Raw genomic sequence first — 72,089 nt, forward strand, 5'->3', positions numbered from 1 at the left:
ACTCTATGCAACCAAATGATTAAATTATGACTGAGACATTCTGTTGCAAGACAGAGAGGTACCCTCAAGGCTTTGGGCTGATACATTTACCATAGAAACGCAGAGAGAGAAAAATATTTGTTTCATTAAAATTAAGACTGTTTTTCACCATGACATAACCTTAAAATGGAGAAATTTGCTCGTTAAAATAGAATAATTTAAGAACAGTTAGTTCCACAGCATGACGCACCCCACAATATTATGCCAAATTACAGGTTAAGCAATTGAAATGGCTTTAAAAAGCTTTAGCATAAAGATTAATTCCTGACTTTCCTTGTCTTCATTCAGAAGCTCTGAAAGGTTACAGCTGGGTCTAACAAAGCCTTTAGATGCAGGATAATACAAATGAAATATAATAGCTAAGATAGTGTGATAAGAAGATACTGTCCCAAAATTAGCTTCTTTTTTTTTTTTAACCTACAGAAATTGAATTGAACTGCAATTGAATTGATCTCAGAATTAAAAAGATAAATTTGAAAGTGTTCAGTGGACCTGCAGCCCAGTGTGAGAGTAAAGTATTTTAATATTCATAAGGAAACACTGAAAGCAGTGTCTACAAATTTCAAAGCCTGTCTCTTTTCATCCAACAGTGATCCTTATGCTCACTGAATCTGGAGGAACAGAGAGGGCTCTCCTAAGGCTCTCAGGGCAATGAGCACGGTGCCATTCTGCTATTAAATGAGCCATCCCACAATTTAACGGATTCGTAAGGAATTCTCACGGGAGAGGCTCTGAGAGCCGTGGGATGAGGAGCACTCAAAGACGTTGGGAGAGGCGCTCACTCGTGCAGCTTCACCAGATGGGTGAGTACTTGGGACAGAGGTCAGCTGAGGTTGGTTCTCCTCCTTCTCCCCTGCTGTTTTCGCTGACCTGAAGCTCCTCTGAGCAAGTAAGAGGCTGAAAGCCTGGAAATGAGCAGGGGGTCAGTAGCACCTTGTGGTCTGATGGTTCTTCAGGCCCCATCAGGGAATGGCCTACAGACCATGGCTTGGGACTTGCAAGGGAACTGAAGGGAAAGGAGGCCAAAACTTTGATTGTACAAAAAACTTGCACCACTCCCAAGAATTCAGTTTAACACAGATCTCTTTAAAACAGTGCAAAGATGTTAATCCTTTGCTTAAATCAGTTTACAGTCAATGCTAGCTAAAAGCAGTGTGTGTAAAGATTGCACTGGTTTAAATGTCTACAATATAGGTGTGCACTGATTTACTGACATGGATTTGATACGGATTTGATTATGTAAATGCAACTTTCCCTAATTTCATTGGTTTATTGATATGGTAGTTAATTAAGCAGGAAAGGCATGTAGGAAGAAGGATCCTGTTTTAGAGTAAAAAAGGGATAATGAATAATTTAATATGTTAATTCTGTTTATATATATTTGATAAAAACACTGGCTATTTTGATTTTACATCCTTTTTTTACAAATCTAATTAAATTATTTTCATGCCAGTTAGACAGATTATACTAATATTAAGGGCAGGCCTTATGTCAAGGTGGTAAATTTGAGAGAGGTGTTGCAGCATAAATTCCTGCAGGTGAAAACCACTCGTGGCTAAGTGGCCAGCTAAGGAAAGTCAAAAGACTGCCACAGCCCTGAGAAGCTCATGGTGTGAGTGCAAGGTAAGGCAGACACAGTCAGATGGTGGAGCCCACACAAATCACTGCATGATATCAGTCGGAGGGATTTGCTGCTGATCTCAGCCACAGTCTAACAATTACCATATTTTGCATAAATACCATGATAAGGAAGAGTTTTAAAGACTAGAAGAGGGTTAATGATGTGCCAGTGCAGACACTTTTTTGTTGGAGAGGGAAATCCTGGAATGAGTGCTGATTTTACAATTTGCAGTGTTTTTATACTGAGCATGAGACATTATTATGAGGATGGTCACCCTGAACATTTAAGACAGACAGGACACATTCAATGCAACAGGAAAATGGAAAAGGGTGGAGGAAAAAGCTATGGGATCAAAGTAATGGGCAAGGATCCCTGGCTCTCTAGGAACATGCTGGGTTAATAAGAATGAGGAGGGCACTAAAATGATGCAAGTGAAGGGGAATGAGAATTTTAGGAGCATGACATTACAAGGAGATACCATGGAAAGACAAAGTGCATGACTTGGTCACAAGCAAGAAACATGGATATGAAGAGCGGCATATGCAGAACAGAATGCACAGACAGCAGCAGAAAGGACTGAGCAGAGGCTAACATGGCAATAATTAGAGCAAAGCAAAGGAGACTATCAAAAGGGTTAAGGAACTCTACTTCTTTAAATTCAGTTTTGAAATGGTAGATAAAACAGTGTCGAGGCAAGGTGGCTGAGGCTGTGAGTTTGGCAGACTGAGACAAGAGATATTGACCTGTGAATTCCCTCAGTCATGTGATTTATGGATGGCTTATAGGCCAAGGAAGCTCAAGATGAAGCAGTGACCAAACCTTTGGCCAAAACAAGGCAGTTAGAAACTGTGAAAAAGGTTTCTGTTAAATGCAAGGCAGAAGAGTATCCAAGGCACAATTAGAAGAGAACCATGTAGAGGTTGGCTGGATATAGGTGAGTGTATTGTGGGGAGCAGAGAAGAGTGAAGGTCTATTCTAAGGTGGGGCTACTGCACATCTTTGCAGGGAGAGGAAAGAGCCAGGAAACTGTGAGAAGAGGATAGATGAGATGGATGGAGGGGCTAGAAGGGAGATGAAACACTCCTGTGTTTTGGAAGACAAGTTACAGAGGAGAAGGCAGAAGGGAAGGTCGGATGGTTGAAAACCTCTGTTTTTATCTCCAAGGTTAACAAGGATGGACTGAGATGGTGAATGGCAAGACAGAGAGAGGGTTTGAGAGGTGGGTCAAGGAGCTGGCAATGTGCACCATCCAGTCAAATTGAGTAGGAAAGTGACCTAGATAGGAAGATCACTGGCATTAAGAGATGGGAGGGGATATGGGAGGATTTGGGAGAGGGATGTGCCACAGCCACCTAAAAGGGAATTTGGAGGGAGGGGGCAATGCAAGAGTATGAACAGTAGCCAGGAGCAGTAAGTGGCCATGGGATGGAGGTATTAGAGCTGGACTTAAGACAAATGGGGGAAAGAAGGCATGAATAGATACTGTGCATTTGCAGTGGTGAGAGAGAAGGGAGGCAATGTCTGGGGAAAAGCACAAGGCAGGTTTGTGGGAACTGCTTGTGTTTCAGGATGAGAGGAGACTGCCGAAATGAGGACTGGCATATGGACAAGGCTAGGAGAAAAGCAGTCACAAATTTGAAGCTGATGTCTTGTGTCCATGGATCTTCCCTCTTCCCTGCCTGTGTGCAAGTGCTAACCCTGTGTGATTCAATTACTTCATATTTCCTTGATTTGGAGGCAGTTTCCTCTTCCTCAGCAGCAGTGTGCACAGTCATCCCTCTAATTGCAGCAGGAGCACTGTCATACTCGGCAGGCACAGAGCTTGCAAGCTTTCAAACATGATGGTGCTCTGGGATCAAAGCCTGCAAGGGTCCTTTTTAATTAGTATCACTTTATATTTTGTAGGTCTGTCTCCACATCTGTAGCTTTAGCCTGTTGTAAATAAACACCTTGGAAACCTGAATTAGGTGTAGAGATGATTATGTGAAACAAAAGGTTTGAGAGGTGTGAACTGCTTTGTATGCCTCCAGGAGTAGTTAAGCCTGACATTTAAAATAATGATTTAAAAGTCAGCATTGTATGGTTCACAGCTGATTTTTGCTAAAAGCTCAGGTTGGGAGCGTCACACTACCATCCCAGGAGATGAAGCTCCATATTTAATGCCTCCAGCTCCAATGTCACAATCCACACCTTCTTCCCAGCCATTCCTGTACATACAATCTATCCTGAGTGTGTGGTGCACTGAAAATGGCCCTGGCTGTGGCTGTCTCCTAAACTGGGGTCAGATCTGGACCCAGGGCAGGGGACAGAGCAGAGTGGTGTCAGCTGCTGCCAAGCCATGGGCGGTGGCTTGTTTGTTTTCAATGAGAGTTTCATTTTCCTTCTTTGCTCCTTTTTCCTCCTTGTGTTTAGACATTGTTTTTCAAATGTGCCTCTGTTAAAGCTATATTTAGGGCTTGTTTTCTAATTTGGCACTGTTTAGACTCTCTCACATGGATCTCCTTGGGGTTTTTTTTTTAATCTTTATTTTAAGCATGTGATACCTTTAAACGTGTAAATATCCGGCCTAATTGGAATGCCTAAACAGTCACTTCCCAAACTGCCGAGATGTTAAAATCTGTTGATGTGTGCAGTCCCGAAGTTACCATGACAACCACATCCATTGCCAGAGAGACATGCTAGATCCCCTTCAGCTTGTGGAGGGCATCCCTCAGCCCCAAACTTCAGGCAGATTGTTTATTTCCAGCTCCTGAGCAGCTTGCTGGGCTCCAGCTGCATCCTGATGGTGAACGGGAGAGCAGAGGGAGCCCTGGCCCACTCCCAGGTGGTGAAGGTCACTCACACACCCCAGTCTTGCTGCACAGGAGGCTCAGACTAAGCAGGGTGGCATCACTGTCCATCACCCTGGCTGAGGCAGGACACAAGCAGGACTCCTGTGGGATAGTGGGATATGTCTGACTCTCAAAGGGATCGCCTTGAATAACTGAGAAGGTGTGTTAGTGGGTGCTGGCTTACTCTCACTGTGCAAAGGTGAGAGTCCCAAAGCACTGCCCAGGTGGTTCTGGGCCAGTCCCCACCCTGCTGCTGGGGCAGTGCCAAGGGGCACAGAGTGCACTCAGCATGGTGGCCCACCTCCAGTGTGAGGGTGATCCTCTGAAAAACCTGAGCACGCTGTGTGAGAGGCACAGTTACTCAATAGCTCTTTACAAAAAACAGCAATCACCTTTTTATCCTTCAGTTTGTTCCCTGGGGCAACTTCTTCTGGAGCAAATTCTACACCTGGTTTTGTTCTTTGCCCCACAAACTACAGTTGTATACTACAGTCAAGGTGAGCCTGTGGGGTTTGCACTTTTTTCCTTTTGTGGTAAAGCACTACATAAGATGAAGTTCACAGTTTCTTTTTCACATCCTTTTGTCCTTCTTAAGTCTAAGGGTTTCTACCTCTGAAGGGTCCACAAAATTATTGCAAGAAAAATTTTGAAGAGAGGCTCAAGCATGTGCTGAGAGTTTCCAGCACTGAGGCTTCCATCAAAAACACAAGGGATGGACTCAATGCTTGTCACAGCTTCCTGGGTATGAGAACTTGTTTTCATTTTACATTTGAACTAAATCCAAGAAAAACAATGTGGCTGTGCAGAAAGGTTTGCCTTTTGTCTTGCTGCCTCTGTGAATCTTGCCTGTGCTTTCCATTAGGAATGAACAGCTTTCATGATTACAATGTCTAACATTGGACAAAATACTTAAGAACTTTGTGCTTTTAATAGCTTTGGTATTCCTACTGTCTCTGACAATTGCAATCCATGTAACCATTAGATTTATTTTTACATCTATAAATATTTATTTATATATATGTGTACATATATGTACATACATCCCTTCATTTTCCACAGCTGGACAGATATAGTATCAGTCATTGTGAAAGTATGCCCCAGCAACAGTCACTCTCTGCTCCTGTTTAATAACCTCTCAAGATCAATTTACTCACATCAGCATTTTCAAAAACCATGTCAAAAAAGTCTCCTTGCAAGCTCATGTATTTGCTTAAAATTAATAAATATATGTTTAGAAAATAAAAAGCAGGCTGGGTTTGAATTTTGAGTTTGACTTCTGCTATTTTAAAAAAATGCAACTGTACTTTGATCTTTCCAGATTTGCATGAGTCAAGTCTAACTCTGCAAGAATAATGATTAGAAATGTAAAGATTACTGATATTCTTGTGAAAAAGAACAATTCCAGCCAGAAGTGCTGGAAACTATTTGCTCCTGTTCATTGAGGGCAGCTCCTGACACAGTGTTGGGGTGCCAGTGGCATCTCAGCACCTTGGGGACTGTTCTGTGTACCAGTGCATTTCTGTTAGTCTAGTTGATGCCATGTTTACTACCCACAACTCAACAATGCTCTGCAATAGTTAACTTTTGTTGAAGATTATGTCAGGTTCTGAACAGATGAGCTGTCTTTTACTGTAGCCACATCGATATATACTGGTAGTGTGAGGAGAGCACTGTTCCTTGCAGCCCAGCCAGCTCTGCTCTGCCTTTTGACTCCTGCACCAAGGGAGAAATCTGTGCTGGGTTTCACAGAACTTTCTCAGTTGCTGTGAAAACATTGTCTAAGGTTCATAAGATAAAACAGCTTTTTTCTTCATGGGATGGTGGGTTGGCCACTTAATTTTGCCTTCATCTCCAGCAAGCTCTCTCTTGTTACTGTCTTCTGGGTGATTTGTCACAGGGATGTCTTCTCAGGTCCTGTAGCCTTAATAAGCATTAGGCAATATTTAAGCAATTATTTTCATAATTCACTAAAAATTCAAAATTCACTAAAGATGCTATGTCAGATGGGAAATGTAGTGCACTCTTTTCTGAAGAGAATCCCAAAAATTCCACCTGCCCCCTGGGATAATGCTTCCAGAGTAACAGGGAGGCCTCAGGGGTAGGACGTGGGATGCTTTATTCCCCTCTAGTCCCAAACACCTGTTCTTACTTTATTCAGGGTCAGACCTGTGGTTCCCAGCTGCTGCAAATCAGAATAGTTTGGAAGACTTTCAGCTAATGAAGGAAAAAAATCAGATGTAATCCAATTACAGAAGAAAGAGATGAAAAGAGCAGGGAGGTTTTCCACCCCCTACACTAGGAATGATGATTTTAACTATACTTCTAATCCTAAATATTTTAGCAAATGAGCTGCATGAGCTCACCATGCTGCTGACTCTTCCCCATTCCAGTCAGTTTATTGCCTGCACAGCCATGCAAAGCATCCCCCTCCAAAATGGACACTTCTGTTTTAAAAGGAGCTGTTCTTTGTCCTCTCTTTTTTGACTAGATCACCCTGACACAGGCAGTCTGGGAAGAGGAAGCTTTACTGCCAGCTGTCTCACTTTTATGAAAAGAAAGAGACATGACTTCTCCACTCCTCGTGTCTTTTCCTTGAGCTCCATAAGCAAGAAGGATTGCATGGTTATCTGAGCCCAAATGAGACTACAGACAGTTTCATTTGTCCACCCATTACCTCCCATTTGTCATAAATTAAGGCAGGGAAGAACGAGCAAGTTTATTTTCTATTCTAGATCTGCTGCTTCCCTGAAGATTTTCACTCTTTGGGGGGAGATGGAGCTCATTTTTCTCTGAATACAACTTTCAAACACAAAAAGGAGAAGAGAGTGCCCTTCAAAACTCTGGGGACATATGTCAGAGATGCTTTGAAGTTATGATACATCCCTTTCAATCCCATGTGGGTGCCACCACCCTGGGGTCCTGCAGTCCCAGGTTAGCTCAAACCTGGTGCAGCTCTTTTGAGCAGAGCTGTGCTTGTGCCTCTCTTCCACATACACATACAACTCTACCACAGGCAGGCACGTGGGCAGTGCCAGGACACGATGTTCTGTGTGACCTGAGGCTCAGCCCTGCCTTTTTCCTTTTGGGCTTCTTCTCCCACCTATTTGGGCTCTGAGTTTCCCAAGGCAGAGGCTCCTCTACCAAGCCCGTGGAGTGCTCTCCACAGAGGTGGCACAGTACAGCAAGGAAAATTATTGTGGTGCATAAGGAGCAACTGCAAGCCCAGTCAGAAAGAAAACCACTTCTTTTCCTTTGGAAGAAAAACCCAGAACATCAAAGGATTTTAATAGTGTTTAAGTAATGTTTTTTTAAATGTGAAGATACTTGTTTTCTCAGTCATTTGTAACAAAACCTATTACATGTACGACAGTGCAATCCATCATAAACACAATGAAACATGTAAGGTGGGAGGAGGAACTCATGACATGTTTTTAATAGATATTTCTTCCCTTCCCCCTCCAAACTGAAGGTATTTGTTATGACTTTTACTTAAAATGGGGAAAGAGGAGAGGGAGGGGAGTATGTTTTGAATTCACTGGAGAAGAAGGAAGATTTGTTTTATTTTATTTTAGTAGCTCCAGGCTGCCTTTGAGTAACTAGGTATTACAGTCCTGGTGCATCTCTAATTAATAAGATCAACTGCCCCTGAATTTTCTTTTGCAAACTAATTTAGATATGTCAAGGCTGCAATTATTTTGAGAAAGATCTGACTCCTTGCTTATTCATCTTTCCTCCTACTCCATGAGAAAATAAAACCATCAGCTTAAATGCCCTTTGAAGTCTGTTTTAGGTACTTGATTGAAAATTAAATACTGCCTTGCCGCTGTTAAAAGTGGTCAAGGTTCCCATTCTTTTTTCTTTTTCCCTCACCACCACCCTACAATTTGCAGAGGATAATGAACCCTGGGATCTGGCTTAGTTCCAGACACAGCCTAGGCCTGCTGTGGCCATCTGGGCCCCTGCCCCCATCTGATGGGTGTCACGGGTGAGACGGCAGCACCGCTGGGGTCCGTGCAGAGCACCTGGCTCTGCTGAGCCTGGCATGGGAAGGGTCCGACCCAGTGTCCTCTGCCTCCAGCTGACCTCTCAGCCCCTGCAATCAAGCTCTCCCTTAGTCCCTGAGACCCCCTGGATTCGTGGGGAATGGCTCTGAAAACTCATAAAGATCAAACCGTTTATTGGGGTGAGTGGTTTACTTTTATTTGGCAGAGCTCGTGGAGCCCGGGCACTGGGCTTGTGTTATAAAAGTTATTGCATGTCAGGTGCCTCCCAAAATCCTGCTCCAATAATCCCTTCCAGCTGGAAGCCTCCAGAAAGAAAGAAATGAGGCAGGGGAGAGGAGAAGGAGAGAGAATTTCAGCTCCCACTTGTTAAATCCTATCAGTCAAGCTTTCATCTCTTGGCAGAGGCTGTGCATCTGGAATAGTCCCCTCGGGATGCTGAAACAACAGGTCCAGCCTGGGCTACACATTTCTTCCTTGTAAGAATGGTGCAACAAGGCAGAGCAGCAGTTCCCTGACCAGCACAAGAACTGGAACCACCAACAGAAAGAAAAGCTAGCCATGCCTGGGTTTTTGTCACAGAAGAAATTAAGTCCCTTTAAATTAAGAAAAGCGACCTGGTTGTGGTTTTGTTTTGGTTACTCAAGCTGGGTTTCCTATACAGGCAGCATGACTTCACAGTGTCCTGCCTGCCACGAAGGAGAAATGTTTTCCCCCTTCCTCCCTCCCCCTCCTCTTCCCTACCAAATTCAAGCAGGATCAGCAAAAAAGCCTGTCAGGAGGGACACTAGCAGACAGGCAATTCTCTGACACCCCATAGAGCATCCTCCACCCTAACCCCTGCATGGTGTGGTTTACGACTTTGACTTTATTATCTGCTGACAAACGAAGACTTTTCTGGAAAGCAAACTTTTTTTTTCCCCAGAAGCTGACAGAGCCTGACCTGAGCATAGCAAGCTCTCAGCAGAGCTTTAGCCGTGCCAATTCATTTATTCGGAGGTCTCAAGCTAGCATTACATCCTAGGTGATCATAAATGCTGTCTGGCTGGAGTGGTGAGAGGGGAATTTCTAGCCCAATCCTGTCTAGACCAGGGTTTGTCATGGAGAGAATGTCACAAAGGGGACACTGTGAAAGTGCTCTACGGCGGTGCCATTGTGGGGCATTCTGGACACGTCCAAAGAGTAAACCTGGCATCTGGCCCTCGTTAGGGCTGCTGGAAATAACTGGAGAGCTGCCTTTCAGTGGCCTCTGAGCAGCTCATAACCTGGATGCATGTGGGCTGCTGGTAGCCAGATACTAAAACACACTCGATTTTGGGGTTTTTTTCTTTAGACCCAAATGTTTCAAGGCTGCATTAAGGTGCAGAGCAAGGGCACAGCTGTAAGAAAAATACGTTTTTTCACTTCAATCCCAGACTGATGTTTTATCAGTGTCCAGCTCCATATAAGAAAGTAGGAGAAATAGATAAGAAATTAATATGATACACATGTATATTTGTGTAGCCATGTATACAATATGCTACTTGTGTAACATCCATGCCCATTTGAAACCGAGTTAAATGTCAGATGTGTTATGTGTTCCCAATGCAGAGAGCACAGTGAGCAGTTTCCTAAACCCTGATCATAGCAACCACTCACTATGTGGAGAAACTTAACATTGAAAGCATGCTGACCGTGCCTGGGAGACTAAACAGCAAAGCCCTTGTAGGATGCTGTTGCACATTTATTTGACAAGCCTTCCTGTCATCATCATCATGATCATCATTAACTTTTGCTTGAAATTTTGTCCCTTCATGTTCCATATTTTGAACAAATGGTATGAGAGTATCAATTGTGTTTTTCCATGATCACGTTTTATAGCTGAAACAGTATTTTAAATACAGGAGGGGTCAGACAAGGAAAATGTTAATATGGAATGTGTGAAGACCACCACCAGGCATCTCTACCCTCCCACTGCACCCTTTCACGCTCTAACTCTAGTCTGGCCTCTTGCAAAGTACTGCAATATCACATTTCCTCAAAGTCAAAGTTTTGCCAAATGAAACACAAGCCTCCTTAGATCCATTTTCACCAGTATTTGTTTCCAATTATAACAACATAGCTACTCTATTGAACATACTCCCTATCATTGTTTCTCAGTAAAGCTAACATTTTTAATTCTGAATGTGAGTAGAAAATGTTGAGTTATTTATGAACAGTTTTCAGTGGGAAAAATTCGGCAACTCCCTAGTATTTTGAAATGTTATGTCCCCCCTCCCCCCATTCTGATGATGATTTTAGGAACTTAAACCCTTACAATGTGGCATTTTCCTATCTGTGCATATGGTGGTGTGCCTCTCAGATGGTTACAGAGCAGGATGTCTCACAAGGACAGGCTGCTGACACAGACCTGCTCAATGCTAGAATGAAAGTGGCCTTGCAGTTTATATTACAGAGGATTACTTTCAGTCATTTGAATCTTTCAGTAAATATTTTCCATATTTACAGAAACTTCTCTGTTTTGACCCAAGACATTCTGAGTTTTGCTAAGCCAAGCATTGGAAGCCTATGCTTGTTTCTTCTTCAAGCAAAAAGTGTGTTCCAAGCCTGGTGCAAAGAGTCCTCATTAACATCACTTTTATTTTTACTGAAGTTGGATAGAACACCCCTGAGCGGTTACTCCCCTGCTTGGAGAAGCAAGTTCTCCTTACTTCTTATGCATCTAAAAATAATCCAGAATTAAACATCTATTGGTGTGTTGCTGTAATCTGTGTCTCAGGCTGTTATGTATATTATCTTTGTACATCAGACCGCACAAGTTATTTTTAAGTCCAAATTTTCTTCTCTTTATCCCATTCCAAAAACAATAAACAAAGCTCACATGAAAAAGGAATAATAACATATAACCTCCCTGTGAACACATGGGTATCACTCCAACAGAATTCCTCTACTGCCTAGCAGCAACCCCAGGTCTCACCTCTTCTTGCAGGTCACAGGGCTCCATTAGACTGGGGGTTGTATTCCACCAGGAGCCAGTGAGTATTTATAGTGCTGTTCTGCACTATCTTGTACAAGGCTTTCTTTGGCTGAAAACTCATCTAAACCCACTGAGACGCTTTACACCCATGCAGCCCAGCTAAGGTCACAGCTGTGCTGCCTAAGATGTTCATACAGTGGATGTGATGTTCCTGCTGCCAGCCCTCACCTCTCAGAGCTGGTACTGCAAGCCCCAGGTGAAGAGGGTTGTGGGACCTTTCATCTTGAGAAGCAAAAAAATTCTATCCCTCGCAGTTCTAGGAAAGAAATGGGGACACACCACACACCCATTGCAGCAGAGGAGCCAAGCAAGCTCCCAGAGAGGTAAGAACCACCACCTTCCCATCTCCTCCAGGAAAGGTGCACTTTTGAAGCTGTATTTAGCAGATGTTGGCTACAGCACTGCAGCAAGATGCACACCAGACGAAAATAGCCGTGATCGTATTTCCTTCTGTTGGCCTCGTAGGTCGGGGGATGTGGGAAGATTTCTCTCTCTGCTGGGGTCACAGCAGGGCAATGTTTGTTGTCTTCTGCCTACTGTCATGTGCCCCATAAAGCCCAAAAGAGGCCTTCTCTCTATTGAAAAAAGTACTTGGCATATTTGGAGCACATGCTGACACCAGTTGCTTTTCAAAGGCTCTGTAAATTCCAGCTCACTCTTCTATCCAATTTTCCATTCAGAGACACAGCAAGGGGCATTTGGCAGACCATGAAATAAAATTGCACGTGCTGTAATCCTTTTCAGGGTGAGGCTCAAGCTCACGCTCCCTCTCCTCCCTCCTTTTCATTCCCAGTCTCTTTCTATATGAGTGTGACCAACTACAGGAGCACCTTGCTTGGATTAGACAAGGTCATGGAAAACGCTTGGAAAATCTAGGGCTTGTTATGAGCTCAACGAGCAGCGATACTGACCTTACCAGTTTTAATAGCACAGGGGTTTAATTCCACCCTATGAGCTGTCTTTTGTTTTCTCCCCCTCTTTCTACTGCTAGCCAAGATTAACTCTTTGCAGGCTTGGGAAAGGCTACTTTTCAGCAATAACAGAGTAAAACATAGTGCCTAAATCACTTGTTCTGTACTCGTGGACAGGCAAAACAGGCAGTTCTCTGATGTGTGACTGAGCCCAGAGGGGTTTGCAGTAGATGTGCCAACAGCTTCAGTGTATTCCAGGATTAATTTGATATACCCTTCTTGGCACTGAAGGAGCCACTGCCCCACTCAGAGTATAAACCAAGAGAGCAAAAAGAATGTTCCTAGGCTTCAGAGTCTGTCGGGTCTTACTCTGCAAGGGGACCTTTAGAATGTACCAGTGCAAAAGTGGTGCAGAAGGAGGGCAAAAGGCAGTGGAAGGGATCCTTAGGAAAATCAAAGGTATGAGGAGAGACTTCATGGCAATAACTCGTGAGCTTTAGGGACCAAACCCACTTGGTTATTTTAAATTGGCTTTGTTCCACTGACTTGGTTTTTCACTTATGTGTAGCTTTGTATGTTTCCAGATCCTCTAATTTTAGGCCTCTGAGAGAAAGAGAAAAAAAAAGTCTATCTGATTTCCCAGTGTCTATTTTTCTGAACAAGACTGCTGTTCCAAGCATCTCATGGGTCAGTACTTCTGGCTGTCAGCTGGCTCCCTCTTCTCCTCCTCTCCACTCCCACCAGCCTTTAGCCACTTGCTCCCATTCCACTTTTCAGTTAAAACACAGGCAAAATGGATGCTGGAGGCACCAGCCAAGCAGTGGGTGAAGGGAAGGAGAGGAGGGGTGGGAGAGGGGGACAGGCTTCCCTGTATGGTACTGGTGAGGCATTGTGTTGGGTCATCCCAATGGAGCCATCTCCTGTGACATTCATGATTTATCACTGGAGAATCATTTGTGTTCATTGAGCCTACGCATCAATGAAGTCACTGTTGTGAAGTCAAGTGTTGCCACAGTGATGAAGAAAGTCCTTTCCCAAAGAGCTGACATCAGGAGGGGAGAGGTGGCCACAGGCTCACTGATGGGTAGAAATCATCTGTGGGAGAAGCAGTTGGCAAGAAATGTACTGTAACATGACTATGGCAGCCAGGAGGTGAAGGTACAGATCAAAAGAAAATGGAGCAATGCCTGTGAGGAAAGGGAAAACTCAGGAGGGAAGGATGAATTACTTACATTTATACCAACCAAGTTGCATTCTAAGGGGCACTTTTATTTTGAGTAAGTAGTTTTCCAGTATATGACTCTGGCATGACTTTCTAGCCTTATTTCTCTAAATTGAATTTTTAAAAATCCATTATTGATTTGCTTTCAGCAACGTGGAGAGAATTCATATCTAGATGCAAACCTCATGGTTCTGTCCAGTCCTTTCTGCCTCTCTCTCCACTTATTTAGTTTCCAGTTTAGAGTTTTCAGATGTGGGTAAGGGATAAAGCAAAGTTGTTTTGTTAACTTAGGCCCATTACAGCTGCCTACTGGTAGAATAGTCTTCAAATTTTTTTTGTACATACTTGTGTGGCAGTACTGCTGTGGCTTAGAAACTTACAGAAACAAGTTATTAAATATGAATACGTTAATGAATATAAGCTGTATTTCTCCACTTACCTCTAGACCAGTCTCTTTGTACTGAGCAGAGATACAGTTTTTAGTTGCCTTGGGTTTTAACCCAGTGACATCAGAGAAGCAGAAAAGCAATAGTGATGGGCCTCAAGGTGTGTTTACTTAATGTCTTTGGAGCTGCTGTAAATCCATGCCTCCTACTGTCTCCTGTGATTCAGAGGAGCTGTGTGGAAAGGGAAAGCAAAATATGCTGATCTCAGCAAATTTGATACAAATTTGGGCAAAGGATCAAAGATTCTGTTTTTATGGAAGCCAGTTCATCAATCCTTATCTTTCATGCAGCAGATCTTCTTCTTCCCCTCCTCTTTCCCTCCTGCCCCCCCAACCCCATTTTTGTCTTCTTTTTCTTTCTTGGCAATTTTTGTTAAAAACATGAAATAGAAAAGAAATGCTTTATCACTAGCCAGAGACTGATTTCCACCAGCACATGAAGGTTTCTTTGCCTTGGTCTTTTCTAACAACCAGTAAATATCCAAACACATCGTTGTGCCAGATAAAAGAAGAAAGTAATAATGCTGTATAAAATCAGCCTGGGCAAAACACTAAGGAGTTGGCTTTCTTTTCTTTCAGAATTAAAGGAATCAAATCCAGTTCTGTGCTGGTATTTACAGTCAAGTGGCCTACTTCAGATTTTAATGATCTCTTGAGACCCTGGCCTGACCCAAAATGTTGTTACAACTTGGCCCACCCCAGCATAATAAACTACAATCCTGTCATATGGTGCCTCTCATTCACTAATTAAAAATCTCCTAAGAACAGTATTAAGTACTGTGCCTAAAAACAGGCTGAGCAAATGCCAGGGTTTACAAGGGATTCATGGTCAAGGTACTGAGTGAATTGCTGGCTGAAAAGGCAGGCCTCAAACAAAAATAAATGAAAATAAACCTTGCTAAGCTCCCTTAGGGAAAATTGTAGCAGCCTCCCCTCTGCATAATCAACAGCTGCAGAAGCAAAAGTGTTGCTCATCTGTTTTCCTGCCAAGTGGAAAATATATACTATATGCATCATGGAGATGGAGAAGGGTTATAACAACACTATAGATAGAAAACATTTATAAATGGCTAGTTGGATTCTATTTTTTAGGCAAAGAACCAGAGAAGTAAGAAATTGTTGCAGAAAATGCCAAAATATGCTTTAAAAATGGAAGAGTCATGAGTATACTCTCTTGTGTCTATACATTATGAATGCAGAATTAATTTATATTGCATTTCAGCAACGTTATTCTCTACTTCACACTTAATTATATTAGATAAATACCTGGAGTGAGGAACACATTGCTGACATTTGCAGCTAAGAAAGTCTTTTGTCATAAAAATAAGGACTACATTTTTGCAAGGTGCAGACAGCTTTAAGTATTTTCTTAGTTAACCCAATCTCTACTGCTATTTCTAAGTAGGTTATTAACACCCAATGGTCCCAGAGGCTTTTCTGCTTGAAGACCTTCCACACCACCTCACATCAGTGAGATCAACCATTTGCTGCACCATTTTTACCCTGGGCAGCTAAGCCAGGTTCAGGATACTGAAATGCATCCTCATTTCAGCAGGTTTCCTGGTCTGCCAAGGTGGAGTGATATTGCAGGCAATGGGAAAGCTCCAACAAGATCATCAGTGGTTCAGCTCTTAAGTGAGAAACTGAGCAGATGCTGCCACAGGGCACCTTGCAAGCCACCATATCCTCTGACAGCAGAGAGTTAACTGCATTTGCAGTGCCATTAACCCCACTAATCCTCTAACAAAAAAAAAAAAAAAAAAAAAAAAAAAAAAAAAAAAAAAAAAAAAAACCCAAACCAAAGTGCCCTCACACAGCTCAAAAGGCACTGGTTCTAAATATATTTATTGAATCTTTACAACCCAGTGGATCAGGAAGAAATCCTTTCATGTGTCTTTAAGGATCATGCCCATGCAATTCCTTATTAGGTCACACTCAGGAGCAAGGGAGGTGGGTGCAGGTGTGACATTCCCTCGTGTTTGGTGTTGTAGACCTCCAAGAGGACTTGGGTAGGCTCACAAGTGGGAGGGAAGGAAGCAATTGGAGGAGAAAGGCAGTTTTTAGATATTTCATTGTGTGCTGTCCCCCAGCTTGTGAGTGATGTGATGCAGGGCAGGGCTGTCACACCTTTCCATCATTCTGCCAGTCTGCTTGAGGAGGGAGGAAAAAAGTGTCTGCAAGTGTCTTGTTGTGCATCTTTTGTCAAGGTGTGGTGCACATGGCTGCTCCCAAACCCTGTCAGCATGCCTGGCCACACCACTGCTGTGGAAAACTTGGAAACTGCAGAAACTGTTTCATTGTCCTGGAAAATGGAGCCCACAGGAAGAGGCTGCTTTATTCCAAAGTAACCTATAAGGAGCGATTACCAAAAATGGAAGACAAAATTAGCATGTGATAAGGTTCATGTAAATCTCAGATGAGTATTTGGGGATACAGCAAAAGAGCTGACTTGATGCATTAGAATAATTTTTTCCATTTTAATAACAGCTAGATTATGGTTTGAACAAAAAAAAATAAAATCACCCTGTGCAAGATTTAAGTGTGCAGTAAATAGAAACCAGATTTCAAACCTGAGATGGAAGTAATTTTGTTGTATTCTTGAGCTTGTTGTGCATGTCTGTCATTCTAGCATTGGTGGGAAAGGTTTGATCCCAAACATGGGCTTAGACACCTGGTTTTCTGTGGCTTCTTGGTGACAATTTTCAGTGAAGAGTCTCACTAAAGAGCTCAGAAACTGATACAAAGGTGAGCTGATGGTTGCCTCTGCCAGGATTCCCTGCTGAAGAAATGTTTAGAGCTCAGTTTTGATGTGATTTGATATATAATATGCCACTTGATTTGGAACTGCTATCTTTTATATTATTCTATGAACACTCTTAGAATAATTTATCCATCAGATTAGTAACTGCCCAGGATAGTACTTAATCCACTTTTAATTTGAATGAGAGGATTAAAAATCTCTAAGTAAATTTTACACTAGTGCCCTCTGGGTTTGGTCCTTTTCCCAAGGATTTAATTTAGAGTGTTATCAGGAGCTAAAGAGGTCACTGGTAGGACAGCTCATTGTCCATTGGATGACACTGAGTTGGCACACAGAGTTGCCAGGTTTTAGGTGGCTAAAAAGAGGGAAGAGACTAATAGAGGATGAATGAATGCATTGAAATCATCCTAACTCAGTCTACAGCTGGCATCTCTGTAGCAGCCACCCTCAGGAGCTTGCATGAAGCTCTATCCAGACATCCCACTTGAGAAGTCTACAAACTCCTCGTGCTTAAATGCTCCAGATTTGGAAATAGATGCTTCACCATCAAGCAGGTCAGAAGTGTCTCCAGGTCATGGATCCAAATGATAAGATGGACAGGAAAAGGAAACAGAGGTTTTCACAATACACGGTTTTAATGGATGTTTAGATTGGCTGTAAATGTGCAAGTGCCTGTTTGTTTAGAGTTACCAGGATATGAATCAAAGAAATAAAAATAGCATTGCATTAAGGCTTAGAGAACCTCTTGGGAAGGAGCAAATTAATATTTCTAAATGTAAATATTTTGACCCAACCTATTAATCATGTTCTCATGCTACAGTGGGAAAGAATTGACTTGGATGTGGTAACTTGTCTTCTGTTTTCTGCAGAACAGCACATTGTGCTTCATACACCAGCACCTTGTCTGAATGATTAAGCAGTGCTGTTTTCTTCAAACTTTCCAGTATTATGCCACTGGGTTATTGGGGTTTTGTGTAACAAAAACATTAAATCAAAACTTTTTTTCCCTAGCTTTTATGTTTTTGATGGGTGGCACAGCCAGTAAATTCCCAGTCTTGGCACTTCTTTTAATGTCTTTACTACTGTCAGAAGTTGCTGGAGACGTTAAAAATACATCTTAATTAAATCAGTGAGTTTCCTCATCCTTCTTTCTCTATTCCTTATCATTCCCATAGTCTTACGTAGCTCAGATTTCTGAACATGGGTGGTGATGTTTAAAATGTTTAATAGATGACTAGCAGATGTCAGGACATTACAGGCATAAGCAGCATGTTATATATTAAGACACATTGTCATTCAAAGATGTCAACATAGTCTTCTGTCAAGCTTTGAGATACTGTATTATTTTATAGCAGTTGATATTTTTTATTACAACGTCCTCCGAAAACATTTGCAAATATAAAACTAATGCTAAATATGAAATGTGTTTGCAATGATTTATCAAGTTGTTAGAACCAATGATAATTGGAACAATTATCTCTGCTAACAGATGTGCATCCAGAAAGATGATAGCAACGACTTTGTTTGGCTGTGTCTAGTTTTTCTCAAGAGTGCTGCTAAGCCAGAGGAATCACCTAGAGTTTGAGCAGGGTTAGTTCCTAGCCATGCTATTCAAGCACTGCACTTGTGGGGAGAGTGCTTTTAGCAGTTCTGTGCCTGCCTCAGGTCTCCTAAGTAGAATTAAGGTCCAGTCTGAGGGTTGTTTGCTCCTGCTTCATCCTTCTTTTGTGAGTAATGATTTGTGATGTCTACAGCTCCCTTTGGGTACAGCTCACTTTGGGCAGCACAAGCCTTGAAGCACATTCTTGTGTTTACTTTGGGCTGTTAATTAGAGAAAGTCTATACAATGAATGCATCAGTGCCTGCACTGGGCTCCTTATTTATTTCTGTGGAACAGTCCAGGCTGTGGGTGATGTCTCTGTGAAAGAGCTGGAAGTGTTTAGGCCAAATCATTATTATTAAATGCATAACAGCTTAGATTTAAAATCTGGGTTTGTAAAACAGGCTTTACCGTAGTGTGGTGCACCCAATTGCTGGAATTTCCTTTTTCCACTGGCCTGAAAGAAGCACAAGCCCATGATATGGAGCCTTTCTACTTCCTCCATTTCTGCCCTACAGAACAGCTATTGTGAGGAGTGTAAAGAGTTTTCTTCCAAGGAAGTAGTCTAACGAGGTTTATAATACTTGTAGATTTACATTTTTTATATGTCCCCAGAGATGCTGTAAAGAATACATTTTACAAATGCTAGAACTAATAATGGAATTGTGAACAGCAAAAAAAAAGAATTGCATTTCAGAGCAGCATACTTTGCCAACTTTTGTCTTGAGAAGAAATTCAAGGAGAAATGAAGAAAAGACTCCTTTTCCTGGCTCACTTCCACCCATTTGGCATTTTAACTACATATTAAGCCAACCCTCTTTCTAAAAGTTTTGATTCTTACAGAACTTATAGGCAAAGAATAGAAGTAAGGAGGAGAATAACAATAGCTATATCTGGTAATAAAGTGTTACCAAAATTTTTGCCATTTAATGTCTTTAAGGTCTCTCTAATTTATTTATTTATGAAATCTTTTGTGAGTGCCTGTCAGTGTACAGAAAGAAGACCAATTTCTGCATTTATTGAATATCATGATGAGTATAAATGATATTTTATTTTAATTGTCTATCTCTGACTGGCTGTTAGCTGACTGAGTAACAGTAGACAGCTTTGCCTCTTTCTGCCTTTTTTTTACTCTTTCTCAGAGATGCACAAAAGTACTTGTATAACTTAGTTTGTACAACCTTAGTTTATCAGCTAAGAGGTTAGAGAATTGTAGAATAAAAGTACTGGTGCTGAAAACTAATAAGAGATTCTCATGGATAAAGGATGAGACAGCTGGAGGTCAGGCAACATCATATGAGAAGACAAGAAAAAAACAAGAAAGTTTCAAAATTGGGCTCCTATAGATCATTATTGACCAGTGCAGGTAATAAAATGTGTCACTTAGCTGCAGTCACTATATCAAATCACATTCATTTTACCACGGCTCTGAAATCTCCTTCCCAGATTGCCTCTCTCTTATACTGTTCCCCTGAAGACTTCCCCTGACTTTGAGGTGACATGCTGATTTCCCATTGGAGTCATAATTCAAATGAAATCACGTCATGGTGACACCAGCACAATTAAATCATAAATAAAGGCCATGACACGTATTTCTAAAAGCTATTATGAAATATATATATATATAAAGAGACATATAATCTGCATTAGATTGTTTTTTAAAAGGATCTTTTTAAAGCTCAATTTAAGTCAATGTAGGTTGCACATATTTTCTACCCTTCTCTTCTAATCTCAGGGTTTAGCAAACGTGAGCCAGTGTTACATCCTCTATTATACAGATAGGAAAACTGAGATATTAAAGGTGACTTTCTCCTGGTCAGAAGGCAAGGGGCATGGGAATTTTTTTACTCTCAAGCTCCTTAATTCCTCTGTCCTTTCCATTGCGTTGGTATGTTTCCATACTTCCTTATTTAGCTATAGACTAGAAGTGATCCGGGCAATCCTTTATTAAATCTAGAATCCTACCACTTCTATTCCCACTAGGGCTGTTCTTCAGCTCCTTGTCCATTGCCTTCCCAAAAGTATCTGGGCTAATTGAAGGTTTTACTGTATCTGAAGCAGATTCCATTAAAATTAGACATGAAATTGAGTTTGTAGGAATGCAGTTACTGGCATTAATGGGCATTAATTCCAAGGGGCTAGAGGCAGCCAAACCACGCCCTGTTCCCAGCTCAGTAAAGAGCAGCATATGACAGAAAAAGAAGGGAAAAAGCACTCTCACAGCTCTTCCCTGGGGAATTAGGAATCTGCAAGAGACATCAGCTGGTCCCAGATCCTCAGGAAACGGCTTGAGAGTCACTTATTGGCATGTAAATAGTGCAGAATATTCCTGTGCCAGATGCCATCTTTTCATGCCACATCTCAAAGGGGAGCTGAAATGCATTAGTGGCATTTGAGGATGGATGCCTCTGAAGGAAAAGCCAGCATTTGCACCACAGTGCAGGCTAGAGGCACACAGCAAAGGTGGCATCCTGTGATGACATGTGTGACAGTGACATGGGAGTGGAGCACTAACTGACCTCAACATGTGAAAGTTTGGCCCCCACACTTATTGTTTTGAAGCTTGTCCTTGTCTCCTAATCCACGTGACTACATTTTCAAGGGAATTTAATTTCCTAGGCAAACATTATTGCCTTTTTTCTCTTTTTCTGAGTATTGAACAGTAAGAAATCAACCAGATTGAAGTTACCACAAAAATAAGGGGAAAAAACTATCCACGTAGTGATGACCTGGAGATTCAGTCCCAAACTAGCAAAGGCTCAGAGGAATTGAGACTGTGTGTCCATGGGGTCTTAACAAGGGGGTAAGGGGGGATATGGAGAACAGCAGCTGGTACTGCAGGGGCTCACAGTAGCCTGGGGCATGTTGTGTGCCAGCAACACAGGAATTCAGCACATTCTGGTTCCACTCCTGCATGGGTTTAGACCACACTACATAGGAAGAGTAATAAAGCTTGGAGTATGCACACAACATTATGGAAGAGAGGCCTTTTTTCATCCAGAAACAGCCTTTGCTGCACAATTTTTTTGTGCCTCGGAATATCAAGCAGTGGCAGAGTTAAACAGAATCATATTAATAAGCATGGATAATCTCATCATCCCGGGCGGGCTGACAGCAAAGCAGCTCCAAACACACGCAGCTGAGTGAAATGTTCCTGCAATTAATTGGATTTGATTGAATTTCTCATTTAATGGCTGGAGGAAAAGAAACAGGCCAAAGACAGCGAGCAACCTTCTTGCTAACCTGGAGCTCTGAGTAACGCCTGTGGAACACCAGATTCCCTCCTGCATGGGAAAGTGGACATAGGGGCACAAGCACCCAGCTTCTCACAACCTTTCTCTTTGTCCTGGCCTTCTCCTTTTCTGAAAGAGAAGATGAAAATTTTGGTTCCCAAATAGCCGTTCTGACGCTGCTATGTTTCCATTAAAGAAATTGGAACCATTAATTTTTATTCCCAGGAAGGGGGAAATCAACCTCAAAGCCTTGAAACCTAAAGGGAAACAGAGCTGTCAATCTCCAGCCAGCTTTAGATTATGATCTGTGAATTTAGATGGGGGCACAGAGCTACCAATCCCATCCTTGTCCTTGCTTATATAGGGTTAGGCTCTACTCAGAAACATTGAATCTTGATTAAAATCACCTACAGCAATGTCCTCAAAAATCCATAAGTAAAACAAGTAGTTGCTTTTACCATTTTGCTAAAATTGTGCCTGACACATAGAGGCTTACATGGATACAAATTGGGCCTGGCTTCAGCTTAATTTTTCATTGTATGATCAAACTATGTTACCTGTTGAAAACTTGACTTATTTTATATAAATGACTTGAGTCCTTCCTTGTGCCTCTTTGAATAAAGAACTAAAAATAGCAAAGGAATTTTCCATGGAAACCCCACAGCATTTTACAAATATCCCAGCTGTGACATGTAAAACCCAGTGAAAGTCTTAGTGAGCTCTATTTTGCATAATTTTCCATCATGGGTAACACCAGTGACATAACAATGGTGGGAATTGACTACATCTGCTAGATCACCTGGTTCAGGTAAGATTTGCACATCACACTGTTTAATGTAAGCTTTCTGTCCTGTTGTCCCTCCAAGAAGCAGCAGTTGTCTCTACATGGCTACAGAGAGGATAGGTCCCATGTGCAGCTTCTGGGGGCTCAGGCATTACAAGGTCACTGTCAGTCCACTTACTTCCTGAAATACTGGAAAATTTCAACATACAAACTTAGTTTATGTTGGACAGATTTACAATGAACAAACTGATTTACAATACCTGAATAAATCAGAATTAAGATTGGATCAGTGGGCCAGTTGTGTGAGGCCCAATGATGCTCAGTGCCAGGTCCTGCCCTAACATCCCAACAACGCCATGTAACACTACGGGACTGGGGAAAAGTGGCAGGAAAGCTACCCAGTGGAAAAGGACCCTGGGGTGTTGGTCAGCAGGGGTCAGGTGTCAAGAAAGCCAATGGTATCCTGGCCTGGATCAGCAATAGTGTGGCCAGCAGGACACAGTGATTGTTCCCCTGTACTCAGCTTGGTGAGGCCACACCTCAAACCCTGTGTTCAGTTTTGGGCTCCTCATCACAAGGAAGATATTGAGGGACTGGAGCGTGTCCGGCTCTGGGCAATGGAGCTGGGGAAGGGTCTGGAGCACAATGAGGAGTGTCAGAGGGAGCTGGGGATGTTTAGCCTGGAGAAAAGGAGGCTCAGAGGAGACCTTATCAATCTCCACAGCTGCCTGAAAGAAGGCTGTGTTCTCTCCTCCCAAGCATCAGGAGACAGGATGAGGAAACAGCCTCAAGTTGCACCAGGAGAGGTTAAGATTGGATATTATGAAAAATTTCTTCAGAGAAAGCAGTGGAACAGGCTGCCCAGGGAAGTGGTTGAGTCATCATCCCTGGGGTATTTAGGGCATTTAGGGGCATGGCAGTGCTGGATCAACATGGAGTCAGCAATCTGAAAGGTTTCCAAACTAAATAGTTTTGTGAGTTGGAGAGAGAAGCAGCATCACAGTTCAGTCTTGTGTGCACATACAAACACATTGAGTCAAGTACATATGCACACACCTACCTGTACATATGTGAGCACACCCCACCACAGCTCCTTAACATCAATACATCTTTTCTGTGATTTGTGTCACATATACATGGATCATTTCTAGAACCATTGGAGGGTAACAGAACTTGCAAGTGACATAAAAACCCCATCTCTTATTTTCTTTCCCTGTTGGGTTTTCATGTGTGCCAGTAAAGGAAGACCCAAACACCTACAAAGCTGGCCACCCTGTAACTTACAGTGGTGGTTGTTAAAATGCTGGTCTAAGTCAGCCCCCACAACTGTACATCAGTGAAACTCACAGGGGATCATGCCACCTGCTGCACCCTTTGCCACAATAACTAATACTCCACTTTGGAAGGTTTCCAGGCCAAAAGGTGTTTTGCTCCTGCATTGGCTTAGCCAGGCACTGACAAGCCCTCCAGCGAAAAGTATCCTGGTTCCTTCAGCTTCAATCCCCATCATCTCAGCCAGCAGCCTCCAGCTGAGCTCTCCAGAAGGACATGCTCATTCTATAATCCTGCTAGGTCCCTGCTTCATTTGCCTTTCCTGTCTGCCTCCTTTAATCAGTGGCTCATAACTTTAAGGATTCACCTTGTTACAACCACCCAGGATGCCAGGCAACATTCAGCCACACCCAGCTGCTTCTCGGCCAAATTCTGGCAAAGTCTGCTGCCTGCCAGGTGCTGGTACATTGGTGGAACTGCTCCTCCTGGATATTATTCTACCACTGAAATGCATCTAGACTGGAAAGAGCTGTGCTGGCAAAGTTGTGCCTTTTTTCCCTATAACATTACGGATAATACCAGCCCATACAGGCAATAAAATCTAAAAGCAGAGTTTAGTGTTCATCTGTTTGTTTTTCTTAATTGCCATGCAGCAGCTCCCTGTCCATTACAGAAGATACCATTATCCTTTCTTCACAGCCAGGGATTTACAATGCACGGATTTAGAGATGAATCCAGGCCATGCTGAAATCCACAGATGAATTCCCAGGCCTGACCTTGGCAGGGCTGAGATTTCACCTAAAATTACTTGTCTTGTATATAATGCAGAAAGGCTGTGGCATATTATGGTATTAAAGACTGGTTTGGGGAAAATAACCTGTTTAAAACATTCCTCTTTTTTGAAAAAATACACACTATGCAGAAATGAAAAAAAAGCTGTTTGTTCTCGTCTTAATTTAGGTGGTGATTTGCCAACATATTTCTTCAAGAACAATTAATAATCAGGTGGTAGCTTTGTTACATTTTGCAATGAGATTGTTATTTTTTTGTTTGAATATGTTTTTGTGAAATCTATGACACATTGTTATTGAGAGAAACACCTGAACTCACTCTTGCTTTCCTGAGTGAATGCAAGGACAATTGAGTTGAAAAGGTCAGAACAAATATGTGTTACCTCAGCTTTTCAACATGTAATACTCAACTTCAGTTGAGTATCCAAAGTGAAATAATTCAGATTTTCTGCACCACAAGAAATTACCAGCGTTTCTGTGCTCCTAATTTGGAAGTTCCCAATCCTACTTTTTTTCACCTTCTTCTCCCAAGAGAACAGAATTTCTGTTTTTCAGACAGCTCTGTCAGTGTGTGGCCTTATGTGGTGTTTGAAAGCTTCATCTTGCTTTGGCATGGGAAGGATGCCCTCCCTATTCTATGTGGTTACTGGCTCTGGATTCATCTCTCAGAAACTGCCTGGCTGGTGACACATTGACCAAATAGAGCGACAGGGATGTGGGCTAGACTCCTTTGGGCAGCTGGCAGGCTGGCCTGGAAGTAAGCAAGGAAATGCAGCAGGCAGGCCATGTTTCCTGATGAACAGGTCTGACCATGATTCCTTCAGAGATAAACCCAGGCTAACAATTTATTTCATATCAGTTAGTGCCAGTCTGGCATCTGAGGGGCTGTGAGAGCTCTGCTGCTGTGAGCCTGCATCAGATTCAGGCAGCTGACCCTGAGGTGAAAATCTCTCTTTCCCATTATACACCCCCTGAGACACCCAGGCCCATCTACTTTGTTTTCTCTGTTCCCTGTTGTTTATTTTCTTCTCTTGTTTGAATCTCCTTAGCATGTCACATGTGCCCATCAAGGAGATGCTTTCTGTGCATTAGTGGGGTTCCTTCCTCCCCATGTCTGGATATCAGCGATACTTTTTGGCCACTTGTCAAATATTTCCAGAACGATTTTCTTTCAGGGTTTCCCATAATCACATTAACAGGGCAGACATTAAATAGAAGTGGGGAAAAGGTGCTCAGAGGGAGTGGGGGAAGAGAGAGTAGTTCTAGGAAATGGTTCAGTTCTTCCATTGCAAGGAAAAGGTGACTGGGGCAGAAGATGACTGCTGGATTTGTTTCCACACCGAGGCTCAGAAATACATAAACCAAGCTAAGGATGAGTGACTTTAGCCCTGTTAAAGCTGGGATGCAAATATTCTGCAGAAATGACCCAGAAAGTTTATTTTGCATGTAAATGGGAAAAAAAGAGCCCTCAGGGTTATGCTACAAGAATTCAGAGCAGCTGGGAAGAACAAACCTTGTAAGTATAAAAAGTTTTACTCCTTAGGAAAGAATGACCTTCATTTTTGTAGGGCAGACCTTTGTAAGGGCTTTCTGGACTACTGTGGTCCCTAAGTGAGGCTTCTTTCCACATCTGGCTTAGCACAACATGTCCCTGCAGAATGCAAGGTGCTCCTGAGGCTGTCAGTGGCAGAAGCCCATGGGGCTGGTTGCAAGGTTCAGCTAAAAGACCTTTTTGTTTGTTTTTCTGTGCCTGAAGGGATCAGCTTTGTTCAAGGTGAGGAAATTTCTGATTCCACTTGCATCAATCTGTCCACAACTCATTAGCTTTTCTGTAAACTTTGGATTTTAAATAAACAGCAGTACACCCTGATTTTATATCATATAATGTAACTAAATATACACATGTTTTTGTTATGAACTGGAATTCACATCATGTTAAGGGCAACTCTGGTTTTTGACGCTTACAAATGCCTTCCATTATTGGTAAGGCTCCAGATGTTTTCTTCTCATGAAGTAAGATTTGCATCTGGAACCATTGCTTCTCCAGCATTATACTCCTTATGCTAGGAATTAGCTTTGCAGGATCTTGCTGTTGTCTCTTGGTGCCTTAAGAGGCAGTTCTGCACTTTGATGCTTTATTCCAAATGCTTTGTCCAGGTAGAAGAATGCCAGTGTATTCAACATTCCTGGCTGTTCTACTTGCTTAGTTGAAAAGAGGTGAAAAGAAGACAACCTGAGAAAAAGAAAATGGATGATCAAATATGACTTTTTGCATGTGCTGTGCAATTTGGTACAAAATTTGCTGAATTCTTGGTTAAATATTACCATGTGGGGGGTGTCTGTAATTTCCATGTGACACTTGATACAATTCCTAAGTATTGTTTGAGGTCTTTTTGCCAACTTTTCTGCTCTGCTCTTGCATAAACATCTAAACTGAGAATTTATTTGCAGCATGTTTTATCCAGGTGTCCTCAGTGGTGTAGGAAATTAGACAGTTCCTGTACTCTGATGACTCTGTACACCTGGGGATGCAAAGGGCTTTGACTTTTGGCCTGACTCTGTCCCACAGTGGCTCTGAATGCCAGTCCTTTGCCATTTCCATGAAGTTTGAAGCAGCACTTCATTATACCCCTGGCATTCTGCTGCTTGTGGGTTGTACCTAACAATATTATCTTAAGGTGACTTCCAACCTGTTCTTCTGCCATCTTCCTCCCTGTTTACAGTAGTTTCTGATTTGGGAAGAGTGCTAACTGAGGAGGGGGTTGGTGGGACTGTGAGGGATGGGTTTGAGAAGGGCAGGCACAAGAAGGATGGGGAGAGTGCCTGGTAGGAGCTGAACTTTGTGCCCTGGGGCACCAGAAACAGGAAGGCTGAGAAAAACACCTGAAAAGACAGGAAAAATATAAAATGCCAAAGGAAATTGATGCTGAAAAAGAGGGGAAGGGCTGCAGTTGGGAGCCCTGCCAAATGACTGCAGTGCAAGTTGCATGCTGGTGTTTCTCTGAGAGCAGCAAGGACCCAGATGCACCACGGTGTCCATCCCATGCAGCCTGGAGCTGGCAGCCACACAACATGGAAACTCTGCTACAGAACTCAAATGTTGCACAGTTTGGCATTCATTTTTTTGTTGTGTGGGTAGATTATTCTGCCTAGAAAATATGTTTTTCTTAACTGAGCAAATATTTTTGGGGTGTCGTCTGACCTTTGGCTCTTGGTGCCAAAGATATCATAGGATGAATACACCTTTATGTAAATCACAAATCAGGATAGTAAAGACGGCAAGGAAATACTGAACAGTCCTCATCCTGGTTGCTCTTCTGCATCATTTCCAAGTGGGAAGTTGTCCCTGGCCTGAGTCTGTGAAGTCTAAATGAACAATTTTATTATATAAATCTGAAAAATATTTTTCAGACTTTCTTAGTAATGTGGTGGTTTTTGTTTGGTGGAGGTTTTTTTGTCCTCCTCCTTTTATTTAATGTGGCCAGCATTGGAAATGTTGTATGTCTGAGTACAAAGTCACACAAATCAAAGGTAGGCTAATGAAAGCCACACTTTCACCAAGCAAATGAGATAAAACAGTCCAAGGAGAAGCTTGTTAAAGCAGTCACAGGAGTTTTGACTTGGATATCCCCTCAATCATCTGCATGTACCAAGTCTGAGTTTTTATTCTGTCTGTGAAGACTAAACATTATATTTTGTAGACAACCACAAAAGCCTTTTAACACAGGTTTAATTATGAAGCCTAGAAAAATGGTTTAGCTCTGGAAAGAAAGTAATAAACAGCACTTCAGTTGAAAGAGATTGTTTCACAGCTGAGAAGAAGCATACACAAAAACTTTTGTTCAGGAAGAACATTAGAATAATGGATGCTGTTGTTTTATGTTGTGCATTGTAATTAGTACTGGAGAAAGTACTTAGATAAGTTTAGGTCACTTGCACTAAAGAAAGCACATATGCACATGATGCAACTTTATGCAGGTATTAAAAACAGCTCTGGTCCCAAGAGGATTTACTGAATTGAATTCAGTATTTATCAGTAAATTGTACAAAAAGCTACTTTAATATACACACAGCTTGAGTTCTCAAAACCAAATGTGAAATAGCAATATTTCCATGATTCTTGCATTTAATTACATGATAGAGAAAAGAAAGAACAATTGTAAAGAGAATAAAAACAGCTCTTCAAAGCATAATTTTAGCTTTTTGAGCCCAGATAAAGAGCTCTGGGTACTAAATAGACAGGGCAGTACTTACTACAACAAAAACAGAAAACCAATATGAAAGGCTAAAAGGTGGGGTTTTAAAACCTTTGTATTGGGAAGATTTAGCTGATTATCCATTTTGCTACCTGAAAAGTGTCTTAAATCATGCTTCTGTCCAACCTTCAGTGCACTTCTGTGCAGCTTGAAGGAATACTTGGAGTGTAGCAGTATCATTTACAATAATAAAGGACCACTAAGCCTGTCACTTCAGAAACTCAGACCCCCCTCCCTCCCTCTTGAGCAGTTCTCCATCTTGAGTAACAACCCTCTAAGTGTTATTTATAATGAGAGTCAAGGCATTCCTACATACACCTGTATTTCAATCTTTTCAGCTTCCACTTCAGTTTTCAAGGGAAAACAATAATGCATAAAGATGCCCTTTGACAGATTCAGGGCATGACTCTCCTACATCTCTTGAATCAAGCAGAGTGCTACCTGTTATGGTGTTATTCTCAAGAATATGAATGTCAATATCAGCACCAACCAGCCTGGGGGAAAGCAGAGACCTGGGAATATAGGAAGCTATCTAAGCAAAAGCAAGTATATGGATTAAATGTTATTTACAAAGCAAAGAGCTCAGACAGCCCCTACTGTAAACCACCATTTGGGGCAGAAGGTCCAAGCTTTCTTGGTTCCCCCTAAATTTTTCTTCAGTTTTGGAAATGTGTCTGCATACACATATCAGCCTTTTAACTCTCCTTGAAAAGGGGAAATTTTGGGTTCCATGATGAGTCACTATATGCCTTTTGGGTTACAAAAAAACAAAACTAAACCAAACCCCCACCAAACTTTAAGGTAAATAAAGAAGCTGGTTACCCTCTGTGTTTGTGTGGCAGTAAGCACAGAGGGTTCACAATTCAGAATGAGACAAGAGTAACACAAAGTACAGCCAGAAGAGTTAGTGATCAAACTTACACCTGCTTTGCCTGTATGTTTATGTATTTGTTGCAAAACATACAGCTCAATTCTTCTCTTGTGCCTACACAGGCATGAGAAGTCTCCATAGTAAACAGAACAATATCAGAGGAAGCAAGGAAACAAACTGAGCTATTTATAATTGCTCTGTTACCAATATACTCCTTCAACAGCTTGCCCAGATTAGATATAATTGTGTATTTATACTCTCCGGGAGAGTGGTTTTGAATAATTTTGTCTCTTTTCAGAAGATGCTTTTATAAAATCAGTATTTGTAACTGGATTCTACACATCCCATTACATGGATACTTTAATGTTAATTACTTTGACCTGTTTGACTACTGTGTAAAGGGAAAGGGGGCTTTTTCCCGGAACACAATCCTTCTAATTTTTCAGGAGAAGATAATTTTGGCTTAATTTTATTTCTCTCCAGTTATTGTAACATTTGTCTTGTTCCCATGGTCCTTTAATATAAGGAAATGATCTTTCTCTGTGAGCTTTTTTCCCTTAAAATCTTCTCTCAGACTTTCTACCAACAGATAGAGTAGAATCTCAGGTATCCTGCCAGTCTGTGGTCAGGTGCAGAACAGCACAGCTGCCTGCCTTTTCCTGGGGGCAGGCAGGGGAAGGATGTTGCATGGTGCTTCTTTCTGCAGAGGGAGGATTTAACTGCTACCAATGTTTAATGTGGAGCAGCACCCACCCAAGTGTGGCTGCAGATTTGGCAGAGGAGGACAGTTCACACTGTGCCAGGAGACCCACTCTCTGCTTCTCCTGCAGCAGGTCAGAGGGGCAGCCACCTTGCTGAGACCCCAGGCATTCCTGGCACTGCAATTCCCTTTTCCACCTTCTTTCTGCCTTGCCTAATTACACTGTGAGCTCCTCAAGGCAGTCTCTGCTGCCATGTGCCCAGTGCAGTGGGGCTCTGATGTGGGTTAGGGCCCTGGGGCACTGAATGCAGTAGAAGTCATTAATAGGTCAAGAGAGAAATTTTGAAGTATGTGGTAAGGATGGAGAATGTGCAAAACCCTGAAAATTCCCAAATGTTTACTAGCCTGAGCTCAGAGCAAAGTGTTCTTTGAAATCTTCAAGAGATCTTTACTACTTTGATGTTGCTTCTTTTTCCTGACTGAGGATTGGTGGGTTTGGTCAGTCACCCTGCTTCCCTCTTCTCCTCCCTTCTCTCATTATTCACTGGCAAAAATCCTCTGGATGGTACAGGGGTTTGGCTTGCAGGGGACAATGTAATCTCCAGTAAAGGAACTGGGTTATCCACTTCTCCAGTGCCACCCTCTGGAGTCCACCACCCCAGAGGATTACTGTGGAGCAGACACTTTATTTTACAGTACAGCAAACATATTCACAATGTCAGTGATACCCATATTGAATTCAACCATTTAAAAAAACCAAAACAACAAAACCAAACAAAAAAACAAAACCAAACAAACAAAAAACTGAAAACACAGCAAACAAACCCCCCTGTAGCTAAAACCTTCACAATGATGGCATCAGGGCAGAGGCTTCTCTCACCTCTCTGGAAGAGGGGACAGGGAAGATGTTGCATTGCAATGAGTGTGTTACGTGCTGCATAAGCAGGCACTCATCTGCTGGTACCCATGAGGAAACTAATGTTCCCTTGTTTCTCCATCTCTCCACTTCCAGCTAATCTGTGCCTGCCCATCTAATTTCCTGGCAACTGTTCTAATGTACAGGCTAATAATGTTTGCAGCAATCCTGGGAGACGTCAGTGTGCAGGCTCACTGTGAGGTTGGAGGGTCCAAAGGAAGATTAATTAGGGGAACTGTGGCATCTGGATTGGGGGAGCTTTTGAGAAGCCCTTCATCCAGGTGGTGTGAGCAGTCCAGATAAGCACCCAAATATTTCTGTGAAGAACCAGGATGCCATCCCTAATTGAAGTTCAACCGCTCCTAAGTCCCCTTGATAATTTCTCCTCCTTTCTTCCTCAGAGTATCTTTTTTGTTGTTGTTTCCAACTACAACTTAATGAAAACACATTTGAAAGTAAAATTACAGATTTCTCAGGGACTCTGACCCTTAGGGGCAGCCATGGAGATACTGCAGAAGGAGCTGAGTACACAAGCTCCTGTTAATTAGAGCAGAGTGAATGATTCATAGGAAATAATTTATTCAATTAATTTAGCCTCTCTTTCTTTTGCAAATTATCTGTGAAAAGTTTGCAGTTTTATTGCATTCAGCTGCTAGAGAGCAAATGATTTCTCTGCACGTAGTTGACCCCTATGTGGCTTGAAATGTAAGGTTTGGCTTTTAGTTTTTCAGTGGACAGGGGTACTGGAATTACTGTTCTTCCTTGATTAAACAACTGACTTGTGCCTTGAAAATCTGATGGTCATCTTTACCAATGTAGAGGTGACTTTCCACAAATGTTATTAACCATGGCATAGAAATATCTCTGCCAGTGAACCCATTTAATAGAACAATGATCTGGAAAGTCTGTCCAGCACTTACCCTCCAGTGTCCGACATGGAGTGTCTTTGTGAGCCTTCCCCTCTGCCATGCTCAGGGAATTTTCACTCTTTCTCCTTCACCAGTCCTGTGCAGAGTCCTTTGCTTAAGCTTCTTTCCACGTGGAGGCAACCTCTCCAGAATATCAATTGTCTGATCAAAGCAGCCATGAAGCACAGTTGTTAAAGTCAAAGTCATAAAATTCATCGCCAATAATCTGATGCCTATTTGCTGTAGTCCTTGTCAGCAAGGTGGGTATTTATTCACTGAAAAGCATTCATGATGCTGACCATTTTCCACAATAAAGATTACAGAATACTTCACAAGCAGGGAAAACCTTAAATAGGAGCTGTAATGACCATCCACCACAGAGCAAACAGCCCTGCTCCATAACCTTGCAGCATTTCCCTTTGCCTGACTTCCACACATAGAACAAACTAAAGTGATACAGACCTCAGGTGTGGGAAAGTGATTTTGCAGATCTGTCTGTCCTGGTGTAGGGCAGGGCTGTTGTCCCAGCAGAAGAGGGACATGTAGAGAGCCTGACCCATGGCTTTTCTCAAGATGCATCCAAGCATGGAGCTGTAACTCTGAGCTCAAGGTAACTTTAGTTTCAGTAACAGCTTTTCATACTCCATCAAAAAGCATTTTTAAAGAAGGAGGTACTGCATGAAAATTAATGCATGAGAGCATTCTTGTAACAGGTGCATAATATTTCAGTAATAGACTTGTGGGATGTTTATTCACTAGCCAAATTCATTTATCAGGTATTGGACTCAAAGGATTTCCCAACAGGGTATCTGCAGAGATTAGTGAGCTAGGCAAATGTGCTTTGAACAAATACATCCTTTCATCAGGCAGTCATTTGGATAATTCCAGCATCAACATGCTCGCTGCTGGAATGGGCCTGCTGGTAATTGCTTTAACTGTTTTTCCTGTAGTCATATGTATCTGTGCCTTTAGATCCTACAAGGGCAGAGTTTGGCCTGCAACCTGTTAGTCAAGAGGTACCTGCCCATCTCTGCCTGCACACACGCAGTTTTGGCCAGCCCAGTCTTGCCCAAACTAACCTTTCTTGCCTGGAAAGACCTGCAGTATCAAAAGAAAAAAACAAAAGCCAAATAATTTTGACAGCACAGGTTGATGATATTAAAAAAAAAAAAAAGAAAAGAAAAAGAAGAAAAATTCCCTCCAAGATGTAAGAACATTGTATTTCAAAGTATTTTATAATAAATTATTCTTCATTTTCATTTTCTTGTTTTTTTTGTAGGCCTTTGATTTTGTTTTTGAAGTTGAAAGTAAAATTAAATTTCGTTTAACCAAAAGAAATTTCTCATCTGATATTACCCTTGAAACTTTAAATAGATTGTCATTTTGATGGAGGACAGGAATCAATACTGAAATAAGAGGAATTACCACGGATTTAAAACTTCTGAAATTCATCTTTAAGATGACAAGTCATTCAACAGATATATTGGAACCCTTGTTTTATTATCAGATTTATGAAGAAATAGCAAAAGTTTTGTTAGTCTTGCTCCAGCAACTAAGTGGCCCATTTCTTTTCTTATCTGTTGTATCCTATAATATTTCTGGTCTCAAACACTGCAGTAACTAATTATGGAAAAACTAATGAGCTTGGCTTATTAAATGGCCAATTACCTTTCAATAAATGATCTTTTTCTCTTTTTAGATGCTTGGTCTAATGTAAGGACTCTCTATTTGAGACACATGATGTAAAGAATCATAATTCTTCCATTGATTTTTGAAAATGTGGGTCACCATATATAATGTACCAAGCTTAAATCCTGTAATGACTTAAATGTGGTTATTCTGTGCCTTGAGCTATAGAAGTAGAAACAAAACTGAGGATTTAAGGGTTAGCATATGACTTTTCAACTCGATGTGTGCTTTTTTTGTCATATTTTTTGAGCTTTTTAAATTGTGGAGAGCTGAAAGAACATTCAATAGATTTATTTTTGAGTTTACCAGTGATTCCCTGCCTTATGAAACCAAATCTTACCAAGCCTTCAGCGTGAAAAGACCCAGGGCCATTTAGACAGCACAAGAGCAAGAGAAAGAGAAAAGAGGAACAAGGAGGATTTGGAGATTTGGTAAGGTGGTCTAACATGCTTGTGGTGTTCTTTCTTTTTTTTTTCTTTTTTTCTTTTCATTGTTTTTGGGGGGTGGGGGATTTTGTTGTTTTTCCATTTCATTGTTTTTGGGGGGTGGGGGATTTTGTTGTTGCTGTTGTTATTTGTAAAGCAATGCCACTCTTCCAGCAACCCCCTTCCCTTGTTTGGATCCTTTGGGGGTCACTGGCTGCTCACGCTCACTACTGAGAGGGCACAGACTCTGTCTCGTGCTCATTTTTACAACACAAGAGCAGATGTCTCGGGCTGTGAGCCTCAAGTTGAGTTCTGCAGGCCCCAGGAATGGTGAGATGTGGCACACATCTGTGTTTTGGGCCTGGCCTGCTCCAAGGATGTGTGTCAGCTGCGTGCTCCACGTCTGTTCAAGTCCACATTCCCCCAAAAGCTCTGCTGGGAGCTGTTCCCAGCCACAGGCATTGCATGTCCCCACCTCAGTACATTAGAAATGGTGTGGGAGGGGGGTGACAGCCTTTCACACACAGTTTTGCCATGGTGGTTGCACAAACAGGGAGGACATCACCCCCTCATCTTGCCCTGCCAGACAGCCCACGTAGGGCCACGACGCCTTGGCTCATCCCACCATGATTTGTCTCGGTGTCAGGCTGTCCTGGGAGACCAGGACATGGTGTCCCACCATGGACAACTGGTAGGAGGCAGTAGGGGAGGATGCTGGCAGTTGTCACTCTCTCCACCACGAGCAGGCCCCTCTGGATGTTTCTGGCATGGAAGCCAGTGCATGCAGGAGCCCTTCAGCAGTGAGGAAAGGAAAGCCAGAGCACACTGCTGCTTTCTGTCATGGAGAGGTTAGAAGTAACTTGCCAACAGACAAGCAGCAGCTGCAAGGAAATTTCCCCATCACTACATCACTACCATCACCCCCCCACCTTTTTTTTTTTTTTTTTAATTACAGCAACATTTTAATCAACTTGGGCTGAGCATGAAAGTCTGAGTGGGAGGTGGGAGGAATATCTGGGGAGGAGAGGAGGAGCAGAAGAATGGCTGGCTGCTGGCATATGTCTGAGCTGAGGGATGCTCTCTGCCTAGGAGGACAGTTAACCTACACAAAATGTTCTGGCTTCTTGCCTGTATCAGCCACATCATGCTGCTCCAGCCTTTCGTGCCAGATCCCTGAGATGGTGACTGTCACTCTGACAGAGGGAGAGAGAAGGAGAAAATATAGAAAATATGAGGGAGGGAAAAAAGCAAAACAAACCCACAAACCCACCAAACCTAACACCACAATCCAGTAATAAGCTTGCTGTCAAGGCCAGGTAGAGCAGCTATATTTTTCAGAAATGAGCAGCAGTGGAAAAGGAGCAAGCCAGCTGTGTGCTTCTGCAAAATAAATCGAGGTTGCTTGCAAGGCCTTGGAGAGTAAAGTCAGCAAAGCTCCACAGAAATGGCTATGAACATATAGAATTTAATAGGGAACCTGAACTCATAAAGTCTAGCTGCAAGGGGACCTCAACTCAGGCTGGGACCTTTTTTTCCCTGTTAAGTCCAGATGGAAGAAACATACTTATTTCTAGAAGAGAAAAATTAATTGTCAGAAGTGCTCTGATAACACTTTTGTTTATACCCATAGACTTTCTTATGCAAGGGATACTATTGACCAAATAGTATTGACCAAATTTTGACCAAAACTGCCTCTGGTCTTGGGTCAAATTCCGTGATTCCCTTAAGCCAGGACTTCTGTCACCTCCTCTCTTACAAACTTCTTAAAATCTTCTATAGAAGGCTGTTATCTACCAGGTAACAGATAACCAGATCTACAGATAAGAAGCTGCCTTTCCAAATTATTCCTGAATGCCAAGTGGCTGCTCTCCACCCCAACACTTTGTGTGTGGGAGTTGACAGACCCCTGTCATTACCCAGTCCACAAAATCTCTTTTATTATTAGCAACACAAATGCTGTTCCCAGGTTACACCACAGCTCTCACAGGCTGCTCCAGCACCAGTGAATTAGCTGGGCATTGTCAGTGCAGAGCAAAAATGTTCTCCTTTGTCCTCAGATGTCTTCTCAGCCCTGTGGCTTGAGTTTGGAGCTGGCAGCTCCCTTGGCAAAGGCCAGAGGAAGGTCTGCCTGTGCCCACTGAATGCTGGGGTGGGAGCTTGGGGGCAGAACAGCTTTTCAAAGCATGGGGGAGAGTTGTAGCTGACCCAAAAGTGAGTGTTTAGATGTGAAGAGACTGCTGGAAAGTGCATCTTAATAGCTAAAAGCTGTGTGTGACTTCACTTTGAGAGCTGGCTGCTGATCTCATAGCTTGCACTCAAGTTGTGCTTTCAAGCTGTTCTCCAACAGCACTTATCCACTTCAAAAATATTTTCAATGGAGCCTGAGATTCTCCAGTAGCTTGAGTTCTAAGGGAAAACACCAAATACAACAAGATTCATGTCAGAACAACACATTATTGCAGGATATTTGAAGATGAAGATACCTAAGGTCATTCAAATGAAAGGATGTGAGGTAGGGAGGCTTGAGAATAATTTCATTTATTTTACTTAGACTCATCACAGAAAATAAGAAAAGCATCTAGGGGGTCCCTTAATGTGATTTTTAAAATCTGTGTAAGCCACAAATCAAGAAATTTGCTGGAAATGAGTAGACAGTTGGTTTGAAGTACACATTAGGTGCATATGGACCCACAGCTGCTCTTATTTCAACTACCACCCAAAGTACAGGTCTCTCCATGATCCAGCCTGTCACACAAGGACTGTGCCAGATGCCTTGCAAAAACCCTCCCAGCACCTCCCTCTCCTGGGCTGGCAGCTCCTGAAGGACAGAAAGAGAGAGAGAGAGAGTGGACAGAGGGTAACAGCAAACACCTTCCAGCTGGTAGGAAACTTTCATCTGCCTCAAATGGATGGTAAGGCTGCTTAAATAAGCTGTGTGTTTATCTCACATCTCCCCAGAGAATTACAGAAGTGACACTGCTGTACCACTGTGGAAAGGCAGCAGAATTTGAAAAAGTAAACAGACAAGCCTAGTGGGTGGATTAATAGAAGGTTCAGACCTTACTGGTTTCTTACTATAGATCCACTGATGTCTTGCTGCTGGTAAGCATTGCAGATACATCTGGGGTTGTTTTGGTGCCAGCTTAACACCATGAATTATATGGGATGTAAAAGTTAGAGGAAAAAAAATAATTTCTATGCTTTTTGCCACTTGCTTAGGGTTTATGTGTAAAGAATCATGGAAGATGCTGTTTTTAGGGCACTATTTTCTTCCCCCCTCTCTACTTTTGGCAATATTATCTGTGTCAATTTTGTTGTTCAGCTACCTCTGGTGGAAAACCTTGCAGGCATCAACATCAAAGATCCTTCAGGACTTACCTGGGTGTTTTAGCTCTTGAACAAAGGCTCCTTTCTCTCATATCTGTTAATAAAAAATACTAGCCCCTGGAGCTTTTAATAACTGTATAGATATTAGGATAAGTGAAAGATGTCAAGAGAAGCAGGGGGGATGCTTGTTGGTGCATCTTTCACTGTAAGAATGTTACAGGCATCTCACCCAGCACTCCTCTGTGTCCACCTACACTGAAAAAGCCTTCAACAGGCTGGGGCTCCTTGGATTGTAGTGCACAGATGTGCCCTGACAGTGGCCTCTACCTCTGAAACCAAAGGTAGAGGGAGAGTTCTGTAGGAAGGTGCTATAGCACTTGGGAGTGGCATTCACTGCACCCACTCAAATTCTATCAAACTCAATCCATGAGTCAGGCATCAAGACCAAAACAGTGGCCATCTGGTCCCTGGAGAGAAGCTGCTTATCCTGATGTGGACACAAATCCTTCTTATGTGAAATACCCACCTTAGAGTGCTGTGTCCCACTCCCCACAGGTTGCCCCCACACTGGGCATTTTGCCAGCCTAACCAGCTGACTCTGACTTAAAACTTCACTTTAGTGTGGATAAAGTTTTAGACAGTAGGGCAAATGCCATCTTTGGTTTCTGAACAGCTAAAGCAACAATCAATTGTTAAATAATGAATCCTTTGTCACATTGGCCTTCTAGGAAGTCCTGTGGTCAAAACAGACTCTGGAAATTTTTCACTGTCTCCCTGATAGAAAAACAGATTCTATCACATCATTTAATGGATAATGTTGGATATACAGAAAGAGGTACTGATGCAAAATGAGCTTTGGTTGAATCATGATAATTGGGCTCAGCACTTACTGAGTTAATGTTAGACATTGGAACAATCTGCATTTTGAGCAGGATGAATTTAAGTGTGGCAGAAGTGTGAAAATCCCATAAGAGGTGGTGCACCTCACTCAGCTGATGATGGATATAAAATCAGAATTGCCCCCAGAAATATATGTAGCCATCCACAGAGCAGCTTTTAGACAAACATCACTAGAAAATGTGTTTCATTGAGGCACTAGACGTGTCTGAAGGAAGGTACACAGTACTTGTAAAGCAGAGCAGAGCATAACAGTGCCCTCTTTTGTGTGAGACAACACATGGTCACCTGGCACCCTCAACATAATTCCTGGGAAATGCTGCTTTTATGCAGCAAGTAGTATCAGTTGTATAGAGAAATAATTTCTGCTCTGGGGAAGACGGAATTATGTACTTTTTGGCCTAAATAAAGGAAGAATTATAAGTTCAATTTTACCTGTGCAAATTATATAAGGTTACACAGGTAGACTCACTGGCATTGGGAGGGCAAGATTACCTTTTTCCTGTAGCCCTAAAGAATTAAAGTGCTCTGCTCAAGAGGGATCCCAAAAAACATGAATGTGTGTCTGCTGAGCACATGTGCTGGGACTCAAGTCCATGTCAAGCAGAGCTCTCTGCCTGAGGGTGGATTTGATCATATTCAGGGGCTTTAGAGAAGGCAGGAGCTTCTATTATGAAATAGGGGTTTCTACTGCTTGTTGGAGAAATGTCAGCTATGATGTTTCATGTGTGACTTCATGGACATATTAAAGGCCTGTTTCTTGGCAGTCATTACAAAATGAGCTGAAGTCTGAGTCTGTTTCTGAGCCCTGAACAGCACCAGTGACCAGATCAATAACATCCTGTCAGCTCTCACTGGTTGTGAGGAGGGATATTTTCATCATCCCTAGTTCAGTCTTCAGCAAGAATGAACAAAATAACCATCAAGATCTTTAGCTCATCCCTTCCAGGTCCACACTGTGGATGCACCAGCAATGTTCTTGAGAGGGTCACGTATTTCCTTTGGGTTCTCAATATGCAGCGATAGGCAGGAGAAATGTTTGCAAGGCAAATGCTTTCTGATGGGCTGCCCCTGAACTCACCAGTCACAAGCCATTTGTATGGAAATGACATGAAAATTGCTATCCTAGAGCTGCATCCAACCTCAGCTTCTGCCAGCAGAAGATACAGGGTACCAGATGGCAGAAATCCTAGCTGAACACCAAGTGGTTTGAACTGCTCTTTTTGCTAGGAATTTAAATAGTCCATATGCTGAAAGTACAACGCTCGGCTGCACCCTGGCTGCCTCCTGGAGGCCTCTGCTGCCTGAGCTAAAGGAGATGAGCAATTAGCTCGTAGCAGCCTGGAGATTGTGTCCCCTGCACATCCCAACATCAGGCTGTGCTGCAGTCACACACACATCAAGTGTCTGATCATGCATCTGGAGGAACATGATGGTGTCTGATTGTCACACTGGGGCTGTTGTGTCAAAGACTCGAGAGAAAAGCAAAGGTCGAGCATGGTCTGGGTATCTGGTCTCCTCTTTTCCTCAGCTTCTGGGATCTCCTGATGAACCCCAAGCTGAGGTATTCAAGGGGCATAGTTTGTCATGGATTTCCAAGGAGCACAAACAGTGCTCTCAGAGGGATTTGCAGCCTCAGGTTTCCAGCGCCTGGTGAGACACCAAAGCTGCTTTGCTTGCCATTGTGCAGCTAGGACAGCTCTGCTCTTTGATCATTTGGGTGATTTCATTTAGTTTCTGGAATGGCCTTGCTTCTCTCTGGGCAGATCCCCTACTTCGTAAGTCATCTTCCAAAAATCTGCCATCAGTCTGGCTGGCTGAGGCTCTACCTGTTCCAGGGCAGTAATGTCCTTTTTTTGTGTGTTGAAAAGGTGACCAAGAGCAGTGTTTCAAATGAAGAAACGTCCCACCTCATGTAGATACATTACCCCTTCTCCTGATTTATAGTCTCTTCTCTGATTTATCCAGTTTCCCCTTGCCTGTTGTGCTGGAGTTGAACTCCAGATGGATGGCTCGGAGGGCTTTGCTAAAGTAATCCCTGGAGTAAATTCCTTTCCTGGCCAGATCACTCTGAATTACTCCTCTGCTTAAAAGGTACTCTCACTGCCTCTAGATTTATTATGTAACATTTTTCTAATTGAAATTGTTTTCTGTTTACTGGCACAGTTGCCTGAAAGATCTGCTTCATCCCAAATCCAGTTACATTGGTCATTATTCACCTTTGCCCTCTCCAGTTCTGTCACTATCAACAGACATTGGTATCTCACATCTGACGTCCTTATCTAAATCATTTACGTACATTCATTTAAAGGATTGGGAGGTCAAATCTTTCAAAATCTTGCAAGGTCGCTGAAAACAAAGCTGTCATTTGTTTTTTTGTGGAAAAAAATTGATTTCCTTTTTATGTGGAAAGTTGTATTTTAGTAATCAGAAGGAGACTTTTATTAGCAAATGCAAGAGTGCCTTGAAATGGATATTTTAATTATGCATATAATTTTTCATGACTGTGACTATTAGTATTTAGCATGCTTGATTTTTTTAGAATTTTACTTGATTTTTAAAAATTCCTTTTATTCTCCACATGAATGAAGCAGCACATATTTTAGTAAATTATTCTCTTTGTATCTGTGAGCTGATGACCCTTCTAAAAACATTTTTTGCTAATATATAATATATAGATATATATAAATAATATAAGAAAGTGCTCTTTCTGATAAGAATAGACATAAGAATTTCCCAATGTAAATTACTCTCTAGCTGTTCCTTTTATCCCTGTGCCAGAGCTAGATAACTTCCAAGGGGCTCCAAATCTTGAACTTTAGGAGGCTCAACCCCTCCTATTATGTAGGAACTTGTCTGCAGTGTTTTACTGGGCTCCAGGGCAAGTTTGTTCATTTCAACAAAAATTATGTCTCCTCCCAAATGCAGCAAATTGTAAGCAATCCTTAACAGTAGACATGAATCCATTTTCACAGGTATCAGGTCTTACATCTCAGCAAGTAGATTCTATTTTTACAGAATATGTACATAAAGAGGTTGAGGTTTGGAAATCTCCAAAGAAAGAATCACATGATGGGGTGATGAAAAACTTTCTCACATACAGCATGCACTGAGCTGGTGTCTCCACAGCTTGCTTTACTGTACATCTCCTCACACTAATTATGTCTCTGAAGTGAGAAAGCACTGTTATTGTTACTGAATACATGGGGTTTTTTGATGATGGACAGATGGGAAATCTGTAAGAAAGCTAGGAAAAAATAATCCAGATTTCACAAGTTCTGGACTAGGAAAAGCAAGTTAGGGGGTTAAAAAGTGCTGTGGATTAGAGAATAAGTCCCCTGAATAGAAGAGTGGAATGTGTTTCATCAGGGATTTATTGCATTTACTCTTTTTCAGCTTACAGTGGTGAAATAAAAATGTCAGCAATTGACTAAGAAATTAAACTGATCCAATATCTATTAACGTTTTATACTCCTCAGGTGGCACTAATCACAAAATAACCCTTGATTAATGTCTGTGCTAAATATCAACAATAAGTTTCAGTACTTGTCATCAAATGGGCTTTAATACTGAAGCTATGTGTGCATAGAAAAGTAAGAGGAGAAAGTAATGCTGGCAGACAGCAAGAAGACTAGAGATGCCATACTAACTACAAAAATAACCCTTGAGAAAGCCACTCTGATTACTAGTAAAAGAGAACTTTTAGAGACAAGAAAAGCATTAAAATGAGAAAACTAAAAAAAATACATTTTTGCATGGTAAATGGTAAATGTAAAACTAAATTAAGCAGGAATAATAGGTTTTAAGGACATCTTTTCCGAAAATGTAGAAAGTACCAATGATAAAAATGGCAGCAGAATCAGCAATAACAAAAAAGAAAAGTACAGAAAAAGAGTCAATGAAACCAGCAGATGAACAAGAAGCAAAAGAAGGATTTAAGAGAGACAAGGTCATTATGACAAAAGGAAATTAGTTATTGGTCTCACTACTCACTACCTGTGAGACAGGGTCTCACACCAGAACTTTATTTGGTGTTGAGTAGCCTAAGAAACTATCTAAAACAGGAGTGTCAAAGGAAGAGATTGCTGGACAAATCAGAAGAACAAAGTAGAGGTCACTGAAGAGTTATAAAGGAAGTCAGATATGAAATTGTTCAACAACTAATTGTCATATGTAACTTACCATTTTTTCTGCATAATAATGTACAGTGGCAAAAGTGTCACCAGCCTTTAGTAATGGCTTTAGGTTTCACTGGGAACTACAGATCAATAAAACCACAGTCAAACTTGTAGAAACAATAACAAACAGAATTCTTAGACACAAAAACACATACACATTGTTCAGAAGAACTGTACAGATTTTGTAGTCTTACTTGGAGGCTTGGAGGAGCTGGAAACTACCTGAAAAAAAATGTCATTGAGCTGATAAGTATTGAATTTATGTTTGACAATGCTTTTGAAAGATCTCTCAGCACAAGACTTTAAGGACATTAGGTTCTCATGAAGCCCACAGGACCAGGGACATGGCAGGGAGGGGAGTTATCTGGCAGTAAAGTTCTTGCTGTTGCTCTTTGTATTTGTGTGATTTTTCAGCAAAGATGGTGAATCTTGAAGTGACAAACTCTGCAGAAAAGATAAAGTTACTCAGGATAATAAAATAGCAGACAGCTTCTTGGGGAGACTATCAAAGTAGTCTACAGACTGGTGAGTGATGTGTAGCAAGCAAATGGGAAATGGTGATTAATTATTTTGGTCAGTTCCAGACCCATGAAGTACCCAATGAGAGCTATGAATAGCAAGACTGAAATAAACAAAAATGGGTTTTGTCATAACATATATAAACTCTTAAACTGTGGTACTCATTACCACTGAACTAAAAGCAGGCTCAAAACCAGATCAGGCAGCTCAGAGCTATCAGTGAATACATTTCAGGTCAGACCTAGCATGGCTGTTTCAATACCCTGTGGAAAAAAGTCGTGTTGTTGATGGTACAAAGTGGCACTTGCATTAAAGAGTTCTTACATTTAAAATGTGTCCTTAGATGGTGAAGTGAGCTGTCACTGTTTGGTTCTTGGCACAGCTGGTCAGAAAAATTGCAGAAAGTCTGTATTGCCATCAGAAATCAAAACAGTTTGCTAAAGAGGATTGCTTTCAAGTAGATTTCTGGAAGAAAATCACTGAAAAAAAGTGCTGACAGTGTAAGGTTGAAACATCCCAACCTATTTTTTTTTTTACTTTGAAACAACTCATTGCCTTGATTTTTCCTTTTCCTCACTTCATATTAGCTTTTTTTGCTATAATATAATATTAACTTTAAAAAGTCAAAACAAAATGTTTCAGTTTCCATTACAACAAAACCTGTCAATCAACTTGAAATGCATTGAAGTTTGTTTTCTTTTAATTCCCCTTTGCAGAGAATTTCAGACTCTGGGGGTTTCATTGCAATTCAAAATAAAGTCAACTTTTGAAAACTGAAAGATCTGAGAAAATCAGAACTCTTGTTCTTTAAAACTTGGCCAAAATCACTCCATTTTCTTTCCCTTTTAGTTTACTTATCCGAAAGGTGGTAAGAATGTTGCAGATCCATTTTTGCAAAGCCCTTTTAGACTGAGCATCCAAGAATTCCACATTTCTGTGTCTGATACTAAAATTGTATGATTCCCAAGCACCATCCCAATTCCACCACCTTCAGCTGAGTCTCTCTCTCCCTCAGTCATATGTTCACAAATTTCAGTGGTACTTCTTTTTCTCTTCTCCTTTTCTTCCTGTCCTCATCTAAAGTTTTTGGTTTGCTTTTTTATTTGTGCAAACTGGGAACTGTTCCATTCTGGGGATGGGAGGAGTTACTCTCCAGAAGGCTGTTGCATTTGCCCTTGTCCAAGATCTTTTCATGATTAGTGACTTATTGAGTGGAGCATGCAAACTCCTGACAGCCCGAGCAGAGCTGAATCAACTTTGGCAGGACAGTACGAGGAAGTTCACAGTGCCACCACTTGTGCTATAAATACAAAAATAAAAGGAAGAGCTCATCCTCTAAACTATGCACACTACATCCTCAGACTGGGGACTCAAGCATGCTTTGTGCTGTACATTAGCCTTCTGCACCAGAGGGAATGTCTTCCTTGTTCTGTTCCCAGGACAGATGCACCAGGATTGCTACGAGATAGCGTGAGGCAGGAAGAGTTTTCTGGATCCTGGAATGCCAATAAGCACTTCAAACATCTTTCTTGGCTTCTGGAGTCCCTGCATCCAGCACCCTGGAGCGTGATTTCTTTTTATAAAAAGAAAGCCTGTGCTATTTTTCATACCAATCACATGCTGTTCTAAATGGCTTGAAAGTTTCAAGGACTCCAAATGCTGAAAAACAGCTGTATGCTGATGTGAGCAGCATGTGTAAGGATGATTTAAATCTAGTTTTTATCCTATTTAACTCCCAGTGGCTTTTATGTTTTCCATAAATGGATGAGAAAAGTTCTTGGCTGGAAAGAGTCATAAAAACATGCAATAAATTCTTTGTAGTCCAAACATGAGCAATTCATCATATTTTTGTTTGTTTGTTTGTTTTTTGGGATTTTGTTTGCTTTCTGTGACTTTGACATGTCTTGGATCTCTGATGAGTCTCTTGTTCCTCACTACATGCTAATCCACAGTGATAAACTGTTCCTCATGTTGTGGTTACAAGGTCATGACCTACAGCCAGAACAGAATATCCACTGCCTGGAATAACCACAAGGGCAAGGACCACCTCTGTCCTGCTGAAATGTGAGTCTTCCTAAAAGTCTTCCCTGTTGGCTAATTATCTCTCTGTGAAGGGCAGAAGGATTTTAGCTCATGAGCTAGCAGGACTAGAGGGCTTTAAACTAGGTTTGAAGGGGGAAGGGGATGCAGCTGGGCTGTCTGGAAGCAGACCCAAGGGTGGAAAGCCTGAGCTAGGGGTGAAATCAGCAGCCCAGCTGAGGTGCATGTGTACCAATGCACGCAGCATGGGTAATAAACAAGAGCTGGAGGCCGTAATGCAACAGCAGAGCTGTGATGTTGTCACCATAATGGAAACATGGTGGGACAACTCACACAGCTGGAGCACTGCACTGGATGGCTACAAGCTCTTCAGGAGAGACAGGAAAGGGAGAAGAGGTGGAGGGGTGGCCCTTTATATTAGGGAGGATTTTGATGCCATAGGTATTGAAACCAATGAAAGTGAAGCTGAATGCTTATGGATAGGAATTAAGGGGAAGGCCAACAAGGCTGACATCCTACTGGGAGTCTGTTAAAGTCCACCCAGCCAGGGAGAAGAGGTGGACAGCTTATTCTACAAGCAGCTGGAAAATATTTCAGGATCACCAGCCCTTGTTCTTGCAGTAGACTTTAACCTACCAGACTTGGGAACTTAATACATCAGAAAAAAAGCAGTTCAGGAAGTTTTTAGGGTGTGTGGAGGACAACTTTTTGTCGCAGCTGGTGGGTGAGCCCACCAGGGGAATGACTATGTTAGACCTGTTGTTTGCAAATAGAGATGGGCTGGTGGGAGATGTGGTGGTTGGAGGACACTTGGGACACAGTGATCATGCAATTATAGAGTTCTCAATATTTGGTGAAATCAGGAGGAGCATCAATAAGACTTCTACATTGGACTTCTGGAGAGAGACTTTGGCCTATTTAGGAGACTTATTTAGAGAGTTCATTGGGAAGCAGCCCTTAAAAACAAAGGAGTTTTGAAAAGATGGGCATGCTTCAAAACAGAGATCTTGAGGGCACAGGAACAGACTGTCCCTGTGTGCCAAAAGATGAGTTGACAAGGCAAATGTCCAGCCTGGATGAGCAACGAGGTTTTGGAGGAACTTGGGAATTACAAGAGAGTGTACCATCTTTGGAAGGAGGGTAAAGTCTCTCAGAAAGTATTTAAGGGGGCTGCTAAGGCATGTAGGAAAAAAATTAGGGGGGGCCAAAGCTCAGTTCGAACTTAATTTGGCAACTTCTGTAAAGGATAATAAAAACTGTTTTTACAAATACATTAATGGCAAAAGGAAGGGTAAGATAACCTTTGCTCTCTATTGGATGAGGGAGTAACTGCAGATAAGAAAGCAGAAGTGCCTAACACCTTCTTTACCTCAGTCTTCAGTGGGAAGATGGCTTGTCCTCAGGACAGCTGTCCTCCTGGGCTGGTGGATGGTGTCAGGGAGCAGAGTGGTCCCCCTGTTATCCAGGAGGAGGCAGTCAGAGAACTGCTGAGCAGCTTGGGTGTTCATAAATCTATGGGACCAGAGGGGATCCATCCCAGGGTGGTGAGGGAGCTGGCAGATGAGTTTGTGAAGCCACTCTCCATCATTTACCAGCAGTCCTGGCTCACTGGGGAGGTTCCAGGTGACTGGAAACTGGCCAATGTGATACCCATCACAAAAAGGGTGGGAAGGAGGATCCTGGTAACTATAAGCCAGTTAGCCTGACCTCAATACCCAGTAAGGTAATGGAACAGTTTATGGAGTGCAATCACACAGCAATTACAGGATGGCCAGGGCATCAGACCCAGCCAGCGTGGGTTTAGGAGGGGTAGATCGTGTTTGACCAACCTGATCTCCTTTTATGACCAAGTGACCCACCTGGTGGATGCAGGAAAGGCTGTGGATGTTGTGTACCTGGATTTCAGCAAGGCCTTTGGCACTGTCCACCACAGCACACTCCTGGAAAAGCTGGCAGCCCATGGCTTGGAAAGCAGCACTCTTTGCTGTGTTAAGAACTGGCTGGATGGCCGAGCACAGAGAGTGGTGAATGGTGCTGCATCCAGATGGGGATCAGTCACCAGTGGTGTTCCTCAGGGGTCTGTGCTGGGGCCAGTCCTGTTCAATATTTTTATTGATGACATGGATAAGGGCAATGAGTCTTTCATTTGTAAATTTGCAGATGACACTAAGCTGGGAACGTGTGTTGATCTATTGGAAGGTAGGAGGGCTCTGCAGAGAGACCTGGGATGGTTGGAGGGATGGGCAGAGTCCAGTGGGATGAAGTTTAACAAGTCCAAGTGTTGAGTCCTTCATTTTGGCCACAATAACCCCCTGCAGTGCTATAGGCTGGGGACAGAATGGCTGGACAATGCCCAGGCAGAAGGGGACCTGGGGGTACTGACAGACAGGTGACTGAACATGAGACAGCTGTGCCCTGGTGGCCAAGAAGGCCAATGGCCCCTGGCCTGGATCAGGAATAATGTGGCCAGCAGGATCAGGGAGGTCATTTTTCCCCTGTACTTGGCACTGGTGGGGTCACACCTTGAGTGCTGTGTCCAGTTCTGGCCCCTCAGTTTAGGAAGGATGTTGAGATGCTTGAGCACGTCCAGAGGAGGCAACGAGGCTGGTGAAAGGCTTGGAACACAAGCCTTATGAGGAACATTTGAAGGAGCTGGGGTTGTTTAGCCTGGAGAAAAGGAGACTTATCACTCTCTACAACTGCCTAAAAGGAGAGTGTAGCCAGGTGGGGGTTGGTCTCTTTCCCAGGCAACAACTGGCAGAACCAGAGGACACAATCTTAAGCTGTGCCAATATAGGTTGTGTAATACAGGTTGTGTAATATAGGATGGATATCAGGAAAAGGTTATTTTAAGGAAAAAGTGATAAAGTACTGGAATGGTCTGCCTGGGGAGGTGGTGGGGTCACCATTCCTGGATGCATTTAAAAGAAGACTGGATGTGGCACTTGGTGCCATTGTTTGAGGTATTCAGGCATGGGTTGGACTCAATGATCTTGAAGGTCTCTTCCAACCCAGTGATTCTGCTATTCTGTGATGTTCTCAGCAGCACAGAGACCACAAGAGGCAGTAGGACTCCTTAGCAAGAGCTTGGCAGATTACCAGTAGAAGTTTGGGGGTTTGACTGTCCCCTGTTGCTGATTTGAGAAAGCACTTTGTGGCACCAACCCAGCCCAGCAGAACTGCTGACAGAGGATTCCAGGCCCTCCTGAACAGATCCTAGAGTGTGTATTCTCATCACATCTCCAGGGTCAGATTTAGTGATAATTTGACTCAAACTAATATCTACATAAGGGGATTTTGCAAATTTATAATTTCCAAAGGGCACATCTGCTAATATTCTATTATAATTTCTGAACTCCATTTCTTTCATTAAGGAGCTAATTTTGTTCCCAAGAGGATCATTAGCTTTTACCCATTTTGATTAATTTAATTCATATTACCAATAGCTACCTAAGGCTTTATGAACTGGATGGGAACTTTTAGCTTTTGCTTTAACACAGTCTCTCACCATGAGAAATCTTGTCACCTCTAATTGCATTTAGAGGAATTTAAATTAATTTCCTTTGACATTTTTTTTTTTTTCTGATCCATACTAAGTGCATGTTACACTCTTCACAATGCTCTTATTCTGCCTTCATAAAAATGTTAAGCATGGAGGGCTCTTTGTCCAGGATTATCCCAAAATCACACTCAGGAGACTTGATCCCAAGAGGTATGGGATTTCCTCAACTCCTAGCAAGTTACAGAGCAGAAGTACAGATTTTCTTTTCCTCATATCTGTTTCAGTAGAGTTTAGCCTTGGGCTTTTCTCTTCCACAGGTCTCCCTGGGGTTCTTATATCCAGCTCTACAGCCGTCTTGGAAGATTTGTGCCCAGGAGAGAGAAAGTCACCAAGGGAATTACCTTTCACCCTTCATGGACAGGGGATGAGGTAGTAACAGCAAAGAGAGGACCAAAGGGTGCTTGGTGTATGGCACTAGGGACAATACCTGTGCTTTTATAGATGTAGGAATGGATTCTGTTAGTGAATGGGCCAAACAAGGTTTCTCAGACATCTCTGAAGGCTACCACTCTCTCAGCAGCTTTTGTCAAGCAAAAACCAGCATGCTTCCTCTTTCCCCACTGTCACATCAAGCTCCAGGCCCTGGCTATGTTCATATATTTCACCATCACCAGCCATTTCTTCTCAAATCATGATGGTGAGTTGACAGCAGAATGTAAGTGCATGTCCCTGTGATCTGTATTTCTTTCCATTTTTGCCTGGATTTACAAAGGCTACAGTGCTATTCAATTTTCCTTTCTATTGACTGTCAATGGGAATTCACCCTAGCTGGATAAAAAAAATCACCCTCCTCAGGCCTAAAATGCCACTCTGCATGTTCCTAATAGCTTGTTATTTTTGGATGCTTGGCTTCAGCCATGGGGATTGTAGTTGTTTCTTCAATTCCCTGATATTACCACTAAAACTAGTGAGTTGTCATCACAGGTAAAACCATGTGAAATAGGAAACAGCCCTTCAAAGCCCATTACAGTGGCAGCTGTAGATGGCAGAAATGCAGTAAATGTTTTGCATGGGCAAAGTAAAGCAGAGTCTGCATTCTCCAAATGGCACATCCTTGGAGACCACACAGTTGCTATTTAGAGACCTTGAGCATCCACTAAATCCAGCAGGAGATGTGGGCACTATAAATAGTCCATGCTGGGAGTGATGTAGCAGAGCTGGAGCTGAACAAGAGTGTTGCAAAACCTCTGGGATAAAGGCAGGGATGTAAAAAAATAGGTCTGGATGCAAAGTCTGGTCCATACCTTTGAAGCTAAGGTAGCTGTACCCACTACTTATGTGAATTCTCTTGCTGTGTGTGTATTCTGCAGTGCACAAGCAGGATGTGGCCTGCAAAACCTTATCTTGGTGAGTGCTGGTTGTGAGCTGAAGACAATCCTGAGCAGGAGCACAGGCAGGTCCTCCTGAAATGGCCAGCTGCCCTCTGCATGCAGCACAAAGGCAATAAATTCCTTATCTCACCAGCCTATAAATCTTTGTTGACCATCTCTGTGCATGTCTCTGTAAGAACATTTGATCTAATAGCCTTTTTAAAAATTTCCCATCATTTTCCAGCATAACCCCCCAGTGAATCATTAATGTAACAAGATAAAGATCTCTAGCTAAGGAATTATTCTTATTATAAAGTTCCCAAGTTCTAGTAGCAAACCTCTCCAGGGTATATATTAAGCCAAAAAGGTCCCACACAATCATTTAAATCTACAAAATTCAATTCATTTCTGATTCCCTCCAGGCACTTGTTTTATAGTGATCTAATAAAGGAGCGTTGTGGCTGTTAAATGATAAAGTCTCCAAAGGGGACATGGGAACTCTGCACACTAGTCCCCAACATTTGCTGGGAAGCTTTATTCCTCCATCTCACCTACATCCCTTTTGACAAGGAAACCTTTCAAAGCCTTGCAAAATGAGTAGATGATTCTGTTTTTAACGGAAAGCAAAGCCAAAAAAATTTCCTTACATAAATGTACTGCCCAAGGATATAGGTTACAAAAAGATTAAGCACTTAATTTTTCCAGAAATTATATGTATGTCTTCACTGAATCACTGAAACTAAAGATGAACATCTGTTCTATTTCCTTGCTGGTGCATCCCTGAGATGCTTTTTCTGCTACTTCCTCCAGCCTAGTTCTAAATTACCTGTGAAATTATCATTGGTGCAATTCTGTTGTGTGATAATGCACATAGATTCCCTGCAAGAGAGTGCCTGATGATTTGGGGGGTTTTTCACATAGTCTTGAGAATAGAGAGGTAGGGATAATACAATAGTACCTCTCCTGATTGTATCAAAAGCATAACTGCAGGTATATCATTATCATCCACTAAACTGCACTCAAGAGGCATTCGATACTTTTTTTTTTTTACAGTTGGAAAATATATTTACATGAAGTTCTGTGTTAGGAAAATGAATCTCTTACCTGATTTTAAACACAACTTCCTACCTAATGCAGACAGAGGGCTAGGTCAAGCTTGATACTGCAACAGCTAGTTACAGTCCAGCTGAGAATCCCCAGGGTTAATCACCATCAGGTAATACAGGTTTTGCAGTATCCATTTTTGTCCATGCAATAAGAGAGTACTTATGTTCCTTTTCAACCATGTGTATTTTGCAACACACAGTATTTTCCCTACAAAGATGAGGCATAAAAGAGAAATTTGAGCTTCCTTCCAAATTGCAAAAAAATTATGATTATGAAGTGGATGCACAAAGACCAGGGGAGAGACAGGTTTATTTCCAAGGAAGCCAATTCAATTTGTCTTCCAGTGCCCACACCTTAATGCATTAAGTGTTTTTGGGGCTTGCCACTGGGACTGAATGATTTTTTTCCAGCCAAAGACAGGCTTTGTGAGAATGTTTAAAGAAATCAATATGTGAGGTTTGTCTAAGGTTACATGTTTGTTAATGTTTTATTGATTACGCTATTGGTTGTGAATTATGTAACTTAATAGAGCCGTGGACTCTTTCTAATAAAGACAAAGAGGTTATTCCATTAGCTGGCAACTTAAGGCAAAGAAACTTAATAATATAGCACATTATAAGACCACAGTCCAGAGACTGACAAATCCAATTCACCGTGGAAGTGGCTGTGATGTTGCAGACTGGGCTGTGTCCTCACACAATTAGGCTGCACAGGTCAAGTTTAAAAGAGGGTGAGGTCTGCTCTCTGAAGCTGTGATGTGGCCATAAAAAGCAGATGAGAACAATGAAGTGGCCTGAAAGGACACACAGAGTAGTTGTAGAGTCTCAGGCACCCCCTGGACACCCCACACACAGTTGAGATGGCACGTGTGCCATTGCCACCTTCTGTCACATGTTCATGTTTTTAGCTGAGACTTCTGTTCAGTGTTAGTTTTCCCCAAAATTGCTTCTCACATCTCCTTGGAGATGAACCTGCTTTGTTTTATTTTACTTTAAAGAAAGCTCTCAATACCCAGGGGGAAAAAAAGCCTTGAAAATGCTTTAAAAGGAAACTAAATGGTGAATTTCCAAGTGACAAAAGATTGCCTCTCCACAATACAATTGCATTTCCACGGCTGTGGAGAACAGATACTGCAGCTCCACTTGGGGCACGTGGGATTGACAAGCAGTTGCTTGCAGAAGTGGGTCTAATATTTGACTTCACTGCAGTTGCCAGGCATCAGAGATGTCTTGAGAGCAGAAAAAAAGCACACCATGTCAGCAAGTATGGATCACCTCCTCCAGCTGCCTTCACAACCTGATGCTTTTTATTTAGCTGGGAGCAGAGGCTCCAAAACCAGTCTCCAGAATGATGCCCAGCCCTGGTCACCTCCTATCCTCACACATCCCTCCCAGCATTGTCTCAGATCCAGACTCAATAATTAAGCACGGGCATCGGCAGGGCTGCCTGGACCACTCCTGGGGTGTTTGAAGCACCATCAGTCCACAGGGAACATGGCAAGCACACAGATTTCATGGAAACATGGACTCATAGAATGATTTGGGTGGGAAGGGCTATCTGTTAAAGAACATCTGTTCCAGCCCCCTTCCTTCAGCAGGGACACCTTCCACTAGACCAGGTTACTCAAAGCCCCAGCCAGCCTGGCCCTGAACACTTCCAGGGATGGGACAGACACAGCTTCCCTGGGCAACCTGTTCAGTGCCTCACTACCCTCAGTAAATAATTTCATCCTAGTATGTAATCTAAAGCCAGCCACATTCAGTTTGAAGCAAATTCCTCTTGTTCTTTCCATATATGCCCTTATTAAAATCCTTGTCCAGCTCTTTTGGCAGCTCTCCTTTAGGCACTGTAAGGCTGCTCTAAGCAGCTAACCCTCCCTGGATCTTTCTGTTCTCTAGGCTGAACAACCCTGACTGTCTCAGCCTGTCTTCATAGGAGAGGTGCTTCAGTCCCCAGTCATCTTCACAGCCTCCTCTGCACTCACTCCTGCACATCCTTCTCATGGTGGGGGCCCCAGAGCTGGACACAATTAATTTCCAATTAATGCAAGCTATGGACTGGCGGAGTGGGTCTGCTAGTAGGCAGAGTGCTCCTCTCCAGGACAGGCAGAGCTCCTTGTGCCTGCCAGTCTGTCACAGCCATTACCTGCTAACATGGAACATGGGTGGTTCAACCAGGTCTTGTCGGCTGAAAACACCTAAAATCTGTCTCTCAGGTTAATGAATTCAGCCACCTGAGATGGACATACTCACCTGGTACATTTTGCAGATGAAAGGTCTTTCAGCTGCTGTCGTTAGGAGCTTTTCAGTTTCTCATCTAGGTAATTAAACCCCTTATTTTCACAAGAAATTCAGAGGCTGAGGACAGGTTCTGCTTGTGGTTACATCTGTAACAAATCGTGGCAGTTACCAGATGCTGCATGCATGGAGCAGGCTCTGTGGATTTGGAGCTGTGAATTAATCCCACAGGAAGACATATTTACTTTATTGGGAATTTAAGGGGAATGGCATAACAAAATTGACTCTGTGTATTTGGGCTTTTTAAGCGTCAGAGATGTCCTGCCTGCAGTATCTGTTGTTACAAACTTGCTAAGTTTGTAACAAGCATCCAAACAGAAGTCCATCTCCACAACTAAAACCTTTCCCTTTCACTAAAATCTCAACTTTCATCTCAACCCTGGAAGAGTAACAAAAACCTCAGAGCCCAAATATTAACTCAGAAAAAACCCTAAAGTTTAAAGAAAATATCAAACTAAATAAAAAAAAAAAAAAATCCTTAAGGACAGTGATTCACTTTCATACATCTCCAAGACCATGCAACATGTTTTGAATGAGGCAGATCTCCCAGAATGAGCCTGTGTGGCAGCAGTAATAGAGGTGATGGTGCATCCTCCCCAGAAAGTTTTGTTTTTAAAACTGAGCAGTGGATGAAATGATGGACTGGCAGTGCTCCATCAGCATGAGCTCCAAAACATACAATCCACATAACAGCAAATTATTCTGACTTGACCCTTAGGCACAGGTAATGAAGCTAATGAGCTCACAAGGTGCTGCCAGCCCAGCCTTGGTCTTGAGTGGGAGATGTTGGCCTGAACCATTCCCACTGAATCAAACACAAGGTGCTGATCTCACAGCAAAAGGGCACCCTCAAGTCCTTCATTTGTCTGGTCAGGAGTTTAATTTTGTGGGGGGTAAAGACAGTGGTGGAAAAGAATGATTAAACAGCTTAAGATGACTTAGGTCATCTTTGCAGGCTGAATTCCTGCTGTAAGAAAGTGAGTCTCCCAGCCAGTGCTTGTTTTAGCCACACTGCCACTACTCCATGCTGCTGCCAGTCTAACACTGGTACCAGTCCAACACTGGTATCAGTCCCCTCCCCGTTGTTTCTGGCTCTCTCTGGGCCTCTGGTTTCTGAGTACAAGCAAACTGAAAAGGACAAAAAAAAGGAAACCAGAAAAATTGCTACAGCACCCAGGTGAGCTGTACTCAATCATTACATTTTTTCACCTTTCTTTTGTCTTGCAATGTGTCATGTTCACATCTAATTAGGATCTGACAGTGCCAATACTTGGTATTATTTTAATATTTATGCCTTTGAATAACCACTCTAAAATGAAAGGATTAGTGCTTGTATGATCAAAGCCACTGTAAACTCTGTGTTCTCTGTGGTGGCAAGTGTGTTTTATATTTGCTTCCTAAGATGCTTTGAACAGTCTGGCCACTGCAAAAATAGTGCATAACAATGAGTTTTCAATAGCAATACTTAACAATTCTTCAGCTGGTGAGAAGGGAACATGTCTGATTCAATCATAATTTTGTTACGGTGCTGCTGGGTTTTTTCTTTACGAGATCGTTAAATAAGCATGAATGAGGTACAGTATCCTGGGTTTTATTGCAGGCATAAGCATCAGAGTCATTCACAAAATGTTCCCCATTATCACATGTAATTGAAAAACAAAAGGAAATAGTCTCTTTGGGAGTTTAACATATATGATTTCTTTTAAAGACCTAATGCTGTGGGAGATAGGCAGCATTAATTCTGTACATGCTCTTTCATACTTGCATTATTTTTTTATTCCTCTCAATAACTCAAGACTCAACGTTCCTAGTTAAATGTGCTCTTGTTTTTTTCCTCCTTTTTAATTAATGCTTACAGTTCAATGTCAGTTCGCTTTCTCTACGCTTGACTTGGATACTTAACTTTATTGCTCATTGATTTATGTTATGGGGGACCCAGTGCTGTCAATCATTGAGCTGCTCTACAGACTTCAGACAAAGATGATGATCAAATCTACATGATCAGAAACAACGTTTAGGCAAAAGCAATAAGCAGCAGCTCCTGGGCAGGGGGAGGGTGGGGGCATGTGGGAGGGAAGACAAGGCAAGGCAAGAGAACAAGTTCAGATGTTATTGTGGAATTATACAGAAACTGCTACCCCACTTTCCCAACATGCCTTCTCCTTGTCTGTTGCATGCAGCTTCTTAAAAATACAAGTCACTAAAAAGAGATAGAGAAATAAATCTAACACCAGAGAAAGTGGTGAAGTACAAAGCAAGATCTTGATGGGAACTGTATTTTTTAAATAACCTGTGGTAGTAAAACATTTGGAAATTAGTCTTTAGTCTTCTGTTCCACTTCAGTATTTTTGTCTCTGGGAAAGGTTGTCTCACTGCCCTTCCTGATCCTGATATTGACTCAAAGGAGAAATATGTGCTGAGGTAGCAAACGGGCACAGAGTGATGGCTGAGGCACCAGGAGGCTGCAGTGCGAGGGGTCGATGCAAATGTACAGAGAAGGTCTTTTCTGTGTTACAGGGGGTGCTGATGGTGACATTTCTTCCATATCTCAGGACAGAGCAGTTCTCATCCCCAGCCACAATAAAAGCAGAGAAGTTTCTCACTGCCAGCCTCACAGCATCTGGGAATGGCACAGAGCAGCAAAAGGTGGGAGGAGAGGAAAGATGTTATTGAAGATCATAGAACAGGTACTGGGAAACTCTTTAAACTTACCCTAATTTTGTCTACTTAGCATTTCATGAAAATGCATCTGTGTTTTAAACAAATCTCCGAAGCTGATCTCTCCAGTGAAGCCCATTACATTTAGTGCCGCACAACTTTGATCTCGCAGAACAGTCTCTTTATATTAAGTAATAAGGCATCATTTGGTTTGCATTTCATCCATTCTTTATCACATCTACATTCAGGTAATTGCTTCCACATGCTCTTTAGTAAAAGAAAATCTCAACTGCAGTTCAAGCGTGTTTACGTTTATGGATGGATTGAGTATGTCAAGTGTCGACACTTTATTTTTTTTTTCTCCAAGGCGACCAATCCTCACAGACCATTTAAAGGGGGGAGGAGAAAAAAGTCAGTAATTCATGTTTCAAAAATTTCCAAAATTGCTCCCAACTGAGATTTTTTCAAAGCTCTAATTTACCATATACAAAGCTTTAACGCTTGCCATGCCATTGTGTTTATGTCAGGGTAGGCATCCCATGTGTTAGTTATGTGCTTCTATTTAATGTGGCAAAAGCTTTAACTCTTTCTATTCTACAAGATGTCAATAAGGCAATCTGTGACTCTTTCTTCAAAGTGGAACAAAGCTGTATTTTGTCTTCCCTAGGAATTTCTAGTGAGTAGCTTCACTTGTCCCCTATGCTGCTAGCAGAAATAGTTTGCCAACTACAGCATGAATTGTGAAGCCTGAGAGAATGGCAGTGTGAACATAGCAATGCTAAAATACAGTGATTTAAATTTTAATTCTTTTTTTGTATGAAGGCTGTTGTTGAGAAGGAGTAGAAACAAAGTACAGACTGTTCTGGAAGATGTAGAACAGATCCATGTTCTGCATGCTATATAAAGATTAATCTTCATACATCAATAGTTGTTGTCAGCCGAGCTGGCTTTTTTTCCTTTTTGCTAATGTTAATAGAAATGTACTAGCACAATTTACCAGAGACACTTACAGCTGTTAAGATGGAGTGAAATGGAAAGAAGCCGTGTGAAAACAAACCCAGGAGATTTGACACCTGCTTAGGTGATGAGAAGCATGAACTGAGGGAAGAATCTTATTCTAGGGTCATTGCAAACTTTGCCAAATTTGGCTGTTTAGGAGCTGTAGGAGTGTCACTTGTCTTGTTTTATTGATGTTGGGTGTGTTTTGGGGGGAGTAGCATGGGAGAGTAGTTTATTTTTCTTTCCCAAGGGAAGGAACACTTTAACTAGTGCTTTTAAGTAGAAAGCAGTGAAGCAGTGACAATGGCCTGGATCTTAATCCACTTGACTGTGTTTATGTAGTAAGTAGGACAGAGGGCCTGGCAACCTGATTTGCCTGTAGATACTTCACAATGCACTTAACAAAAGAGCTCCTACTGTATACAAATCTCTCATTTCTTCTTGGGCACCAGGTGTCCTCCCAAAAGTCCCACACAGATCATCTGTTTATCCCTGGCACTTACTGTAATATAAGGGCACTTCATAGTCCTTAATGTAGGCTTGCTACTATCCCTAGGAAAAAAACACAGCAATAAGGACTTTCTGGGTTACACAGGTCCTGATAAGTGCATGTTTAAAAGGGCTTAGAGAAAATACGTAGCGTCAGGACAAGTGTTTTTCATCCTAGCACAGAGCTCCCAGCATCTGACCTGGGATCTCAGCTTTTGGCAAATTAAGGGCACAGCTGCAAGCCCAGGATGGGATCTGAGTGAGACAGTAGGGAGAAGGGGAAGTTGCTTCCCCTAGCCAGGAAAGTGGATTCACAGCTCTCTCAGCAGTGAACCTCCCTTGCTGAGCTGCTCCACAAGGCAGCAGCTCCCAAGACCTGATGTCTGCAACGATAAAAGCTGTGTAAACATGAGGCTGGCTCTTTTTCTACAGTGTGACATAGGCTAGGAATTTATTTTGTTTTTTTTTAATCCACATGTAAAATCCAATATGGTTAAGGGCTGCACAGAACAAAAAAACTGAGACAATGTGCTTGGTTCCTTGAGCCCCTGTGTGTGCATGTGCTGTCACAGAGTTCTCAGGGATGTCATGAAGACTCAGGGATGTCATGAAGACAAAAACTGTCTTTATTAAATGTCACATTTTATGAACACTTTGAAAATTCAAATACAAGATGTACTGGAGAGTGCGAATTCCTGCAAGGGCCACCATCAGATCTATTTCATACTGAGAAAAGCCAGAACACAAAGAAATGTCTCTGATAGCATCCCATGTATCCTTGCATGTTTGCCCTTGGGTGGAGAAGTAAAGTTTAAATAATCGAGTTTGTTGCCTTTTTACTTGCATTCTAATTTTTGAGCCATAATTGTCCATAGTTTGTTTTTTCTTTTAACCCACAGCTACTTTTCATACTGCGTTCTAAAATTTTTTTCTGAGATACTTTTGGTTATTACTGGCTGAGAGCAGATGTTTTGGAGTGGTCCATTCACAGTGCAATGAACTTGGAGAGCAGTAATAAAGAAATGTTGTCTGACATGAAAAGTGTAGATTTTTAGGATAATTGAGATGTGAAGGGACCTCAAGAAGTCTCTGCTCTAACCTCCTGTTCACAGCAAGGCAACATTTGTGATCAGACCGAGTTGCTTTGTTCAGCTGGGTCTTGAAAACCTTTAAGGATGCAGACTCAACAGCCTCTGAGAAAACCTGTTTTACTGCTTGGCTTCCTCAAAGAGAAAACAATATTCTTCTCCAAACTACTCTTGTTCAATTTATGCTCATTCCCTTTCATCTTCCCACCATGCACCACTGTAAAAGACCTGGCTCTTTTTTCTTGATATCTGCCTCATGTTTCCTAGGGCACTGCTTTTGAGGCCTCCCCAAACCCATCTCTTCTCCAGGCTGAGCAAGCCCCAGTTAACAGCCTCTCCTCACAGGACTATCCCTGTAGCCCTGGCTGCCTTGGGGGCAGTTTTGGGGGTCTGGAACTGGGTGGCAGAGCTAGACATGGTCTGAGAGGCTGAGCTGAGGAGCTGGAGCTGCTTGATGTGCTGGCTGTGCTCCTGTTGCAGAGCCCCAGATGCTGCTGCCCCTCCAGACCTCTGGTAATCAGTGTATACCAACCAGGCTATTTTGGCAGTAATGTGCTCAGCACCCTCTCCACTTGGAGAGCTGACAGCCCCATCGACCCTGCTGCCCACCCAAACACCAGCAGCTACATGTCAAGAGAGGTGTGCTAGCTGGTGCTAATGAGAGGAAGGGGTTAATTTGTTCTGGCTTCTACATAGCCCTACACTTCCAGCTCAGTAGATGGAAGGAATGTGATTAAGTTGGTGTTGATACCAAGTCTGAGAACAGATGTTAGAATGAATTGGCAGAGCTGGAATTCAGATGGGACAGAAATAGCAAAAGGGAGTGGGTGGGAACAGTCACACATTTGTGTTACAGGTGCTTGGTCTAGACCCCAGCATTTACAGAGACTCCTAAGTTTTTATTCTTGCTAATTCTTATTAATACAGTTTATCTTGTCAGCAGGGCCTTTTTCCCTTAGCAGTAATGTCCAGCAGCTCAAGTCTGCTGTTCTCTACCCTGAAGGACAACTTGGGCTAAAAGTTCCTTCCAGCTCCAAGCAGAAAAGTTGCAGATATTGCCAGTTTCCCTGCCTCTCACACAGGGCAACACTTGAACCAAATTGCTCTCATTTATAGATACAGAAACTAAGGCTCAAGGTGCAAATATTTTTTAAAGCAAACACATAGTAAACCCCACTAAGCCACTAAGGTTGTTCTTATTCCCTTCACAGAAGCAACTGAAAGACTCTGCAGGGAACAAAGCCCATGTTTGTGCTGGACTTGTGCAAGCTGTTTTCTCCCCTAGGATGTCTCCCCTCTCAGTTGCTGCCCCTTGCCTTCAATGTGTCCATGGGATGGGTTTCTGGCTTTGTTAGGGATTTTTTGTCTTGTAACAGAGCAAACATTTAGAGTCAGCCCAGGCTGTCCGTTGGCAGTGTAACAGATGCACTTGAAACTCAGCTACAAGCACAATAGCATGCTTTTCCATCAAAGGGTTTGAAGACTCATCAAAGGGTGGGACATGAGATGAAGCCTTCAAAGGACACACCACTCCTTGCAGCAATCTGTTGCTCTTGCCACCGCCCATTCCCTTGGTGGATTTTTCAGGATTTACGTCACTGCTCCGGAGAGTTAACAGCACTCCTCACAGCTTGGTGCAGAAGTAATATCAGCTGTAGCCAGTGAAAAGCAGAGCACTGCAAACACAGGTCTTGGCAGCAAAGTGAAGAGAGAGCAGACTACAACCAAAAACTTTCATATTGCTTTCACTTGTAGCTTTTTAATCCTCCCAGCAATTTCTTCCACAAAAGGCTGCGAACCAGTTTCACTAACATTTATTTAAAGAAGGGCTGTGGGGAAAGCACTTATAATTCACCTATCCATGTAGCTGTAGCATAGTGTAGAAGCACTGTCTTCACATGGAGAAAATCCACTGCAATTCCAGAAAGGCAGATGTATTGGTTGAGAAGGTCACAAAATACTCGCAGTTGCTCAGTGGACTTGGAACCAGATCCCCTCTGCACTGCATCACTGCTCAACTCCACACTGAAAGAGGTGAAAAAAGGGGACTCATGCTTTAGGGAGAAGTTCTTTATGCTCCTCAAATGGGCCTTATCAAGGGCAGAAGGAAGAAGGGAGGGAGACATTTGTCATGTCTGAGGAGCCACATTCTGTTTGTATCACTGACAGGCACATAGTGAGGATTACTTCGGTCCATGTGTCTGCACACAAGCGTGCTTGTAGCTCCCACTCAGGAGAAACAGGCTGAAAGCTGTCCAGCCTTTACAGAAAATATTACTGCTGCAGTGCTGTCAAGGTCACTGACAGCCTGGGTTATCTGCTGTGTAGCCTCACAAATCAGGCTTAGCTAAGGGCTATGATTCATATACTCAGCATTTTGTGGATTATGTCCTTTAGCTTCCCTCATTGCCATTTTGGATATTCATTTAGCTCCAGTGTGTGACTCCTGCAATTTCTCTTTTCCCCATGTGACACAGTGTTTCCCTGTACATTTCTTAATCACGAGTGTACAAACCCACTGTCTATGACTACTTTTATATACAATGCTTATTGTTATCTTTGAACACAGATAGTTCACTGATCAATAAAACAGTAGAAAAATGCAGTCCACGGGGGGAAAAAGTCAGTGGAAAAGGTACAAAACCCACAAGAAATAATCACAAGAAAGTTCCTGTAATTAAGGCACACAAGAGAGTCAGAAAAAATCATCTCCCTCGTTCTGATCTAGACTTTTTCAGATTTCCATTTTCCAGATGTCCAGCTTTTATTCATAAAACAAAAATTCTGGGTTTTCCCACTTTATGGATTTATCAACATAAACTGAATTGCTCAGTCTAAAAAGAATTGTTAGAAAGCACTATCAAGAGCAGTTCAGGCACATACTTATGCTATTATGTTATTTTACAAAACTGGGGACATAGATAATAAGAAGAGTGGTAGAAAAAAACCAAATCTTTTTATCCAACAGAGCAATTATGTAATCAAAACAGACTCTAGATTGTGCAATAAAGAAGCATGTTCCCTTCAATAATGGAGTGTTAAAGTCTAAAGAACATGTGCATGTGCTCATCTCCTCTGTGCTGGGCTAGCTGTGGCAGTATTTTTGAGTCAGGTTACTTAGATCCACAGATCCATATTGCAAGGAAAGCACTCTCTTTGAAGATACTATGCTAAAAACATGTGTATCTCATTCTGCAAGATTGTCAGGCAATACACGATTTTTTAAAATTTTGTTCCAGTTAGTTAGTGCCAGAGTCATTGTAGTATACAAACTTATATTCTTCTTTCTGATTTGCAGTGATTTCAGTTAATGTTAGTTTTTGTGCTACAATGCCACTAAAGTTTCTTTACATCCTTTACACCCCAGATGTGCAGGCACCTTCAGTGCTTTAGGAAGTTGCCTGTTCCTCTCCAGTTTTGTGATTCAGTGAAGCATCTTGGCATAAGACTCTGTCTGCTTTGCTTCTTCTAAACAATTTAACACATTTAAGTGGCCTTGAACATGATCACTTCTACTGCACAGCTGGGCTACAGCAAATCCCCTGAATAAACCAGCCTGAAACTTCTAAGCCTGAAATTTGACTCACAGTGTTGATGCCTCAGGCCTAATCTTCTGTATTGCAGACAGTTTGGCTCATGAAAAAAATAATGGGCATAGTTGTTTGCACAAAGTCCCATTTTTTTTCATTCTGTTCTATCTGATATGATCCTATTTATCCTTCTGAAGAAATAATTTTAAAAGTGTTTCAGCCTTTGCTGCTGACTAATTATCAACTTCTTTCAAGTGAATTTTCCCATCCTTTCTCTTCTCTGCGCTCCAAAACAAAAATATTTAAAGATATTTTTTAAAATATAAAAAGATAATGCAGAGGTATCCCAGATACTCCAGCCAGCAAGCTGGCTTTATCCAGGGCCTAGCTCAAATGCCTCTGCACAAACACATGGAATATGGGGAGCAAAAAAGAAGAACCAGGGATGTGCACACACCTGCTCGGGGATGACAACATCAGCATCACAGAGATATGGTGGGATGGCTCCTGTGGCTAGAGCTGTGCAATGGAAGGTTTCAGGCTTTTCAGGAAGGACAGAGTCTGGAACTCTGCCTGGGAAAGGATGAGAGCTGAGAGCTGCTGGGTGAAGACTAAGGGGGAGGGCAGGGAGAGGGGAGGTGATAGTGGGAGTCTGCTACAGGCCCCTCAGTCAGGAGAATGGTGTGGATGAAACCCTCTGCAGGCAGATGGGTGCCTGCACACTCTTAATCCCTGTTCCTTGTGGGATGGACATCCACCTCCTCAATGACTATCGGAGGGACAACATGGCAGTGCAAAAGAAATCCCAGAGGTTCCTCAAATGTGTCAAAGACAACATCCTTACACAAGTGGTTGAGGAGCCAACATGAGAGGTGCCATGCTGGACCTTGTTCTCACCAACAAGTAGGAGCTGGTGGGAAATGCAGTGTTCCAAGGCACTGTACATGATGACAAAATGGGGGAGATAAAGATCCTCAGGGCAGTGAGAAATGCACACAGCAAAATCCCTGCTCTGGACATCAGGAGAGCAGACCTTTGGCCTCTTCAAGGACTTACTCCATAGAGCCCTGGAAAGCAGAGGGGCCAGGAATGCTGGCTGAATTTCAAGGGTCACTTCCTCCAAGTTCAGGATCAATGGATTCGAACAAGAGGGAAATCAGGAAAAGATTCCAAGAGGCCTTCATGGATGTAGAAGGAGTTGCTGAGCAAGCTCAGAGAGAAAAACAACTTTTGGGAAGGGGAAACAAGGACAGGTGATCTGTGAGTAATACAGGGAAATTGTACAGCAAGCTAGGGACAAAGCTAGGGAAGCCAAGGCCCAGTTAGAATTTAATTTGGCCAGGGATATCAAGAATAACAGAAAGGGCTTCCATAGATATGTTGCAAGCAAAAGAAAACCAGAGGTAATGTGAGCCCTCTCCAGAAGGAAACAGGAGACCTGGATACCCTGGACAAAGAGAAGGCTGAGGTTCTTAATGACTTCATGCCTCGTTCTTCAACAGCAAGTGTTCCACCCAAGTCAAGAAAGACAGACACAGGGGCTGGGAAAATGCAGACCCAGAGCCCTCTCAGGTTTGAGGCCATCTAAGGAACTTGAATATGCACAAGTCCATGGGACTCAACAAGAATCATCTGCAGGTCCTGAGGGACCAGGCAAAGTTTCTCAGCCACCATTTTTAAGAAATTTTGGCAGTCAGATAAAACTCTCAATGACTGGAAAAAAAATAGCCTCAATTTTTAAAAAAGGTGTCAGAGTTTGACACTGGCCCAACACGAGGCACCCAAGACAGTCACTTGCTCACCTTCTGCTACAGCAGGGCAGCACAGAGGGAAAAAATTAATGAACACTTCATGAGTGAGATACGGACCAGGAGAAACACTTCAAGGGCAAAACAGGTTCAACTTTAGTTGCAAAGTGAATTTTATTACTAACAGAATCAGAGGAGGATAACGAGAAGCAAAATAAGCCCTTAAAACACTGTTTTCTGCCCCTCCCCCCAGTCCCTCCCTCCTTCTCATTGACAGCAGAGGGAGACAAGGCACGGGGGCTTTGGTCAGCTCACCACTGAGATTTTCTGGTTCTGGAAAAGGAGTCCTTCCCCTGTGAGACTGTGGGGTCCCTCCCACAGGGGACAGTTTCTCCGTGACCTTCCCCAGCGTGGGTCCACTCTCACCAGCAGCAGCCAAACCACACCTGCTGCAGTGTGAGCTGCCCCCATGGGCACACAGCCCTCCCAAAACTGCTGTCATGTGGGTCTCTCTCTTTCCATGGGGTGCAGTCCTCCAAGGACTGCTGCTCCAGCCTGGCAGCAGGGCCCTCTCTCCCCTGGGTCTCCCACTGGATCACAGCCTTCTGCAGGCATCACCTGCTCTGGCATGGGCATCTCCTTCATGGGCTGTGGGTGGATCTCTGCATCCCCCATGGATCCCCATGGGCTGTGGGTGGATCTCTGCATCCCCCTGGATCCACATGGGCTGTGGGTGGATCTCTGCATCCCCCATGGATCCCCCATGGGCTGTGGGTGGATCTCTGCATCCCCCATGGATCCCATGGGCTGTGGGTGGATCTCTGCATCCCCCTGGATCCCATGGGCTGTGGGTGGATCTCTGCATCCTCCATGGATCCCCATGGGCTGTGGGTGGATCTCTGCATCCCCCATGGATCCCATGGGCTGTGGGTGGATCTCTGCATCCCCCATGGATCCCATGGGCTGTGGGTGGATCTCTGCATCTCCCTGACTGGGCTGTAGGGGCACAGCTGCTTCACCATGTTCTGCACCACAGCCTGCAGAGGAATCTCAGCTCTGGCACCTGGAGCACCTCCTGCCCCTCCTTCTCCACCTTGACTGATCTCCACCTTCTCCTTCTCTGACCTTGGTGTCACTATGTTGTTTCCCTCACATATTCTCACCTGCTCCTCTTCTCTGGCTAGAAACAAAACTTGTGACTTTGTTTTGGTTTCCTTCCCAAATACGTTGTCACAGAGGTGTTACCAGCCTCCCTCAGGGGCCCAGTTTTGGCCAGCAGCATGTCCGTCTTCAGAGCCATCAAGGATTGGCACTGCTGGACATGATGGAAGCTTCCAGCAGCTTCTCCCAGGATCCATCTTTATGGCCCTGCTGCTACCAAAAACCAGGCTGTGCAAAACCAATACAAAAGGGAAAGCAGAAGACCCAGGGACCTACAGACGAGTCAGCCTTACCTCTGTGCCAGGTAAGATCATGGAGAGGAGTCTCCTGGAAAATTTGCTAATGCACATGGGAAACAAAGAGGTGATTGGTAGCAGCTAACATGGTTTTACAAAGTGGAAATGGTGCCTGACAGATTTGGTGACCTTCTGTGATGGGGGTACAGTGCTGGCAGACAGGGGCACAGCAACTGATGGTGTCTGCCTGGACTTACGCAAAGTGTTTGACACTGTCCCACATAACATCCTCATCTCCAAATCAGAGAGAAGTGGATTTGATGGATGGACCACTCAGTGGACAAAAAGCTGTCTGGATGGCCACACACAAGGAGTTGTGGCCAGCTGCTCATTGTGCAGTGATGAGTGGTGTCCCTCAGGGATCAGTACTGGGGCTGATGCTGTTCAACATCTTTGCTGGTGGCATGGACAGTGGAATAGAGCCCAAACCCTCAGAAAGTTTGCTGACAATTTGGTTTGTTTGGTGTGTTAGACATGCTGGAGGGAAGGGATGCTCTCCAGAGGGAAATGGACAAGCTTGAGAGGCAAGCCCGTGCAAACCTCATGAAGCTCAGCAAAGCAAAGTGCCCTGCCCCTGGATTGTAGCAATCTCAGACACACCCACAGGGTGGGCAGAGTAGTGACTGAAAGCAGCCCTGCAGAGAAATACCTGGGGGTGGTACTGTACCAAAAACTCATCAGAGCACAGTGTGTGCTCAGAGCCCAGAAACCAATGGAATCCTGGGCTGCATCCAAAGGAGTGAGGCGGGGGGGATTCTGCCCCTCTTCTCTGCTCTGGTGGGACCCTCACCTGGATCCACATGAAGTGCTGCATCCAGCTCTGCAGTCCCAGGAAGGACAAGGAACCTCTGGAGCAAGTCCAGAGGAGGGCCACAAAGTTGACAGGAGGACTGGAGCTCGTCCCCTACGAAGACAGGCTAAGAAAAGTAGGGGTGTTCAGCCTGGAGAAGAGAAGGGTTTGTGGACATTGCAGCTCTCCAGTATCTGAAAGGGGCCTTCAGGGAAGCCAAGGAGGGATTCTTTCTCAGGAACTGTAGTGATAGAACAGGACTAATGGGTACAAATTGAGGTGAAATTTAGGCTAGAGATTAGGAAGAAATATTTTACTGTGGGGATGGTGAGACCCTGAAAGAGGTTGCCCAGGGAGGTTGTGGATGCCCCATCCGTAGCAGTGTTCAAAGCCAGGCTGCATAAAGCCTTGGGCAGCCTGGTGTACTGGGAGGTGCCCCTGCCCATTGCAGGAGGGCTGGGACCAGCTGATACTTAATCTTAAACCCAACCTCTTAGCATTCTATGACAATAAACCCCCACAAACTAAGACTGTTGGATATCAAGACAAAGAGAGACACACATACACCTTCAGTTCATATTTTTTGCCTCCTAAATATACAGGTCACCCAGGATGGTGTGTCATGCTTCAAAGTGACTGTGGGCAGACTGAAAAACCCTTGTGTTTTCCCTAATGACTTGCCTTTTGGTAGGGAACAGGTGTTTTATAATGTACTTTCGACAGAAATTGAAATTTTGATGAAAATTTAAATGGTGTTAGCTCCTTAGAATTGCATAAAATTATCCATTGCTTAATCAGTTATACACACATACATGCTTTCTCCTGAAGAAGGGGCTGAATTACATCTCTACCTTATTTGATGCAATTATGCTAGTTGTAAAATAAAATGCAATTGATACAGAGTGTTTCTGGGTTTATTTACCATATGTGGCATACAAAATCAAATGGTAGGTTATCTCTGAATTTTTATTTCAAGTATCCTACACACATTTAAATGTAAAAATTACAGAAAAAAAAGGCAATGTGGCATTACTTTACTATGTTCTAAGCCATCTGCATATCCCTTGTGACTAGAAGTCATTCTGGTCAGGAGCCTCTTGGACTCCAGCAATGCAAATATCTACCCTGCTCACAGAGCCAGTGCTGAGTGATGTACAGCTTTCTTCCCATCAACACTTCAAAATTAGTCAAAGGATTACAGAAAGATCTTTTTGTCAGCAGCCTGGAATTCCAAACTGCATTAAAAATTCTAATGTTGCTGGTCAGTTCTTGAAGTATTTTTTTAAGACTGTGTTCTTCAGGGTATGCAAGTTCTGATGTTTGGGCTCAAATTCTGACATTGTGGCATAAGCAACAACAGTCACTTTAGACTCCTCTTCCTTCACCTTCAGAACTAGCAACCAAATAGAAGGGGGCTCCTTGTATTCAGAGCCTAGGATCACTTGTACTTTGGTTCAAAAGGACAAATCTTCTCTCCCCTTTATTTTGTGCCTGAGTTCATCTTTTCTCATGTCCATTTTTCGCATACACACACTGCCAACACCAAAAGCTCGTATGTCCCATCTTCCATCCCTGTATCTCATAGCTAACTTTGTACATCCCAGAGACATGGCTGGTTGATTTATTCCAAGCCATGGCTTTGGTCCTCACTCATGTAACTTGACAGGCATAAGTGCTGCATACATCTGGCTCCATGTTTTGTACACCACATAATAAGTCATCTTTCCATGTCCTTAAAATCACAGTCTTCTTCATTCTTATTTAACAGTCTCATTGAAGCTTCCTATAGATTAATCTGGAAAATTCATCCCTATTTCTCCTACTGAGATAAAAAATACATTCAGTCCAGAAAGACTTTTAGAAAATCTTCTTCCTTCTCAGCCTGTCACTCTGAGATTTAAGAGTGGATGTTGCATTGATCCATCCAGTGCAAGAGCATGAAGTTACCTTTTCAGCCTACTTGAACATCACTTGATGAGTTACATCTCATTTGCAGTAAAGGAACTCCATCCAGGGTCAGGCTTACAGCAGAGACAGCCCTGTAAACTCATTTTTTCATCCCACAGCACCTGCTGTGTTTGCTTTGGAAAGGTGGATGATATCAGTCCAGTGAAGAGCTTCATCTGCTGGCTTTGAACAGCCATGGCCTCCCTATAACTCAGTCCTCGTGTTAGAAGCACATTCGTGCTCAGAAAAAGAGGGCTTCACAGCAGAGTGATTTGATACCAACCTCATAACAGCAGTGTCACATGTTGTGTAGCTGTAAAGGTATTTCTTAGCTGACTAACTCTCAAAAGTTACCATAGTGCATAACAGGGCTTGCCGAGGGCTTGTCCAGCACAAGCAGGTCACTGACAAGGTACCTGTACTTTGAGGCTGCTCTGAAGAGACCATGTATTAGCATTTATTTCCTCTCCATACCACTCAGCCATCCAGCTTGTGTGTACTGATGAGTCCACAGTGCCATCAACGTCAACTTAGACAGAACTTGAAGTAAGCTCCTTTTTGCAAGTGCTGTCGCTGTTTAAATGCTGGAAAGTTGTTATTTCGTGTACGTTGATGAGGGTGAGCATGTGCTTCATATCTGGTCTGGGTTTTTGATAACTGGGAGACATACTCTCTTTTCTTAGGCATGTCTAAAAGAGAAAACACCAAGGAAAGCTTAAAAGTGAGAATTCCTATGAAAGGCAATTTTTTTTTAAAAAAGCAACTTTTGAAGGGTTTCCTTTTTGTCTTTGCTAACCATAGCTCATTACACCTTTCCCATTTGTGTGTCACTGGAAGCACCCAGCACCAATAAAAACTGCTGTTTCTTGCTAAAACCAATGAACTTTATAGGACAAAAGCCTCAGTCAAAAAAGGAAATTTATATTTTATTCACATTTTTATCTCAACAGGCCTTGCACCAAGCTATTGCAAGGGTGCTTCCACCTGCCTTCAATGCAAGCCAGTGCCTGAAATATTTTCATCAAGTTGTCAAAGTAAAGCCCCAGTCCTGCCAACCAGTTCTAAAGTGAATGTGGCTGTTGAGTTTAGTGGAGATAAGGCACAATCTTCACTACAGAAGAGGACAAGGCAATCTGTAAGAACTTAACAGGCATTTTAAACAATGAACCTCACTTATCAGGTCAATATTAAATTTTGATGAAAGCTAGGTTGATACCTGAGACAGGACCTCACCCAAAAGTAAGATACAAGAAATTCCATCAGAGTGATTATCCTCACTACATATCTCTGCTTTTTATAACTGTACCACTAAAACTGGGACTTTTTTTTATGTAAGGGGAGGAGAGATTTCTGTAGAGACCTGAAATTCTTTCAGGACACTGAGAAGAACATGGGGCATCTGTCTCTTCTGAGTGATATCCTTGCTTTCATACTTCCAGCCTAACAAATTCCTACAAGATTTATCTCATGAAACTTTAGTCTGAATGGCACAAATTACTGGCAGAATTGTCAATCTAAAAAAGAGACAGGCATAAACTTAATTGCTCCCTGAAGATACATGGAAAGCTACATTTAGCACAGCTAATTAGATACACTCTGATCAACAGTTATGATTCATCTGCTGAGGAGCAAAACAAGCAGGCAAATATGAAACAGGAAGCAAAAGTTAAATCTGACCTCCCAAAATGATAGGGCTGATTTTGGTTTGGTTTTTATTACAAGTGCAGCCAGTGCTGCTCTGTACTGGCACCCAAGATTCCTGCTGCCTCTGAGGCAGGAGGTGCAGACCTCTGCATGAAGGGGTGACTTCACTGCCACTGCACCCAAAGCATTGCTTTCCTTCTGTGCAGTGAGCTTCCCAAGGACCTCCTCTCCCTTCCTTTCCCACAGCAGTAAAGGTATGGATGAACTCCCCAATGAGGTTTTTCTCAGTGTAATTTAAATTGCCTGTTTAACAAGAAAGATGTGACTTTTCAAAAACACTTGTATGAAATGGGGCTGTCACCAATTTATAGGTGTGGAAACTGAGGCAAAAAGCAGGTGGACTTGGACATGTCCATCATGCCACCACAAAGCAATTCCATAGGTGGGGAAGGGCTCCATCTTGAACAAATGCTGTTCCCAGGTACTAAACCAGAAGATGTGTTGCTGTGCCCTTAAACCAGTGAGAAGTTTACACAGAGTAATTGGAAGCAGAAATGAGCAGTGAGAGTGCAGAAAAATAATTGATAGTTTGAGTTAGATTAGAGTTAGATCAGGGCACAGTCCTCTCTCTTTGGAACTCCACCCTCGTGTACCTGAGTTTAATCATAAATTAAGTACAGACACCAAGCAGTGCTAACAGAGAAAATGAGTGGGGTATTTTGGTTGGCATTGTCGCTTTGCTTATGAGAAATGGAATTACTTACACAAGTAAAGAAGATGAGCAGCAAGTAAAAAATCCCAAGGCAAGTCAGCATGAAGAGCTCGCCTTTGTATTTTTTTAGTTTGTCCTCTTCTATTCCAGGGCAACCTAAAATGTAAAGCAAGGTGTTACATTGCTGTGGTGTTTGTCCAATGTTTTAAGACTGTTACCTTCCTGACATGCCCCTCAGAGCATGGGACAGTCAAAGCTCTCCACTGTACCTGTTACTTTTAGTGTGACTGTGCTGCTCAGATTGTGCTCTCCGTTCTGCCCCCCCAAAGTGCACTTGTACGTCCCGCTGTTTCGGCTGGTCGCATTTTTGATCCTCAGTGAAAGGGAGGTGTCATTGGAGAGCTCCAAGGAGCCCCCAGCTTCTTGTGGATAATGAAATTCCACATCAAGGACTTCCCATGTCATTCCTTCGCTGTCTCCAGCCATCTGGAAAACACAAATATATTTCTCTTCTTGGGCAACAGTGTCATCCTCAGTTTTAGGGTAAAGAAAATGTTAAAGCTGGCTTGTGGCTGAAAATGCAGAGGCTGAAGAGAGGCAGGAGGGCACAACCTGAGGCACAAACTCAAATCCATTTAATATGTTCATGCTTGCAATCCAAAAGTATATGGGGCTCTTCTTAAATGGACTCTATCTATAAATAGGAATTATAGAACTGTTCTGTAGTAACTTCTTAGCTGCCTCACCTGGACAGCAACATGACAGAAGGCAGGGGTAGCCAGAGGCCCCAGAAGAGCTCAGACAGAGACAGTCCATGGGGATGGAGCAGAGGCAGCAAGGGGCAGCCCTACCCAGGTGCTTAGTGGTGGCCCTGGGGACCAGAGGTGTCCAGGAGAGCATGGCAGCAGACAGGGAGGCAGTTCTGCCATGCAGTGGTGACAATTAAACCTGCTCACCCAGCAAGTGTGCAGGAGGGCTCTGCCAAGCACAGGCTGGCATCCTCCCAGCCGCTCCGCAGCCCAGGGTTCCCTGTGGGAATGCAGCCCTGGAAAATGCACTTTCCTGTGCCAGTTTCTATGTAGCTGACCCCTGAAACCACGCTGCCTCTCTGGAGGAATGGAAGTTCCCCCCCACCTCATTTCCCTCCCTTCCACTCATGACTGGAACCAAAGAAGAAAAAATCGCTTGAGCTCGCTCAGACTCAGTTGCGTGAAGGTCACAAGCAGGTTCTGGTGCACTTGGGGAGCATTTGTATGTTGAATTTCTTAATTGTAACCAGAAGAGCTACATTCCTTGGCATTGCTGAAAGGCTGCAGGAGGAATGAAGTGTATTCCCAGAACAGCTCGTACTGCGGGGCGATAGGATGCACTGAAAATGACAATTGGCTGGGAAGCACAAAGAAGAGAGAAATCACTAAACTGATTTGAAAGATGGAAGAAGGGTTTGAATTAGCCTGTGTCCATTCTTATTCATCGAAGTTGCACCCTGGGATTCGAG

General features: G+C 42.8%; 1 protein-coding gene and 2 long non-coding RNA genes across 3 annotated transcripts in view; 1 reads left to right on the forward strand and 2 right to left on the reverse strand.

Annotated features, from left to right (window-relative positions):
- Positions 1-5,450: 5,450 nt before the first annotated feature.
- LOC130249965 (uncharacterized) lies at positions 5,451-32,600 on the reverse strand. The gene is made up of 3 exons (XR_008839876.1): positions 32,191-32,600; positions 26,493-26,760; positions 5,451-6,412 (listed from the first exon to the last, which is right to left on the reverse strand). It is a non-coding gene; the product is annotated as an uncharacterized LOC130249965 (long non-coding RNA).
- Positions 32,601-64,473: 31,873 nt separating this feature from the next.
- LOC130249964 (uncharacterized) lies at positions 64,474-65,396 on the forward strand. The gene is made up of 3 exons (XR_008839875.1): positions 64,474-64,735; positions 65,044-65,236; positions 65,278-65,396. It is a non-coding gene; the product is annotated as an uncharacterized LOC130249964 (long non-coding RNA).
- A 1,840-nt stretch (positions 65,397-67,236) lies between these two features.
- CD83 (CD83 molecule) overlaps positions 67,237-72,089 on the reverse strand; it is a 13,438-nt gene continuing 8,585 nt past the window's right edge. Inside the window, exons 3-5 of the mRNA XM_056485150.1 lie at positions 70,861-71,077; positions 70,644-70,747; positions 67,237-68,924 (exon numbers count right to left, since the gene is read on the reverse strand). Coding sequence (XP_056341125.1) covers positions 68,766-68,924; positions 70,644-70,747; positions 70,861-71,077 — 480 coding nt within the window. The 3' untranslated portion in view covers positions 67,237-68,765. The remainder of the gene's footprint in view (positions 68,925-70,643; positions 70,748-70,860; positions 71,078-72,089) is intronic.

The sequence above is a fragment of the Oenanthe melanoleuca genome, chromosome 2 (genome assembly GCF_029582105.1).
Source record: "Oenanthe melanoleuca isolate GR-GAL-2019-014 chromosome 2, OMel1.0, whole genome shotgun sequence".
Classification (NCBI taxonomy): domain Eukaryota; kingdom Metazoa; phylum Chordata; class Aves; order Passeriformes; family Muscicapidae; genus Oenanthe; species Oenanthe melanoleuca.